This window comes from Elephas maximus, chromosome 1 (assembly GCF_024166365.1).
Source record: "Elephas maximus indicus isolate mEleMax1 chromosome 1, mEleMax1 primary haplotype, whole genome shotgun sequence".
In the NCBI taxonomy this organism is placed as follows: domain Eukaryota; kingdom Metazoa; phylum Chordata; class Mammalia; order Proboscidea; family Elephantidae; genus Elephas; species Elephas maximus.
Genome location: NC_064819.1, coordinates 89,582,209 through 89,652,759, shown reverse-complemented (window position 1 = coordinate 89,652,759; position 70,551 = coordinate 89,582,209). Strand labels below are relative to the sequence as shown.

Sequence of the window (70,551 nt, the reverse complement as noted above, 5' to 3'; positions counted from 1 at the left end):
CAGCCATCTTAGTAAGATGTTGGCAAGAAGCTAACAAGTTCAGGAATATTTGCTTGGTTCATTCCTCTGCCTATTTTAGGTTTTCCCATATGGTAGCTTGACTTGGGTTGGGTGTAGAGAGGAAGACTTTAATCAGGGCATCAGCTGTAGGATTTAGGATAGAGAGCATGGGAAGAAGACGAAAGAAGATACTCTGTCTAGCCTGCTGGCTGCTTAGGGGCAACAGGGTAACCAGTCTTTCTCCTAAGGTCCCTCCATCTCTGGTTTTCCTTGTGCTTTTCCTGCTCCCGCCACCTGTCCTGGTTGTTGCAATTACCCAGGCAGAATGAAGGTGGAAATTCTTCATCTTTGTCCCTGTCTCATAGTAGCATCTGGGGGTGAAGGCTGAACCTTAGAAAGGCATTTTCTTAAAAGTAGCAAGAACTGTTAAGAGGGCCATCTTCTTGGTAACATCTTGCTGTGCTAGTAGTCTTATCTGGACCACCATTAGCATTGCTGTGTGGACGAGAGCTTATACATTGCACCAGAGTTTACACCTGTAATGTTATCAGAGGGCTCTTAGGTGGTTGGTGGTGGGTGGACAGAGTCCTGCCAGTCCTAATGCTGGTGAGGCAGCTTCAGTTTGCTACAAGTTAGGAAAAAGTTGTACTGGGCATGCCAGCACTGTGAACAAAATGACAGAACCTCTGTAAACAAGGCAAGTTCAGCAAAGATATTGGGAACATCCAAACACTGGAGAACTCTTCCTGGAGAGGGATCTTACCTGTGTCCTGCCAAGGCTTCCTGCTCTATGGCAAGGTGAGTCTACTCCTAAGGGAAATCATAACCAAGCAAGGATTACCCCAGTGGTTTGGTCCACAACAGCATTGCTGACATGCAGGTCTTTGAGGGAGACAGACTCCAAGCTGGCCATCAGATTGAGCAGGGTCTTTGGAGTCAGATAAACAAAGGTTCTCAGCTTATTATGTGTGAGGTGCTGAGCAAATTACTTAAGTCTTTCTGATTTTCAATTCCCCACTTACAAAATGGGAATAATAATATCTATGTCAGAGAATGTTGTAAGGAATGAGTGAGAAAATTTAAGTAAAGCACATAGCCCAGGACTGGCTATAGTGAAATAGATGCTATTGTTATTATCCTATAACTCACGGGTGTGAAGAATGTATCACTATTACGGTCCATGGACCAAAGCATCCTATTTCACCAATAACTATAAGGTCTTTGACAAACAAGAGATCACCGAGAGGTTAATGGGTGAGTTGCAGTGAATTACTTAATATGGCCCTTCATAGGAAACCCTGGTGGCATAGTGGTTAAGGGCTAAGGCTGTTAACCAAAAGGTCGGCAGTTTGAATCCACCAGGCGCTCCTTCGAAACTCTATGGGGCAGTTCTACTCTGTCCTATAGGGTTGCTGTGAGTTGGGGTCTACTCAATAGTAGGGATCTACTCAACAGCAAAGGGTTTTACAGGTTACTCATGCATCGTCTTTGTGACTCCCATACAATGATTGGGTGGGACTATAAAAATAAGGTGCATGAGACATTTGTGGGGCTGAGACCATGCAAATAAGGTATATGGAAACCTAATGAAGGGATTGGTCAGTTTTACCATCCCACTAGGCTTTAAGAAAGCCAGTCCCAGAGCAGAGAGGGAACCTAACTACCATGAAGAAAAATGGGCCGGGAGTGAAGCACATCCTTTGGACCCATGGTCCCTGTGCTGAGAACCTCCTAGACCCAAGAGACAGAGACAGCTGTAACACTGGAGATGGCAAGAAGTGGTGGCAAGCATGGCAGAGTCCAGTGGCAGAGAAATGGAGGCAGCAGAACCAGGAGACTGATGCAAGATGACTGTGGTGGGCTTCCTGGCCCACAGAGCAAGGTGGCTACAGTGGGCATGCTGACCCACAGAACAAGACAGCTGAGTGCCTTTGGGCAGGAGGCTTGTGGGCACAGTAGACTGCCTCTGGGCACTTGGTGGAGCTAGGCTCACTGACCCACAGAGCCAGAAAGCTGAGTGTTTTCTGGCCAAGGCTTACTGGTGGAGTGGAGTGCCTCCTGGCATTTGCCGGCAGAGCTAAGGAGCTTCATAACACTTTTCAGAGCAGGGCAGGGGCCAGGCCCAAGCAAGGGCCCAGAAAAGAGCCCTATACAGACAAGAGGAGCTGTGAGAGATGTCCTGCACTGAAGAAGGGAGACTATACCTACATGCTTTCTGATCCTGATTCTGAGTTGTAGCCTGTTGATCCCGATCCTAAGCTGTAACCTGACACTTCCCTAATAAACCCCATAACTGTGAGTATTGTCTGTGAGTTCTGTGTGACCACTGCAATGATTTGTCAGACCCAGCAGGAGTAAAGAGTGCTGTGGGAGAATTGGCTGGTGTCAGAGCTGGTAAAAAGGTTGTAGGGTGGAGGTATGTTTGACCTCCACCTCATAGGAATCAGCCATGGGCTGATGACCCTGATTCTCTCCCCTTGTGAAGTTAGATGAGGAAGTCAGAAGCCACCTCCGTATCATTTCTACAACAGGCTTAGAAATCAGTATGATAATTCTGTACAGTGGAGTGAAGATAGATCTTTGAGTCAGAAGATGTCCTTATTGATTGACCTTTCATTAAGCTTCTAACCAGGTAGCAGACACTGTGTAGCTCTCATGCCAAAAAAACCAAACCCGTTGCTGTTGAGTCAGTTCTGACTCATAGTGACCCTATACGACAGAGTAGAACTGCCCTATAGGGTTTCCAAGGGGAGGCTGTTGGATTCAAACTGCTGAACTTTTGGTTAGCAGGCGTAGCTCTTAACGACTGTGCCACCAAGGCTCCATAGCTCTCATAAATTCAAAAAACCAAACCTGCTGCAGTCAAGTCGATTCCGACTCATAGCGACCCCACAGGACAGAGTAGAACTGCCCCATAGAGTTTCCAAGGAGTGCCTGGCGGATTCGAACTGCCGACCCTTTGGTTAGCAGCCTTAGCACTTAACCACTATGCCACCAGGGTTTCCATAGCTCTCATAAAAAAAAAAAAAAATTTTTTTTTTTTTGTAGGGGTAAAATGAACAAACACGTTCAGGGTCCCTGCCTTCATCAAGCTTATTGTCTAGTCAAGAAGACAGGCGTTAAATATGTGATTACATAATTATTTTAATTACCACTGTGACAAGTACTTTGAGTGATGAATACAGAGCACTATGAGAGCATCAGAAGTCTGGGTGGTACAAATGGTTAACACGCTCAGCACGCTGTAATCCACTCAGAACCAAACCTGTTGCTGCTGAGTTAAGCATTGAGTTGAACTGCCCATAGGATTTCCAAGGAGTGGCTGGTGGATTCAAACTGCTAACCTTTTAGTTAGCAGCTTCAGCTCTAACCACTGTACCACCAGGGCTCCAGATCAGAGGTGCCTCAAAAGAAATGGTTGGTGATCTACTTTTAAAAAAAAAAAAAAGCCATTAAAAGTCCTATGAAGCACAGGTCTACTCTGACACACATGATTCAGAATTGACTTGACAGCAACTGGTTATGAGAGCATCCAACAGGAGGGCTTAAGTTAGTCTGGGAAATTCAGGGAGGGCTTCCCTGAGGTGGTGACATTTAACACCATGAAAATGGCATGGGGTGGGCACCTGAGGCGGGCACATCCAGGCAGAGAGATCCAGGCATGCTTGTTCCCTGAGTTGAAAGTCAAAAACTTCAAGTTTAAAAACTGCAATCAGGCCAGCCTGGCTAGGGCATTGTGAGTGAGGGGGAGAAAGAAGATCATGAGACCTAGCTTTGTTATTTACTGGCTACACGACCTTGGGGAAGTCATTTAAACTTTCTGAACTTCAGTTTTCTCTTCTGTCAAATGGGGATAATACCATACAGAAAACGTTGAAAAGGATTAAGGGAGAGAATGTGACAGTGCTTTATAAATTATGCATCAGTAAAGCCATTGTGTTTCTGTGCTGATCTAAGTGTGATAAATACGGAAACCTTTTGAACGTGTGTATGAGCCATGTCGGCTTTTAGAAGTTCAGAGCGATGGCATGGAAAGGTAGGAAAAGGTAAAGGGAAGAGTTAACACTGAGCAGGTGTTTGTTTACTCCAGCTCATTAAATGCAGAGCTTGTTTCACATCTGTTCTAGGCTCTTCCCTCTGCTAGGATTTGAAAGGCTCATATGGTTCTCTGGACCAGGGCAGGGCCTGTCTGATGTACAGTTAATAGGGTCACGGATGCTGATGTGGTCAGGTGTCCATACCAGGCCTTTATAGGGATCCTTGCTGGTGTTTGTATGGTATTTCCTTCAATAGAATTTCTGGTCTGTCACCTCAGATTTGTTCATTTGACTTTTAAAGCATCTATTGTAAACATTTTCTTACGTTTATTTAAACTCAGTTCCAGAGACCTTTTTCTGCAATTCCAAAATCCACAACACTCTGCAAACCAAAAGTTTTGTTTCTAACTCATTTGGCAGCAAAACCTGGCCTGAATGGCATTCATTATGTGGAAAAACCAGACCTGAAGCCATTTATAGTCTTTACCCCACCTGGTGTGAGTAGTCAGACATTTTACTGTAGAAATATTACTGTGTTTATTTAGGGCTTTAGATCTGTATGTGCATACTAAATAATGGATAATCAGCATTCTGTAACTTCTAATAGAAAAATCTGGGTGGTGCATATTTTTACTCTGAGTATTATTTGGTTAATGTGCTTTGAAAAAATAAACAATCATTATAGGTACCTGAACATAGTGGAAGAGAAAAATCTATTGAGGCTAAGAACAAACAAAAACTCTACTACCCAATTGCATACATTATGATGTATATGATTTCCAGATTGGTATGCATAATTATATAGAGATATTTATTATATAATTAAGATACATAATTATATATAGTTATTTAAACATAGATAGACAGCTGTTGTTGAGTAGGCTCTGACTCATGGCGACCTTATATAAAACAGAACAAAGCATTGCTTGGTCCTGTGTCATCCTCACGATCAGCAGCATGTTCAAGTCCATCTTTGCAGCTATTGTGCCAATCCACTCCACTGAAGGACTTCCTTGCCCTCGCGGGCCCTCTACTTCACCAAACATGACGTCCTCCTCCAGTGATTGATCCCTCCTGATGATGTGTCCAAAGCAAGTGAGTTGGACAATGTACTACTGTGATCATAAGGTTTTCATTGGCTAATTTTTGGAAGTAGACTGCCAGGACCTTCTTCCTAGTCTGTTATAGCCTGGAAGCTCCACTGAAACCTGTCCACCATGGGTGGCCCTACTGGTATTTGAAATACCAGTGGCATAGCTTCCAGCATCATGTAGGTCACCACAGTATGACAAACTGACAGGTAGGTGGTGGTAACTAGGCATAACCAAAAATCAAAACCAAACCAGTTGCCATTGAGTCTATTTTGACTCAGGCCGACCCTGTAGGACAGAGTAGAACTGCCCAATAGGGTTTCCAAAGAGCTGCTGGTGGATTCGAACTGCTGACCTTTTGATTAGCAGCTGAGCTCTTAACCACTATGCCACCAGGGCTTAGTACTTGTTTATTTTGAAGCATTTGAAAATTCAATTCTCTGGCAGTCCCAGAAACTTATACATAAATAGAAACGCTCACTAAATTTGTATCTGCGGGAACCGAGCTTTTTCTACGTCTGTTAACCTGGCCTCATATGCCCTTTGAAAAAAATGCCAAGCAGTCTTTTCCTTTTTGTTGCTTAGGTTAATCTAGTGTTTAATTACACTGTGTTCATTCATTTATTACATAAGGACTCGCTTATGGAAAAATTATGTATAAACATCCAGTTGTTGACTTAGTAATTTAGTTATTGGCTCTGACTGAGAAAGAGCTCCCCACCACCTCAGGGTGACTCATGGGTTGGGAGGTAAGCTCTAGAGCAGCTGTTCACAATGTGCCTTTTTTATTTCCTTGAAGTTTGGTGAATTCCAGCCTGTGCTCACCTGTATATGCCTGCAATGACAAAATAGAAATATAGCTTTGGAATCTTCCTCTTTCCTTTTACTGGCACAAAGAACCAAGGCCAGAAATAAGAAGAAGATACTCTGAAAAAAATTATGTCAATAAATGTTACAACTTATTTAAAAGACAAACAAAAAGAATGTGACATCCAAACTAGAATCACGTGGGAGGGACAGTTGAGAGGATTTGTTAAAGCAAGCTTTCCCCTTGTCCCCTGCCTTCTTCTGCCCCAATGATTCTTATCAAGAAAGGAAGAGCAAGAACACACAAATAAAAAACCAGGGAATGGGTCAAACAGGACCATTTTAGTGATGCTAAGGTGCAATGGAAAGGGCTCAGGTCCTCATTAAAAAAAAAAAAAAAACAGTTATTAACACACTGAAGCCCAGAGTGTAAATAACTTCATGTTGAATTTTAAACCTTTGCCCCATACATTTTTAAAGCAATTTTAAACCTTTGCTTCAAACAGCAAGAACCGCATAGAACAGAAAACCGTCCTGGAAGATCAGTCTTTCACACTAACAGAAGAGTATATCTTCCCTTCACGCACTAACCACTACTACTTCAGGGGAGAAAATGGAACACCAATGCAGCTTGACCCTTTGATAGACAATGCCTTGAATGGGAGTTGGGTGAGAAGACTGCTCTGAAATTAAGTCTCTGAATGCAGTGAAAATAATTTGGAAATGGACAAATGGACTCAAGTTCAAATATTATCTCTCTGTGACCTTTGACCTGCTTCTTACTTTCTCTAAATCACAGTTTACTCAGTTCTCAAGTAAAAATATCTGCTTTGTATGATTTTTTGGTTGTATGGTTGTGTGAGAATTAAATTAGATACCCCCTGGAGAGCACCTGGTATCCAGCAGATCCTCAATAAATTGAGCTATTTTGGTTGATATGTTTCCAGGGCTTATTGGATGTTAAATTCTGGGCTCTGCGGTTTCAGGGTTGGGGTGGATGGCAAGTATGGGCAAGAAAATGAGCTAGAAGATTGGGTGATTTTCATGTAATCTGAGTAGGAATTCAACCATCTCCATGACAAACAGCCAAAAATTGCAAAAGGTGGTGATGTTGCTAAAGGCACAAACTTACAAAGGAGGGGAAGAAGGATGGGACATTTCCAGAGAAGAAGGGCATGCTTAGCGTGGAAGGAAAGGCAGAAAGTGGGTTGGGGATGGAGATGATGGGGTTAGGGTACTCAAATGGTGGTGGAGAAAGGACCTCAATAGATGTCCTGAGGAATGGGGGCTCAGAATCCTGGAGGTGACACTGGAGGATGAAAAAGTGTGAAAGGAGTAAGTCATTGTCCCTAGTGAAAAAATCTGAGAGGTCTGCTAGTGAATACCATCAGAGCCCCTGTCAGCCCTTTCAAATGCCTCTTCCCAAATGAATAACAGATTTTGGCTATGCTGATTCAACTTGGTTAGGGAGGTTTTAAAAAAACTTAAATGTGATTACAAAGGCAGAAAATGTGAGCAAAAATTGAACAACAATGACCAAAAAAAAAAAAAACAGTGTTACTCATTAACTCATGGCCCAAAGACAAGTACTGTTAACATTTTGGTGTACTTTCTTCCAGTTTTTAAACATATATATTTACCACAGTTGTACAAATTTTGTAAATTTTTTGCTCAAACTCTTGTATTTTCCTGACACTCTTGTAAACATGTTTGGATACTTAGTCCTTTGGAAGGATACATTCCAATTTACTTAATCGATACTTTGTGGTTTGAACATTGTGATTGTTTTCCTTTTCTGATTCATATCATCAAAATAACTTTCAATTTCATAGAACCATAGACACCTCTTTTTCCAGGAGAGACTTAAGGGGACATCCCTTCTATTCCAATTTCAGGCAGGACAGCAAGGAAGCCAGAGAGAAATTGCCAGAATGAAAGACCAGACGAGGATCTTGAAAGCTTGCTCAGATACTCTCCTATGTGAGGATCCCTGGGTGGCACAAATGCTTAAGCTCTTGACTACGAACAGAAAGGTTGAGGGTTTGAACCCAGAGGCTCCTTGGAAGACAGGCCTGGCCTTCAAGGTCACGATCTTGAAAACCATATGGAGCAGTTCTACTCTGTAACACATGGGGTCACTATGAGTTGGAATTGACAACAACGGATTTGGTTTGGGTTCTGGGAAGTGTCCTCAGAGCAGTCTTTTGACCACCACATAGGAGCATTAAGGAGGAGGTCTAAGGGGGGGTGCTGACCAGCAAGACAGCTGATCCAGCCCGTGGAGGTGCCACAGGTCAGAAAACCCTTCTTCCCAAAGCAGTCGGTCTAAGGAACTTCTCTCCCCATGCCTTCTTCCAGGTGTCAATAATTTGATTTTAGTTGACACCCACGTTTCTTTAGTTCTGCCCTGCTGAGAAGGGTGGCTGTTCTTTGAGTGTTAGAAATCGTGTCCTACTCTCTTCTACCCATTTTCTAGTTCAACAGTTCTCAAGTGAACATTGTGAACACTATGTGTGTTTTGTAAGTACAATGATGGGAGGTGCTATTGACATGGATGGGCAGGGCAGGGGTGTAAGTTATTCATCAAAGCACAGCCTGTACAATGAAGAATTGTTCACCATCCAGATTCTCAAATGTCTCCCAGGACATTCATGTAGGTGAAAGCCCGTGTTTAATTATCTGAGCCTAGAATACAGTTTTTTTTTTTTTTTTTTATGGTTTTAATATACAATGACCTTTCTAGGAATGCAATTACAGTTCTCCACAAATTTAGGGAAGACTGACTTTGCTACCATGAGTTGTTCAACTTTTCATTAAATCATTTCATTGATGGCAACATGCTGGAAGTAGCTGAGTCACCAACTCAGCACCTGTATCAGTCTGTGTGCGTAGCAGCTTCTTTCCCGTGATTCTGTGGATAGGTGTAAGCATCTGCCTACCTCATTATGACTTCTCAGTAGTCAGGCCTCAGCACTCACACTTTCAAAGACTGTTTATATTACTTTACTATAAATGACTTCTCTTTCATTTCTGCCTTTTACAGTACAGATAAGGAAGCATTGTGAATTTTCAAGTCATGTGTGTAGGTAGGTTGTATCACCTATGAATTTTAGTTGAGGATAGTAAAGGGGTCATTGCAAAATACTGTTATAAAAAAGGGTTGAAGGTAGAGGACCTCAGTTCTCTCTCCTCTTCCTGCCCAAACTCATACCCTCCTCAACACCACCACCACTACCACACACACACACACACACACACACACACACACACACACACACACACACACACACAGAGCCTCTGTGTGCTGTCAAAAGGCCTGCACTTCCTCACCCTGTCTCTAGAGCTTCCACTTCTCCCTTAGTCAAGAGATACTGATCACTAGGCCTGGTTGGAGTGTAGAAGATAATATCGGCTCCTGTCCACCTGAAGGTTTCCTTCTCTCGCCTTCCCCCTCCCCCATGCTGCATCAGTTTCTCTCCATGATATCCCTCCTCCCTCTCTGGCTAGCAACCTTCTCTCTGTGTTTCCTTCAAGGAGCAGGCGAGCATCAAAGCTGCTGGACCCATGGAGCCGCTCTAGTCTCCCAGCTCTCTCATTTCCCCACCCAACTCTTCCCTCGCCTAGGTGGCTCCTAACCTTTCCCCATCTCACTCCCCACCCTTCCCTGCCAGACCCTGGCTTCTCCTTGCTCTCCCACCCGCCTCAGCTCTCCTCCTGGCTTCAGGCCTCGGCCTCTATTCTCTCACCCCATGCAGGACTGCCTTCTCTTTGTGCAACCGTCTTTTCTTCACCTGCATCCATCCCAGACTCGCTTTCTCAGCGCCAGCTCCTCTGCCTTTTGTTCGGGTTCTCTCGCCCCCAACCCAGTTTCCCTCGCGGTGCTGGGTAACCCTCCGAGGTGCGTGTGCCTGGGTGTTCCCCTCCCTCCCGCCGCCCGCACCCCCGGCTCTGTGGGCGGTCCAGGGCGGGGCCGGGATCCGGGGCGGCTCCCGGGGCTCGGGTTGTGGGAGGTGCACTCTCCCCGGTCTCCCCTCTCTTCCCCCCGCCCTGTCTTCCCCTGCACCCTCCTTCTTCCCTCCGCCCGGGAGCTTTCCCCGGTGCCCGGCGCCGCCTCCTTCCCTCCCGGCTCCCGGCTCCCGCGGCCGCCGCCGCCCCGGGGAAGGAGAAACGGGGGTGGGGTCTGAAGGAAACGAGAGAGGAGAGGAGAGACCCCGGCCCGGCTGGAGGCCGGATTCTGGGGGAGGAGGGTCAGGAGGAGGGAGAGGGGGAGGCGGGGAGCGGCCGGGCCTGGGGCCTTGAAGCCCGGGGAGAGCCGGGGAGCCGGGCGGCGCGCCGAGGTAAGCGCAGGGCCCGGGTAGCAGGGCTTGGCGAGGGCTCGCGGGGGAGGCCGGCGAACCCTGGGGCCAGAGCCAGGGGCCAGCGGGGCTGGGGGCGAGGGCGAACGGCGGGGAAGGGATCGCGGAGCGGTGAGGCGGCCGATCCGGGGAGCGTGGAGAAGCCAGCTCCGGCGAGCCGCGGGGGCCGGGAAACGAGGTGGTGAGAGGTGGAGTCCCGGGAGGGTGGGGGGCCGAGGGAGGCAGGAGGAAGGTGGGGACAGGCGTTTCTCCTCCTCTCCCCTACCCCGCGCCGGGCTCCGCCCCCGCCTCCTCCGCGGGGTGCTCCTCTCCGCCCCAGGCTGAGACCGGTCCGAGCCCGGGAGGGAGGCCCGGCCGCCTCGCGGGTTGGGCCGTGTCGGCTGGGCTCGGTCCAGTCCTCACGGCCGCCTCTCACTCAGATGCTGCTCCTGCTGCTGCTGCTGTGGTTGGCGCCGCTCTTCCTCCGCCCCCTGGGCGCGGGCGGGGCGCAGACCCCCAACACCACCTCGGAAGGTGCACCCTCCTCCGGCGATCTCGGGCCCTTCTCCTCCCCACTCACCCCTTCCCTGTACCCTCTCTTTTCTGCTCCGCATCACTATCCGGTCAGCCCTACATAGCTTCCCAGCCCACACTACCTGGCAACCCTGGCCCACGTTACTACTTCTGACCTCCTTTCCATCACCCCACATTACTACACAGCACCCCCTATTCCTCTGTCCCACATTACTACACTAGGCCACCTTTCCGAGATCCCACATTATTGTCTTGGCCCCTCTCCCCTTAGCTGGCACCACATTACCATCTCAGTTGCTCTCTTTCCTTGGTCCCCCTTTGCTGCCCAGGTAGCCTCAGAAGGCCCCTCTCTCCTGTCCCCATGCTAATTCAACTCAAAAATCCTCGTTTAGCCTTTCTTACCAAGCCCCACCACATACCCGTCCTTCACGACTTCTTACTTTTCTCCATTACCCCTAACCAGCACCCTCTCCTCCCTACTTGTGGGTTCTCTCATCAGCTTTAACACTGTCCTTTTTTTTTTTTTAGTCCACGGCTCTGAACCAGTCCCGATTCCCTTCTCCTAGCACCCCACCCCTCGGCCTTGGTCCTCAGCCTGCCCACTGACCACGCCCTACGCTCCTGGGCCTCCAGCAGCTGACTCTGCCTTTTCCTCTTTCCCACCATTCTTCTTTGCACGCTTACCGGACTCATACCTCAGGCTGCCAAATCATACACCCGCCCTGGGAAGGGGGCATCAGGTACAGGGGCCTGACTCGGGACCAGGTAAAGGCTATCAACTTCCTGCCGGTGGACTATGAGATTGAGTACGTTTGCCGGGGGGAGCGCGAGGTGGTGGGGCCCAAGGTCCGCAAGTGCCTGGCCAACGGCTCCTGGACAGACATGGACACACCAAGCCGCTGCGGTGAGTAACCTCGCAAAGCCCCTCCTGTCTTTAGAACTATTCCTCTCCCTTTTCAAACTTAGCATTTACCCCTTGCAAAGTCAGCACTTTAAATCAAGTGTAACCGAATTCACAAATGCATTTATTGAACAATTACTATGTAAAAAGGACTTGGTTGTGTGCAGCAGGAATTAGCAGGGTTAGCAGCCTGCACATTTAACTTCCTTCTCCCTTTATTAGCCCACTGGCAATTAGATCAAATAACTTCCCATTATTCATTTGTGAGTTATTCTCTTTGAGGGTTATTAGTGGCAGATTGAGCCAAAAAAAATTCTAAAAGGATTTTATCACGTTTTCACATATCTGTCTTCCACCCAGAGACTGTATGCCTAGGAAGCAAAAGTCAATTTAATATTAACATAAGCTAACTACACACACACACACACAAAAATACAGTAAGAAAGGCAAATCTGACTGTGCATCCAAAGTCACCTACATCTTCATATTTCAAAGCTGGAGAAACGCCCACCATAGCTGACTTTGAAAGGACCCCATTTTGTGTGCTTATAGCTCCATCTTGGGTTCCTACAATGGAAGTGCCTTTTCCTTTTTATCTTTTGGGAATGTGTAGGGTTAAGGGAAGTGTGGAAGCTGGGGAGGTGAGTCTTTTTACACCTGTTATCCTGCAGAGTAGGCGGCTTGTAGACCCAAATCCCAAGCAAGCCCCCTCCTCTCTAAGGGGAATTAGCCTCCTCCAATTAATTCACCTCTGTTTTATTTCCTTATCTCTCCACAGTCCGAATCTGCTCCAAGTCTTATCTGACCCTGGAAAATGGGAAAGTTTTCGTGACGGGTGGGGACCTCCCAGCTCTGGATGGAGCCCGGGTGGATTTCCGATGTGACCCGGACTTCCATCTGGTGGGCAGCTCCCGGAGCATCTGTAGTCAGGGCCAGTGGAACACCCCCAAGCCCCACTGCCAGGGTGAGGGGAACAGCTGCCTGCATGCAGCTGATGAGGACGCTTGTGTGAGGATGGGAGTAGGGTGGGAACGGATGGTGGGAAAGGACAGGGTGCTGTACAAAATGTGTGTGTGGGGGGGTCTTGGGGAGGTGGAGGTGAAAGCCTAATTCTTTCCTCCATCCACCTGCCTCTAACTTCCTCCTGCCTTACCAGTTTCCACTTGCAGTATGTTGGGGCCTTCCTTCTTTTACCTTTCTCTGATTATGTCTTCGTCCCCACTCCCAAGTCTGGGGCCTCACATTTTCTTTTCCTTTATGAATCTCACCCTCGCTAAGGTTTTCCCTAGCCTCAGTCCCTTTCTCTAAACCTAAAACTTTCTATGCATCACCCTCTTGTAGAATCGATCCCTCCCCATTCATTAATATATCTCTACCCTTTCATTATATTATTGGAATTATTGTAAAGACTCAGAAATATTATGTCATATTTAGAAAAAACTGACAAGATTGGAAAGGAGATCTGGGGGTGGAAAAGTATCAGGGCAAAAAGCCCTAAAATTGGAGGCAGAATTGGCCAGCATTAAGGATGGCCCAGGGGTTGGGGAAGAAGACAGTCCTTTTCTGTACCTCAGTTACCTCCCAAACAACCTCCAACATTCCCATCCCATGTTATGTCCCCACCATTTTTGTCATCTAGTTCCACAAAATTCCACCTTTCCTGAACACCCAGACTCTCCCTCTGCTGTCTCTTCTTCTCCTGGGATGCTGGCATCCCATTTATTTGTCTCTCTCTCTTTTTTTTTTCTATCTTTGTAGACCCTCAGGCCTGGATTTCCTTACTTAGTTATTTTACTTCTAATTTACCATTCGATTCTGGAAATTGGGAATCCCATCCAGGGATGGATTTACCTTGAAGCTAATGAAACTTAAGATTCAGGGTCTCTCACTTACAGGGGCCTCTTCCCGTGTGCTAATAATGGAGAGGAATGGAACAGAGTGCCCAATAATAGGTTTTAGTAAAATTTGCTAAAGTAAGGTATTTTAACAGCAATTGGTTAAAACCAATTTGCTATATTTGCAGTTTTTTTTTTCTTAAAGAGAGACTCCAATTTTATAACCTCTGACTCCGCAAAAGTAGGACCTGCTCCTGCCTTAGCCTTTGGCAGTCCTGTCCCAAATTCCGTTGTCCCATGAGAAATAAAAGCAGAAAACCAACAAGTCCTGACCCCCAGATCCGCCTTGCTCTTATTCCCAGGCACCCTCCCCTCAGAAACGCAGGCTTCTGCTGTCCCGTCTTCGTCATGGACAGGTGTGGGAGGGGGCTGGGGATCAGTCCAGGGAAGCTGGGCGCCAGTGGTAACTCTTCTCTGATCCCGTCTTTCCTGCTGCCAGTGAATCGAACGCCACACTCAGGTGAGATGACAGACCCTTTTCGCGTGCACTGCAGTCCCCTCACCCCTCACTCTTCACCCTCCATCCCCAGGCATTCTGACCCTAGGCTGTGGGGTCCGGTCCATCTCCCACCTTCGCCCACCCCAGTTCACGGCCGTTCCCTCTCCCTACCTGTTTCCTTCCTCCAGTCCCGGTTTTCCGTGGGGCTGCGGTCCCTCCCATCTCTCTGCCTGGCTGCACTTCCCTCGGCTCCGCCTCTTCCCAGACTCAGCTTCGCTGCCAAATGGCAGAACCCCAGCAGGGGGCAGCAGGGTTCCGGGAGACCCTGAGCTTCTACCCCGTGTTCCTTTCTCCGGAACCTTTTCTTGCCTGCCCTCTCCCTAGGATTTCACCTAGTTACCCCATCAGCCCATCCCACCCATCTCAAGCTCGGCCAGGCCTCTCACGCCCCCTCCTTCCGCGCCTCCCCAAATCCTTTCCTTCTCGATCCCTTCCCGTTTTTCTCAATTTCTTCTCCCTTTTTTTTTTTCATCCTTTCTCTGTCTCTGTCTACCCTGCTTCAAGTTCCCTTCCGCTATTGCTAACATTCCTCTCCACACCAGTTCGCCCTTTTCCTCACTCTATTCTCTCTCCCTCAAACCGTCCCCTTCCTTCTTTTCTTCACAATCCTCAGTCCTTCACCCCATCTATCTACACTCCATTTCAGACTCTCCGCGGCAGCTCCCTTTCTTTCGCGTCGCACTCTGGTCCTTTCCTTCTCTGGTCCTTTCCTTCCCTGCTCCTTGATGATCCAGGCTTTCGCGGCTCCCTCCGCCCACCCCGCCCTCCTGGCACGCCCCTTCCCCCCCATCTCCTCCCCTACTGTGTCCTTAGGTGAGACCCCTCCCTTGCGCTCGGTTCTTTTTCTCCTACGCAGTTGCTCTTCTCTCGTTCTCTCCCCTCCCCTTTGACTGGCGTCGCCCCTCGGCGCTCGCCTCCCTCCCCCCCTTCTCTTGCCCTCCCTCCCCCTCCCCCTCCGCGCGCCACCGGTGACGTCAGAGCCCCCTCCCAGCCCCACTTCTCCCTCCTCCTCCTCCCTTCAGTCGGTCAGTCCGCGAGGAGAGTCCGCGGTGGCGGTGGGGCGAGTGGGAGCTGCGGGGGCCGTAGGAAGCCAACCTTCCCTGCTTCCCGGGGCCCCAGCTCCCTCCTCCCTACAAAACCAGGGATGGAGGTGCCTCCTCGACACCCGTTCAGCAGCCCTCTCCGGGAAAAGTGTCCTCCCTGAGCTCCTCCGTCTCCTCACGCGGCTACCCTCTCCCCCCCACCATGGGTCCGGGGGCCCCCTCCCCGCGGGTGGGGTGGTCACTGCCGCTCCTGGTGATGATGGCCGCGGGGGTGGTTCCAGTGTGGGCCTCCCACTCCCCTCATCTCTTGCGGCCTCACCCGCGGGTCTCCCCGCACCCCTCCTCAGAACGGCGCGCAGTGTACATCGGGGCGCTGTTTCCCATGAGCGGGGGCTGGCCCGGGGGCCAGGCCTGCCAGCCCGCGGTGGAGATGGCGCTGGAGGACGTGAATAGCCGCAGGGACATCCTGCCGGACTATGAGCTCAAGCTCATCCACCACGACAGTAAGGTAGTCCGGGACTTGGGGGTCGGTGGGAGATGGGGGCTTGGTGGGCAGGGGGCCTGCTGCGCGCCTCAGCTGGAGTCCCTCTGGGCTTTTGAGGCAGACCCCTCCCATGTGTGACTTGAAGAAACATGGCTGGGGGTGTGGGAGCTCAGGGAGAATCACAGGGTCTGGTGGTTCAAGACGAGTGGCTAGGGGTTTAAGATGGTTAATCACGTTGCAAGGCAGACCCTTCATTCACTGTTAGACCCCGGAGTGAATGGAAGAACTGGGGTTGGGGAACTGGTGATAGATTTAGGGTTCCAGCCAATGCTGCTCAAGGGGAGTAAACTAACCTGGGAGTGGGTTGGGGGATGGATGGACTGTCAGAGGTGGGAAGCTGAATCGGGGTTTACATTTACCATGGTAACAAGGTAAGTCTTGGGTAGGTTGGGGCTGGAAGGAATAGGGACAGAATGAGGAGAATTTTGAGGGACTGGAGTGCTCTAGTTTATCACAACAAACAGCAAGGTAGCTGTGAGCCCTGTCTAACTCCTCATTCCTCCATCCCCAGGATTCCTGGACTGTGGGAATATGTGGCACGTGGTAGTGGTTGGGGAAGGTTAATGGTCAGAAGATGGGCAGAGGCACTGGGAAAATGGGTTAGATCAGGCGTCCCAATGGGAACCGCCACAATAGTTTGGGAATAGGGAGGAGTCAGAATAGAGGAGAAGAAAGAGGGAGCGGAAGGAACTGAAAGAATGTCAGTGGGGACCAAGAAGGAGGGGGTGGAGATGGTGAAAGATCCAGGGGGCATCCTATGCAACTTAGGCCCTGAACTTCTCTTATAGAATTATGGCCTCTAGGATGCGAGAAGGGAAATGGAATACAGAGTTAGGAGAGGAAGGAGAGAGGGGAAAGATAAGAAAATTTGGGTCCAGAGAGGGGGGTGGTCTGGTGATTAAGATTCCTTCCCTAACCCCTGTCCCCTACATGAATGATTGGGGGTATAGGGAAGGATGTAGCATAGGGAAGGAAGGAGATTTGGGATCTCAGATTGATTGTTTCTGACAGGTGACCCCAGAGACTTAAGGAATTGGGGGAGGGTGAAATACAGTACAGAGGTGAAGGCTTGGTGATTTCACACCTGTAGTGGCTTGAGGATTTATACCCACTCTTTAGAACAACAGTATAGACATAGAAATAGGTATGTGAGTAGGGAGGGGGCAGAAGTAGGGGTGAATTAGGGTGCTTGATTGAGAAGAGAGTACAAGGAATGTTAGGGGCTTGTAGAGAGAACTTCAAATCCCCCCTGCCTGTTATCTCCACAGTGGCTCTTCAACTTCAGTGTTTATTGGAATCACCAGATGAGTTTGTTAAAAACACAGATTCTAACTCCTTGGTCAGAGATGGGTCCCAGTTATTTGCATTTTTACGGAGAAGATCTGCCCTGGTGGATGCACCAGGATGTCTATGGGGAGAGCAATGGGGCACGAGAAAGGAATTAGGTCCAAGGGGAGGGGAGGTAGATAGAGAAATAGAGGGTCAGAGATGATGGAAAGGTCAAGCTTAGGAGAGCAAGAGAGCTAATTGGCTCTGGGGAGTGGGGAGAGATGGGTGCAGGCTCTGTGATAGCGGATAATGGAGATAAGGGAGCCCTGACTGTAAGCTCAAACTCATCCATCATGACAGGTAATTCCCTGGAGGTGTTAGAGGAGCAGATGGGGGACCTGGGAGAAGGGAGCTGGAGGAGAAAATAGCAGAGGCAGCAAGAGGAGGAGGGGAAGGCAGCGGAACTGGGATGTGTTGATTCCTGCCTGCAAATGCAGATCCTTGCTAGAACAAAGGGGAGGGGGAGAACAGGAAGTCTCTTGGGGAGGGGTGAGAATGCTGTGGTCTTCTGTACCAAGGACAGGTGGAGGAATAGGGTGTGGAAGGCGGAGAGGTGTGTAAGAAAAGGTAAATAAGTAATGAGCAAACTAAGACATTGGGGCAGCATATACATTGCCTGTTGTACATATATTATCTGTTCTCATTGTTCTTAGCAACTTTTTCATAAGACAAGAAATGGAGGGGCTACTGAGGGGGCTTGGGAGGAGCTGGATCTGGAGTAATGGGTGCTGAGAGAGTGCAGAAAGATGGGACCTGCCCCTTGCAGAGGAGCGTGTATGGGGAGGGGGTGGGCACAGAGAGGTCCTGGTGAGGGTTTGTTTTTGCAGACTCTGCTGGCCTCCTCTAGCTCCCTTCTCTCCAACTTCCCACAGTGTCCCAAATGTCAGCCTCAGTGGGAGGTGAGCAGGCTCTGGGCAGGGGGCTCCTTTATTTCCCTTCTAGTTGTCCCCCCATTTCACCCTCCCCAGTTTCCTGTGCCTCGTTTCTGTGTCCCCTCTGCCCTTGCTCCCCACTGCCTTCCGTTTCTTCTCCACTTCCTTTGGGGCTCCAACAGCTTCTGAAATGTCAGACTTCAGCAGGAGGGCACCCAGTAGTGGGAGACCCATGGCTGGCTCTTCCCCCATTTCTCCTCTCATCATTCCTTTCCTCTAGCTGTCTGCATTATTTACTTGCCCCACCTCCATGCCTCTCTTTCAAGCACTCCTAAACCATTCTATTTATTCTCCCCAGGTTCCTTCCTCATTCTTGTTTCATTCCCTCCCACCCTTAGAGTATCTTCTTTTTTCTAATGGACCCATCAAATGTCAGGGCCCAGCAGGAGGGGACGGATCACTGAGCAGGACCCCCTAGTGGTCTTGTTCCTGTTCTCTCTTGTTTACTTATCACTAGCCCTGAAAAAAGAAGAGGGAGAGAGGAATGGAAGGTAGGGAGAGGGAGTTGGCAGAGGTGAGGGAGGAATTTTCATCATATGGCTTTGAGGAAGCTGCCTGAGAGAACTTGGGGAGAGTATTCCTATTCCTGCAGACTCTTTCCAAGCCACAGATGTTTGGGGCAAAGAAGTACAGGATAATGGGCAGGGGTGATGGAGGGAAGATGGGCTTGGGGATGTCTGAGGATGAGCTGAAAGGGGGGAAGGCTGTATATGTGTTAATACTGAAGGAGAGGCATGCAGGAGAGGATGTGGATTAGGTGCCAGATGGGAGAAAGAGAAGGGTGTCTAACAGATGAGAAGCAAGAACCTTCATGGGAAGAGATGTCAGGAAGGAGAAGAAAATGGTAATAATGATGAAAGGGTTTCAGCAGAGAGATGGGTAATGGAGTGAGGAGCTCCGCTGTCAGAGAAGGATAAAAGAGTAGGAATTGCAGGGAAGGGTGGGGTCCTAGGAGAGCTTACTCTCATCTCCTCCCTCCTCTTTCAGTGTGACCCAGGCCAAGCCACCAAGTACCTGTATGAGCTGCTCTACAATGACCCTATCAAGATCATCCTCATGCCTGGCTGCAGCTCCGTCTCCACGCTTGTGGCTGAGGCTGCCAGGATGTGGAACCTCATTGTGGTAAGCAGAGCCGAGGGGGTCAGAGGGTGGGGCTAGTCCCTTTAGGGCTGTACTGAAGGAGGGGGCCGGGAAAGTAGGGCCTGCTGCTGCCAAGATTTAGAGTCCTTTGGCAGACTTGAGCCAGTTGGCATCCTAGCAACAGGGGCCTGAGAGTGCTGCCATTAACCTCATCCTGCATCAGAAGGGGTTGAAGTCAGATCAGTGGAAGAGCATCCTGATAGTGAGGGGTGTGTGGGCCTTTGAGAATCACTTTTCCTGGGACAGAAGAGAGGAGGTCTGGAGAAATGGGGGACAGAGGCAGGAGAAGTTTAAAGGAATTCTTAGCAACATGAAGTCCATGAGGAATACACCATGTTGCATTATTCCTACCCATTTTAGCTTTCCTATGGCTCAAGCTCACCAGCCCTGTCAAACCGGCAGCGTTTTCCCACATTCTTTCGTACTCATCCATCAGCCACACTCCACAACCCGACTCGTGTGAAACTCTTTGAAAAATGGGGCTGGAAGAAGATTGCCACCATCCAGCAGACCACTGAGGTCTTCACTTCGGTGAGGAGGGATGGGGTAAAGGGGCTTCCACTCAAACTGCAGTGGACAGATGTGTGACACAGGATTCATTTTCTGGGGAAGATCTTGATTCTTTATTTAGAAAGGAATGCATTCTGAATGGGTTAAGTGCACATTCTTTGTGTAGTCCAGAGGAATGAACAAGTTGCATTTTGGTGATCCTCTTCAGCTTTTTGGTTCTGTGATTTTTTTTTTTTCCTTTTGATGCTTTGTCCTCCAGACAGAGACACCCAACATGACTCACTTCTGTTAAAGTAGGTTCACTCCAAGGTTGAGGCAAGAGAAGGGAGGGACTATGAGATAGGAACTCAGGAAGGTAGCAGATTCTAGAGACACTTAAGAGGGAGGGAGGGTGGGTGGGCGTGGATGGGAACAGAGGGAACGGAGCTGTAGAAATGGATACGGGGGAGAGACAAATGCATGTACATGGGTCTGATAGTTGAAGATGCTGACAGACAAGGAGAGGTTGATGGGTTGATAGGGAGAGGGAGATCTGTGGAGGTAAAGAGAGGAAATACACGGCTCTACACTTGAAGAAGGAGTCTATAGGTGGTACAAATGGTTAAGAACTCAGCTAACAATGGAAAGGTTGGTGGTTTGAGCCTCCCCAGAGGTGCCTCAGAAGAAAGGCCTGGCAATTTATTTCTGAAAGATCACAGCCATTGAAAAACACTATGTAGCACAATTCTGTTCTGACATGCATGGGGTCACCATGAGTCAGAATTGATGGCAAATTTTTTTTTTTTTTTTAGCACTTGAAGAAGGCAGTCTGCTCCCTCCATTTTATTCCCTTCTTTTGGTCCTCTATCCACTCTTATATTCAGTGGCACTTTAATCCTTAATCAACTTTGTCTCTGTGATTATCAGGCCACTCTTCTCTGATCCTTTTGTCTATCTGCCTCCTGAGCTCTGTACTGTCTTGTCTCTACCAGACCCTGACTCCTTTTCTTGGTTCCTCCATCCTTTCCCCCATTGTTGCTGTCAGTGTTGAGAGTGGGATGGATGGGGTGATTTCCTGAACACAGATCCTCCAGAGGGGCTTGCCATGCACCTTCCCACTGGAAAGCCACATCCTAAGACTTCAAATGCATCCTTCCAGATTTTTTCCTTCGAGGAGAGAAGCTTTGGAGGAAAGTTCTGAATGGCTGCTGCTTTGCCCTGAGTATTCAGTCCTCAGTTAGCATCTCTGGCCTTACTCTTTGTCACCCCATTTTTCTCCTACTTGTTTCTGATTTTCACCCAAGACTCTGGATGACCTAGAGGAGCGAGTGAAGGAAGCTGGAATTGAGATTACTTTCCGTCAGAGTTTCTTCTCAGACCCAGCTGTGCCTGTCAAAAACCTTAAGGTGGGTTGGCTGGGAGGGTGGGCTTAGCCTGGCAACTGGGGAGTGGCGGGGGGTGGGGAGCAGCAGCTGGTTGGAGATGAACCAGGCGGGGGCAGGCTTTGACTCTGTGAGGCAGCAGCATCTCCTGGGGAAGTTTAGCTCCATCTTCCAGTTGACATTTAACTACTACCCATTGAATAGAACCCTGCACTAAGTACTCTGGGATGGGAAATAAAAAATGTCAAGGTGCTTGTCTTAGCCCCTCAGGCGTTTTTAGGCCTCTCTCAGGAGCTCTGTTTTTCTCTCCACTCTATAGCGTCAGGATGCCCGAATCATCGTGGGACTTTTCTATGAGACTGAAGCTCGGAAAGTTTTTTGTGAGGTGGAGTTGGAATCTGAAGAGGGAAGGGGACTGGGTGGGATCTTAGCCTTGGGTTTCTCATGGGGTTCTCCTCTCCGCGTCTGTGCTTAAGGTGATACATGATCGTATCTGAGGTGATGGTTAATATGATATCCCTGTGTCTTGGCCCTGACTCCGTTCCCTCAACTTCTCATACTAGAACTTTCTCCAGATCTCATTTTCCTACTGCTTTGTTTCCTGAGGAGCCTGTGAATGCTCTTTACTGACTGGCTAGAAAAGCTACTCAGAAACAGAGGGGCTGGGGAGGAATTGTTCAGCCTTCCCTACCACCCCCAAGACTTGTAGATTTTTCCTCTTAATCCTGTGCTGTTTGATTCTCAAGAGGCTGAATAGTATTAAATGAGGTAAAGCAAATTAAAACGAAACAGAAATCCATGCCTCTCCCTCTCTGTATTCAGGTGTACAAGGAACGTCTCTTTGGGAAGAAGTATGTCTGGTTCCTCATTGGGTGGTATGCTGACAATTGGTTCAAGACCTATGACCCGTCCATCAACTGCACAGTGGACGAGATGACCGAGGCAGTAGAGGGCCACATCACCACTGAGATTGTCATGCTGAACCCTGCCAATACCCGGAGCATTTCCAACATGGTGAGAATGTGATGACTCAGGGCTGGGCTGGTCAAGGGGCCTGAGCAAGCCTTGCATGGGGAGGGGAGCAGGTATGAAGTTTGGAGGTATAAGAGGGGGAGGAGGCTCTGCCTGCCCTGTACTTGTTTGCCTTATGTTTTGTTCGGATTCCCAATCTACTATGGGTTCCTTGGGCAGTAGAGAAAGAGAAATGAGAGTGGTTTGTTCAGTAGGCCCCTGATGAGTGGAAGGGCTGTTGCCATGGGAACGAGGAGCAGTTGGTGAGAAGTCAAATGAGCGAGAGGCGTTAATGACAATATAGATGCTTGTCTATGCAATAAACACCTTTACAGGAGTGCTGTTCCTGGGCACAGATGCATTTTATTTTCTCAGTGATGCATGTTAGTACTTTGGAGTTTTTTTTTAATGATTGTTCCTGATTGATACTCAATTAGCTTGAATCCTGATGCTTGTTTGATGATTCTTTTTAGAATCATAGATGTGAAAGGGGCTTTTTAAATCATTTTGCCCCAGAGAGCTGGCTAGTGATAGACCTGGTGAAAAAAGACAAATCTTCTGACTTGGGAGGACAGGGGCAGCCCTGCAGGTGAGGGGCACAAATGAAGTGGGGAGCATGGGGGTAGGCAGAAGTGGCTTGTTTCTTACTTAGCATCAAGTCTTAAAGATTGCAAGAGTCTTGTGTGAGCTTGTTAGGCTATTCGCTCATTATACCAAGTTTATCCTCTAGGTGTGTAACACCTGCTTTGGAGAGCATGTTGGGGGGTGGAGGGGAGGAAGTGACAGATTAATAATTGTAAAGTCCCTGAATAGCTTATTAATAAAATTATAGTAATAATTGCTTGGAGTCTCTGGATGCCACAAACGGTTAAGCGCTCCACTACTAGCCAAAAAGTTAGCAGTTTGAACTCACTCAGAGGTGCCTTGGAAAACCCTATGGAGCAGTTCTACTGTGCACACATGGGGTTGCCATGAGTCGGAACGGACTTAACTGCAGCTAACAACAATAGTAATTGCAGTATGTAGTAACCAGGGAACTTATATACATGGTTGTATACAGCAACACTCTGGTATAGATTTCGTCATTTCCATTTTATAGACCAGGAAATTGAGACTCAGAGACCTTAAGTGACTTATTCCAGGTCATGCAGCTACTAAATAGCCAAGCTAGAGTTCAATCCTAGTTGAATCTAACTCTGAAACCACTCTGCCACATTACCTCCCATGGAAACTGTGAAGCCTGATTAAAAAGCTTGGATTTTTATTTGCGAACACTGTTTAGCCAATGGCATTTTTTATGCAAGGGAGAAATAAGATTCAGGGAGTTTGTTCGGACAGGAGATTGTGGGGGAAGGGCCAGTTGCCATGTGGATTCATCATGTACCCTGTCTTGGGACATTCTAAGGACACTCTATGTTTAAACTCTCATGGCTTTCAAAAATACAGTGAAAAATTCTGGGAGGTCACTTCCCTGTAGAGCATCCTTGAGGACCTGGTGAAGTAGGGGAGCTGGTAACCAAAGCCAGAAAGGCTGGCTGATGCTCTGAGCCCAGGACCTACCAATCACGGCTTATGCACCATAACAGGGAAGTAGAGAAGCCCTGACAGGAAGCAGGGACTTGGTTGCAGTTATAGATGAGGTGCATGAGTTGGAAGAGGCAGATGAGTTGCAGGGTCTCTTTCTGGCTGTTAGAGCAAGATGGTGCCTGCTTTCAAGGCCGCAGGGCTTCAAGTGATACCAGGCCTACTTAGTAGCCTAAAAGCCAGGTGCATAAGCCATGATTTTCCAGAGGGTAAAAAAAAAAAGCCATGATTTTCCAGAGGGTAGAAGCAGCCTTAACAACAGACTAAGGAAGAAGTTACAGATAAATCAAACAGGACCAAGAGAAGTGAATCAGGGACTAGGGTTAGACCTAGAAGGTCCAGAGCCATAGAATCTTAGAAAAGAAGGGTTGCTTCTTTTGGATGAATATACATTTTAGATCATTGCTGGACATCCGTTCTGACATGTAGAGATAGCCAGACAACGCGGCTAAAAATTAAGGTAATAAATTTGTACTCTGTTAGTTCACTAATTTCTATGGAATATGAATTTTTTTGTTGTCCAATGTTCCCTAAGCTGTGTAGTAAAATTTTCCTTTGAAAATTGGTAACTCTATGTTTGCTGAACCAAGAGGGAAAGATTTTTTTTTATACCTTTAGTCATAGGAGAAACCCTGGTGGCGTAGTGGCTTAGAGCTGTGAGGCTGCTAATCAAAAGGTCAACAGTTCAAATCCACCAGGTACTCATTGGAAACCCTATGGGGCAGTTCCACTCTGTCCTATAGGGTCTCTGTGAGTTGCAATCTACTTGAGGGCAACCGTTTAATCATGGGAGGGGAAAGCGGCACCCCCTCCAAGTGGCCAGGTATGTTACTTGGTAATGACCTGGATGAAGCAGAGAATGAGGATCTGGGTGGCAGAGGGCATCATACTGAGCAGGCTAATCTCTTCCCATCTGAGTGATTTCCTTATGGGGTGTTTACTTTGAACCAAAGATTGGACACACCTAGTGGCCAAAGGGCTATTCAGAACACTTAGGTCAAGCTGCTGACTGCCAAGAAGGTGCTCTTGGAGAGAGGCAACTCAGCATACAGAGGCAGCGTAGAGTAGCAGGGCAAGAGTATAGACTTCGGTGCCAGGCTGCCTAGGTTTGAATCTTAGCTCTGCCACGCACTAGCAGTATAACTTTGAGTCAGTTTCTGAACTTTTCTGTGCCTCAGTTCCCTAATCTCTAAGATGGGGATAACAATAACAAGTACCTTATTGGGTTGTCTGAGAATTAAATATGTTGATATATATAACTTAGAAAAGTGCCTGGCACATAGTATGGACAATATAAGTGTTATCTGTTATTATTATTATTATTCTGTGTAGGGAGAGGTGATATTTGTAAAACATTTCAATGAAAAAATTAACAGGACTTGGTGATAGGAAAGAATCTGGTGATTCCAAGGCTTCAAACACATGTCCTGGGGAGTGTTAGAGATAAGGAAAAAGCAAGCTTAGTTTTGGATATTTTGGATTTGAGATGATTGATCATACAGTATAAAGGCATTAGAATCAGTTAGAGACATATGACTTGAGATATTGGACTGGAATTATAGATCTGAGTATCACTGAAAAAGGTGGGGTTGAGAGATAAGGCAGTTCACTAAGAAAAAATGTAAGCTAATTTATACCCAGAGTTTTATACACGTTCTTATTTTTATAATAACTCCTCCAGGTGGTTAGTATTATTCCAATTTAAAACTGAATAATGAACCAAATCAAAAGACAAAACAAAACAAAAACCCGTTGCGGTCGAGTCAATTCCAACTCATAGTGACCCTGTTGGACAGAGTACAATTGCCACATAGGGTTTCCAAGAAATGGCTGGTAGATTTGAACTGCTGACCTTTTGGTTAGCAGCTGAACAGTTAACCATTAGTGCCACCGGGGCTCCGAATAACAAACTGGTGAGGTTTAATAACTTGTTTGAGATTACATAGCAGGTAGTGAATTAGAATTTTAACCCATCTACTCATTTATAACTAACTAAGTAGTTAGTTAGAATTTGAATCTATCTATTCATTTGTCTCCCCACGAGTATGTAAGTTTGTTGTACTGTGGGGATTTGCACGTTGCTGTGATGCTGGAAGCTATGCCATCAGTATTCAAATGCCAGCAGGGTCACTTATGGTGGACACGTTTCAGCTGAGCTTCCAGACTAAGACAGACTAGGAAGAAGGACCCGGCAGTCTACTTCTGAAAAGCATTAGCCAGCGAAAACCTTATGGATATAGGCGGAACATTGTCTGATATAATGCCGGAAGATGAGCCCCTCAGGTTGGAAAGCACTCATAATACAACTGGGGAAGTGCTGCCTTCTCACAGTAGAGTCAACCTTAATGATGTGGATGGCGTCAAGCTTTCAGGGCCTTCATTTGCTGATGTGGCGTGACTCAAAATGAGAAGAAATAGCTGCAAAATCCATTAATAACAGGAATGTGGAATGTATGAAGTATGAATATAGGAGAATTGGAAATCATCAGAAATAAACTGGAATGCATAAACATTGATATTCTAGGCATTAGTGTGCTGTAATGGACTGGTATTGGTCATTCTGAATCGGACAATCACATGGTGTACTACGCTGGGAATGACAACTTGAAAAGGAATGGCATTAAATTCATCATCAAGAACATTTCAAGATCTATCCTGAAGTACAACGATGTCAGTGATAAGATAATATCCATATGCCTACAAGGAAGACCAGTTAATATGACTATTATTCAAATTTAGGCACCAACCACTAAGACCAAAGATGAAGAAATTGAAGATTTTTATCAACTTCTGCAGTCTGAAATTGATCAAATATGCATTGATAATTACTGGTGATTAAAATGCAAAAGTTGAAGACAAAGAAGGATTGGCAGTTGGAAAATATAGCCTTGGTGTTAGAAACCATGCCAGAGATCACATGATAGAATGTTGCAAGACCAATGACTTCTTTAATTGCAAATACGTTTTTTCAACAACATAAATGGCAACTATACACCTAGACCTCACCAGATGGAGTACAGAGGAATCAAATCGACTACATCTGTGAAAAGAGTTGATGGAAAAGCTCAATATCATCAGTCAGAAAAAGGCCAGGGGCTGCCTGTGGAACAGACCATCAATTGCTCATACGTAAGTTCAAGTTGAAACTGAAGAAAATTAGAACAAGTCCATGAGAGCCAAAGTATGACCTTGAGCATATCCCACCTGAATTTAGAGATCATCTCAAGAACAGATTTGACACGTTGAACACTAACGACCAAAGACCAGATGAGTTGTGGAATGACGTCATACATGAAGAAAGTAAGAGGTCATTAGAGAGGAAAGAAAGAGAAGACCAAAGTGGATGTCAGAAGAGACTCTGAAACTTGCTCTTTAATGACGAGTAGCTTAAGTGAAAGGGAGAAATGATGAAGTAAAAGAGCTGAACAGAAGATTTCAAAGCACAGCTTGAGAAGCAAAGTAAAGTATTATAATGACATGTGCAAAGGCCTGGAGGTAGAAAACCAAAAGGGAAGAACATGCTCAACATTTCTCAAGTTGAAAGAACTGAAGAAAAAATTCAAGCCTCAAGATACAATATTGAAGCATCCTAAAGAGAAAATATTAAATGACACAGGAAGCATTAATAGAAGATGGAAGGAATACACAGAGTCACTATACCAAAAAGAACTGGTCAATGTTCACCCATTTGAAGAGGTAGCATATAATCAGGAACTGATGGTACTGAAGGAAGAACTCAGAGCTGCAATGAAGGGAGTGGCAAAAACAAGGCTTCAAGAATTGACTGAATACCAATTGAGATGTTTCAACAAATGGATGCAGCATTGGAAGTGCTCACTCACCTATGCCAAGAAATTTGGAAGACAGCTACCTGGCCAACAGACTGGAAGAGATCCATATTTATGCCTATTCCCAAGAAAGACAATCCAAAGGAATATGGAAATTATTGAACAATATCATTAATATCACAAGCAAGTAAAATTTTGCTGAAGATCATTCAAAAGCAGCTGCCGCAGTATATCAACAGGGAATTGCCAGAAATTCAAGCCAGATTCAGAAGAGAAAGTGGAATGAGGGATATCGTAGCTGATGTCAGATGCATCCTGGCTGAAAGCAGAGAATACCAGAAAGATGTTTACCTGTGTTTTATTGACTATGCAAAGGCATTCGACTGTGTGGATCATAACAAATTATGGATAACACTGAGAAGAATGGGAATTCTAGGACACTTAATTGTGCTCATGAGGAACCTATACACAGATCAAGAGACAGTTGTTCAAATAGGACAAGGGTATACTGCTTGGTTTAAAGTCAGGAAAGGTGTGCATCAGGGTTGTATCCTTTCACCATACTTATTCAATTTGTATGCTGAACAAATAATCTGAGAAGCTGAACTATATGAAGAAGAATGGGGCATCAGGATGAGAGGTAAGACCATTAACAACCTAAGATATGCAGATGACAGAACCTTGCTTGCTGAAAGTGAGGAGGGCCTGAAGCACTTACTGATGAAGGTCAAAGACTACAGCCTTCAGGATGGATTACACCTCAACATAAAGGCAATAAAAATCATCACAACTGGACCAATGAGCAACATCATGATAAATGGAAAAAAGATTGAAGTTGTCAAGGACTTCATTTTACTTGGATCCACAGTCAACACCTGTGGAAGCAGCAGTCAGGAAATCAAAAGACGCATCACATTGGGAAAATCTGCTGCTAAAGCCCCCTTTGAAGTGTTGAAAAGCAGAGATCTCACCCTGAAGACTAAGGTGCACCTGACCCAAGCCATTGTGTTTTGGATTGCCTCATATGCATGTAAAAGCTGGATGATGAATAAGGAAGTCCCAAGAAGAACTGATGCCTTCGAACTGTGGTGTTGGCAAAGAATATTGAATATACCATGGACTGCCAAAAGAACGAACAAATCTGACTTGGAAGGAGTACAACCAGAGTGCTCCTTAGAAGCAAGAATGGAGAGACTACATCTCACATACCTTGGACATATTATCAGGAGGGATCTGTCCCTGGAGAAGGACATCATGCTTGGTAAAGTAGAGGGCCAGTGGAAAAGAGGAAGACCCTCATGGAGGTGGATTGACACAGTGGTTACAAGAGTGGGCTCAAGCATAGCAACGATTGTGAGGATGGCGCAGGGCTAGGCAATGTTTCCTTCTGTAGAACATAAGGTCGCTATGAGTCAGAACTACTTGATGGCACCTAACAACAACAACATTCATTTGTCTATCCAATGGACATTTATCGTTTGTCCATATAGACTGGGCACAGTGCTAGATGCTAAGGATTAAGGGAAGAATGAAACCTGGTCCCATCCTTAAGGGTAGTAGAGCCCAGGTTTGTCTGTCTTCAAAACCCAGGCTGATCCGATACCCAACGCTGCCTATTTGCATATCTTACTCCCCCATGTCTCCAGAAAGTTGAATGGAAGGAAAAGTGGACAGGACATGGAGAACAAAGATTTTTATTTAATCTTCATTCATGTATTCATTCCTTCATTACAATGTATGTGTAAAACATTCCAAATCCAAATAGTGTTATTTGTGTAATGCCCCTGTGTATTACTTGTACTTTGCCAAGAGATGGCCACTGAGCCTTTTCTTGTTGTGTTCTAGGAGGTTAGAAGGGGAAGATGTGATTTTCCCCATTACACAGATGATATTTTTAAAAGGATAGGTAATATACCAATGGCTATTTGGCCAAATGGCAATTTATTTTGCCAAGTGTAGAAATTCAGGTCTCTTGGCCTATTTCATGACAAAAAGAGCTACCATTCTTTTTAGCTTTCTGGGGAAAAGAAGGTAGAGGTCAGGGGGTATGGGTGTAGGGATTGAATGAAGGACTTTCAATATGTGAAGGGTATTTCTACAGTTTCCACTGAAAATATTCTAAGATGCAGTGGACTGAAAGCACACCAGGATGACACACTAAAGAAAAAACTTCTTTGTTGACAGGAAGGTGTGAGACTAGGGGGAGAGCGTGAGAAGGCTGTGGCTTTATTTTTTCTGGGATCTTTCAGAATTAGAACTGTTAGGTCCTGAGTTAACTCCCTTGAGAAAATCTGAAGGATGAGAGAACATCAGCGTAGAACATCAACTCTTCATGAAAATGTCCACGTCTTTTTTTTTTTTTTTGCTCTATCTCTACCTTCTGTCCTTTGCTATTCTCTATCCAAAGTATTTATTAAGCCTCTCTCTGTTAGTACTTCTGAGCTAAGAAAAAAAAAAAAAAGCAGCTGTGTAAACTAAGACTATTGTATCCAGCTAATTCCTGCTGTAGTTTAGTAGCCTCCAACCTAAGACAGATACATGAGTACAGTCAAGATTTTGAATGTACGTATGCTTAACCTGACAACATGAACACAAACTATCCATTCGAGTCAAAATGTTGGAGCTGGGTGGAGAGGGAGCCAGAATCAGATTGAGATCCCCCTCCTTACTCACACGTACACATTCCAACCCTTTCTTCCCATCGTCCCTCCACAGACATCCCAGGAGTTTGTGGAGAAACTGACTAAACGACTAAAAAGACACCCAGAGGAGACAGGAGGCTTCCAGGAGGCACCACTGGCTTACGATGCCATCTGGGCCTTGGCGTTGGCCCTGAATAAGACATCTGGAGGTGGCGGCCGCTCAGGCGTACGCTTGGAGGACTTCAACTACAACAACCAGACCATTACCGACCAAATCTATCGGGCAATGAACTCCTCATCCTTTGAGGGTGTCTCTGTGAGTTACGGCAACTTCATTTACACTCCCCTGTTCTCCTTTAGGGAAATCCTGGTGGCACAGTGGTTAAGAGCTATGGCAGCTAACCAAAAGGTTGGCAGTTCAAATCCACCAGGTGCTCCCTGGAAACTCTATGGGGCAGTTCTACTTTGTCCTATAGGGTCACTATGAATTGGAATCGACTTGACAGCAGTGGGTTTGGTTGGCTTGGTCCTCCCTTAGAGGGGCCCTGGTGGCACAGTGGTTAAAGCACTCAGCTGGTAACCAAAATGTTGGTGGTTTGAACCCACAGTCCTCCATGGGAAAAAGATGTGGCTGTCTGCTTCCATAAAAGATTACAGCTTTGGAAATCCTATGGGGTGATTCTACTCTGTCCTATAGGGCTGCAATGAGTTGAACTCTACTTGATGGCAATGGGTTTAGCCCTCCAGTAGGGAGAGAGAGACTCCCTCAGAGGCTCCTTCTCCTAGAGACATGCATTCTGTTTTTCTCTCAGCTCCCCTTCTGCAATTATCAGTCTAGTGCCAGGGGAGTAGGGACCCCTATCCAGGAAAACCCATGAAAGACTAGAGGGAAAAAAAAACCAGCATATTCAGTTTCTTTCAACTCTTCCCTCATTTCTTTTCAAACTAGACTGGATATTCATGAGTCAGATGAGAATCATGGAATTTTAAAAGAAGAAAAAGTCTAAAAGATCATCTTATTCCTTTTAAAGTGGGAAAATTAGTGCCCTGCGGGATTTAGTGACTTGCTTAGGTTACATAGAAGCCATGTCTCCTGGCACTCGGCCTGGGGATTTTTCCTATTCAAATCTCACTGACTAGGCTTCTTCTCAAAAGAATAATGTTTCTGAAATCTAGGGTATGGGCATCTGGGGTATGTCCTATATGCAGGCAAATGCCATAAATAGCATTCATTCAGAAGCTCAGTTACATCAAAAACATAAGGATTGAAAGAGCCCTTGATGTCCCCTTTTCTCTTCTGCTTTTATCCCCTTTGCCTTCTGACACATGTTTGCCTCCCTCAGGGCCATGTGGTGTTTGATGCCAGTGGCTCTCGGATGGCATGGACACTTATTGAACAGCTACAGGGTGAGTGCTGGGGCAGGAGGGGTGGGGAGGGCGGGGGGCCAGGCTAGAACTGGGATAAGACTCCCCTCTGGCAGGAGAACACCCAGAGACATCACAGGGTTGCCTGGGTGCCTCTCCCCTTCTCTTGCAACTGTGTTCATCAAGCTTTTAAATAATAATAGTAAAAAACTCTGGTAAGGATGTCTCCTTGAGTTCAGTGGTTATGTTCCTGGAAAGGAGCATGCAAACCGAAAACAGCCATTCGCTTTTTCCCAGTAAATTCTGTCTTAGTTTCCTAGTGCTGCTATAACAGAAATGTCACAAGTGGGTGGCTTTAAAGAGTGGGAATTCATTTTCTCACAGTCCTGGAGTCTAAAAGACCAAATCAGGGTCTCAGTCATGTCGATTCCTTCCTTGTTGGTAGCCCAGGGCATTCCTTGATTCTTGGTGATTCTCCCATGGCATCTGTCTTCCCCAGTACATACTTGCTTCTGTATTAATCTCCTCTTTTTATAACTCAGAAGTGATTCGACCTCATTAACATAGCAAAGAAAACCCTATTCTCAAATGGAATTTTCTATCCAGAGTTATAGGGGTTAGATTTCTGATACATATTTTGAGGGACACACTTCAACCCATAACAGCTTCCATTTTAATTGTAGAAATTTCCCCTTGGCTGGGTTGGGTGGAAAAGTTATTGACCTGTCAGTGTGTACGCATAGACTCAAGGGAAGTTGAATCTAGGAAACTTGCTATTTTTTTTTTTTAACAGAATCCATTGAATTTCCTTTTTATATAAACAACTACTCCTAATGTATAGTGTGTATAGTTTGGCTTTTCTTTAGTGTATTTTCTTGAATGTTAGCACACTTAGGTATTTGAGAAACTTCTGAGTTAACTTTCAACTCCACCCCCACTTGCGGCCTCGTACAGCATGGCCAAGAGAGCCAGTTCTTGGCCTCCCATGAAAAGCATCTTTCTCCCCTTCTCCACACCTCCCACATCCTCTCAGATCTTCTTTGTATCCAGAATGAGAGGAAATGGATTTCAGCCATAGTGGAAGGGGTGTGAGTTGGCTCTTTAAAGAAGAGTTATGGGAACTAGGATAGCTCAGATCTGGAACAGAAATCTTAGGAGTGACTGAATTGTACTTAGTGGTTCTTTACGAGGCAGATGTAAGTTATCTAAGGAATTAGAACACAAGCCAACGGCAGAGAGATTTCTAAAATTAAGGTGAAAGCCAATGGGAAAATAGATCCTGTGATTGTTTCTGTCATGAGAGGGTGAAAAAGCAGAAATCTGTTTAAAGCTTTAGCAACAAGACTCAATGTGAGAGACATCTTGCAGGGAGAGGTGTGAGCAGGGGAATGGGTGGCAGATACTGTGGAGCCTTCCTCACTGAAGGATTTTAAATACGTAAGATATTCTTTTGTATTTGTGTTGCCTTGGAAACTGCATTGCTTTTAAGGCAAGTTGCTGATTCATGCAGCCCGTCTGAGGTCCTGCCAAGCATCCTTCAGGGGGTCAGGTGAAGGTAAAATCAGACACAACAGTAGAAATGGCGTTAGGAAAATAGGAAGTGGAGAATGCCTAGGAGCCAGTCTGCACCCACCCGTGGTCACTCCTTCTGTTGTCGTCTACCCAGGTGGCAGCTACAAGAAGATTGGCTACTATGACAGCACCAAGGATGATCTTTCATGGTCCAAAACAGATAAGTGGATTGGTAAGTGGCTTCTGTTCATATTTTCTTTCAACTCCTGTGAATAGCTTAGAAGAAGGGCCATCCATTTGAATGAGGGTGGAATATGGCAGGGAGATGGGGCTTGGGCTGAGTTAAAAGAAAGTGAATACAACCTCCAAGACATGAGTAGGGGAGGCTGGTGTATTCAGAGAGGGAATAGGCGGTTGGTAGCAATGTGCTTTTAAACATAGAGCATTGCTGGGGTAACTGGGGATTAGGGGCAGGGGGTGGATGAGGGTGGGAAATGAAAACTCCATTTGGGTTCCCCAGAGGTCCTGGTGCCTTGATATATCTGAACCAGCTACTTCAAGCCTAGAGCTGCCTTGTTGTCTTTGTCAGGAAAAGAGTTACTTAAGCTGTAGGAGGGCCTGCAAGGTGTCATATCATTATCTTCCGCTAAAATGTGCTTTTTAATGAGAGAAAGTGAACAACTGTTCCATGTGTGCCTGGTGGATTAAATTATAGGAAATAGGAAAGATACCGAAGGTAGATGAAAGGAAGGACCTAGAGATAAATTGTAATCCCTGGATGGAGCAAATGGTTAAGCACAGGGCTGCTAACTGAAAGCCTGGCAGTCAAGTTCACTCAAAGGCACCTGGATAGAAAGGCCTGGCAAGCTACTTGTGAAAAATCAGCCACTGAAAACCCTACATGGCATAGCTCTACTCTGACACACATGGGGTTGCTGTGAGTCTCAGTTGACTCCATGGCAACTGGGTTTGGATGGGAGGCTCAGCCCTTGAATACAGCTACGATCTTCCCAGCACTGCTGAAGTGCAATTATTATTTTTTTTTCTTTTTAATGACTTGAATTTAGGACAGTGTTCTGCATTGCTATAAATGCTGCATGGCCTAAATTACACTTTTTTTTTTTTTAGTGAAGCAAATTGAAATTAATTAGGTTTTTTTTGTGAACTCTTCAACAAATTTGTACTTTCTCTTAATAACAACTGAAAACACCTTTGGGACTATCACCCTACCAGGGTTAAAGTCACAGATTTGTTTTGTTTTTTTTTTTTTTTGGCTCAGTGTTAGGAGGCCAGACTAGATACTTGAAGACCATTTAGCTTTATGATTCTGTAGTTGTCTTCAGCAGCTTTGGATTTGGGTTGTAGAAGACTTCATAAAATGAATTCTCAGCTACCCCCTTCTCCCTCCCATCCCACTTCGGTAAAAGAAAGAAGAACAGAACAGACACACAATAAAAAAAACATCTCTACAACTTTGGTGATATGCCTTAGCACTTCCCAACCTCTGGACAGAACATTCGCTCTTTTCACCATCTCATTTCTAATTGCTTCATAAGAGCCTCCAAGTCACTGAGCGTTCCATCCACAACAGCCCCTACTCAGTGGAGCGAGGGCTCAAGTCCTCAGAGTCAAGGACGAGAATGTCCACTAGCTCCTTTGTCCTCTGCTCCTTTCTCCTACCTCGTCTTCATTCCTTTTTCCTGCCTGCTTCTCCTCCACTCTTACTCTCCCCCTTGTCATGCAGGCGGTTCCCCCCCAGCAGACCAGACCCTGGTCATCAAGACATTCCGCTTCCTGTCACAGAAACTCTTTATCTCTGTCTCGGTTCTCTCCAGCCTGGGCATTGTCCTAGCTGTTGTCTGTCTCTCCTTTAACATCTACAACTCCCATGTCCGGTAAGTTTCTCTTCTGTCTTCATTCTGACTTAGTCTTTTTCCTGTAACCACTGGGGATGGAGGTTCGGGGGGAAGTAGATATTACCCCTATCCCTGCCCCCAAACAACTAGCTAGAAAAAAAATTCCTTTGGGGCTAGGTAAAAGGAGTTCCTGGGTGGTGCAAATGGCTAAGCACTGGACTACTAACTGAAAGGTTGGTGCTTCATATCCACCCAGAGGCACCTCAGGTGTAAGGCCTGGTGATCTGTTTCAGCCTGGAAAACCCTATGGAGTGAGTTCTATTCTGCACACGTGGCGTCATCATGAGTTAGAATCACCACAATGGCAATGAACAACAATGAGAGAGGCATGGGTCCTGAGTAGAGTACATGCCAGCAGGGGTCCTGTGCTGTTGGGAAACCCTCTTACAGCTGCACCTCCAGCTCCCTGCTACAGCTGGCTCTCAAGGCTCTGCTCCTGCTCCATGCCTGTCTTCCTTTAGTCCTGTGACACTGAGTTTAGGGTCAGCCATTGTGTGGCATTTGGAGAGCTGAGCCTCCCTGAGGAAGGGGTTAACTCTGCTCTTTCTCCCTTTCCTACCCTCCCACCTCTGCCCTAGTTATATCCAGAACTCACAGCCCAACCTGAACAATCTGACTGCTGTGGGCTGCTCGCTGGCATTAGCTGCTGTCTTCCCTCTTGGACTGGACGGTTATCACATTGGGAGAAACCGTTTCCCCTTTGTCTGCCAGGTGAGAAGGAGGAGGTGGCAAATACCTTGCAAAATATGGCTCTTCAGTCACCCTCAGGGACACCTTCCATGATTTATGGTTCCCTGGCCTTCCTTCTGCATTTTTCCAGACTGTTATTGCCATTCCTTCATTCTGGCATCACCCCTCTGGTCTCTGTCTGGCTTTGCCCCTTCTTTCTGTGCCTCCAAACCTTGTTCATTCTGTAGTTCGTGTGTCAGTTGCCATGGCATGCCTTCCAGAGAAGAGGAGAGCGGTATTGAAGACGAAGGAAGGAGTGTGCTCAAAGAATCCCTGAACAATGGTGGCCTGTCAGCAGCGTGGGGGCACAGAACCAGAACTGCAGACTTCCTGTGGGAGCTGGGGTTTGGAAGGACAGAGACAGAGAGCTAAAACGATAGCCATGGGAGTTGGAGGGAAGGGGCCACTGGCAGACAGGGAGGAGGGCTTCTGGGATGCTTGGGACGTGGAAGGCTCTGGGGTTTGGGGAAAGCCTGGCTTCTGTGATCAGCAGTGGTATCTGTGTGGTTCTCTGTAATGCTTGTGGGAAAAACACACCATTTCCTCTACTTTTGCCTGACCTTACTCCCCCTTTTTCTTCTGCCCCATGCTTGTCCTCATCGTGCCTCTGTGCACACGACATTTGAACACACATCCACAAACTATAGCTCAGCAGAGTTATCTGTCCCCAAGGAGACCCGAGTGTAGTGGGAGAGGCAGACAACTATCTGGAGTGCAGTTTGAAAGGTGCTAGCATAGGATCTGCACAAAGTGCTGGGGGAGCAAAGACGAGAAAGCAGCTCACAGTCTGTGGTCGAGTGGCCCCTACAAAGGAGGTGGCATTTGAGTCTTGAAGGGTGCATGTGAATTTGTCAGCTGAAGAAACAAAGACAGGAGAGTGTGGATCAAGGAAGTGTGAGCAGTTGAGCATGGTTGGAGCAAGGGGCAGGTGGGGGCTGAAAGAGGAGCCTGGATAGCTGGTTGGGACCATGTTGTGAAGGGCCTGTGTCACATCATGAGGTGTTCAGGCCATGACCTGTAGGCATTGAGGAGCAATCAGATGTGTTTGGCCATTAAAACCAGGAGCTTTTAACAAGAACACCTGGTAGAAGATGGGTGGGAGGAATTGTTGAAGGTAGGGAGACCATTCCCTGTGGACCTCCTCAGCCCCTGTACCATCCTGGTTGTGTCCTTCCTGTTTTGTCATCTCTTCCCTGCCCATACTTCCCACTGTGACCCTGCCCTTGTCTACCTGTGCACTCTCTCCTTTCCTAGGCCCGGCTCTGGCTCCTGGGCCTTGGCTTCAGTCTGGGCTATGGCTCCATGTTCACCAAGATCTGGTGGGTCCACACGGTCTTCACAAAGAAGGAGGAAAAGAAGGAGTGGAGGAAGGTGAGCTTCTTCCTGTTCTCACCCCTCAGCTCCCGGGGATAACATAGACTCCTCTGCTTAGGGGGTTTTCCCCTGACATGCCTGTGCTCCATGTGTTCACCAAGACCCTAGAACCCTGGAAGCTGTACTCCACGGTGGGCCTGCTGGTGGGCATGGACGTCCTCACTCTTGCCATCTGGCAGATTGTGGATCCGTTACACCGAACCATCGAGGTACTGCTTGAGCGGAGATGCTGGGGTCAGGAGGCTGAGCAGAGCTCCCTGGTGGTCAGGGTCCAGGAGCTGCGTGTGGTCTTGAGGAATAAAGCTACACCATGAAAGAGTGCTTCCTAGGCTTCTGTACCTCAGCAGCTCTTCCCCTCCTTTCCTCTAGGAGGGTCCTAGAGGCCTCTGAATTACTCTGAAGAAAGGCAGGATATGGTGGGCATCTGGGAAAGATGTGTAGAATTTCCAAGCATCCTGGGAAGTGGGGAAAAAGCACTTGCAGTGTGTTCAGTCAAATGCTCTAGGCCTAGGGTGAGATTTGGCATTAGTATTGAGGGTCTCATAGGAAGGAGGGGGCAGAGCTGGGAGTCAGGCACTGAGCAGAGTTGGGGAGCTTGGAGGAGGATGACAACCATCTTTCCCATGGCCCTCTTTCTCCCTTAGACTTTTGCCAAGGAGGAGCCGAAGGAAGACATTGACGTTTCCATTCTGCCCCAACTGGAGCACTGCAGTTCCAAGAAGATGAACACTTGGCTTGGTGTGTGTGATGTGGGTGGTGGAAGAGAATGATGCAGCAAGGGCAGGAGGGGTGGAAAAAAACAGTAGGTTTGGGAGGAGAAAGGTCTTTGGGAAAGGAAGCAGAGACCTTATGTCAGCACACTTTGAAGTCCTCCTCTTTGGCATCACATGAATCTTTTCTGAGAATAGGGGCGAGTTGGCTGTTTGCTGCGAAGAGTTTGGGGGCCAAAGCAGAGATGAAGCAGAACTTGAATTCAACCTAGGGAGTGAAAGAATGACCTCATCCCTATTCTCTGACCTGAGAACATCTCTGTCTAGTCAGCTCCCTAGAGTAAGACTGGGGTTGTGGGGTCACAGATTTGGGCCCCTTTGTTTTGATTTGTGGCCATGAATGGCAATCCTATCCTCAGCCTGGAAAGTCATCTTCCTACCTGGAGGGTAAGTGGGTGAGACATTGTGTGTGGCCCAAGGTCACCCATTCACAGCTGTTCAACGACTCTTGCCTGACTGACAGCTTCTCATGACCATCATCTTCCTGTGTGCGAATTGACTTCTAATCTGAGGAGGAAGATGTGAGGCCTGGGCTAGTTGAGTGGATGCTGGGGTGGGAGTGGGGCCTAAGGAACACAGACAGGGAGGGGTGTGCTAGGTCAGAAGGGCTGGATTGGAGAGGAGGTCCGCCTTTCCATGGTGGAGCTAGAATAAGGAGCAGCAGTAGGTGAAGGGCAAAGACAGAACATGAGGATGGAATGGAGGAGCAGGGGAGATCCTGTTGCCCAAGTGACCCTTTCCTGCCTTCCTAGGCATTTTCTATGGTTACAAGGGGCTACTGCTGCTACTGGGAATCTTTCTTGCTTATGAGACCAAGAGTGTGTCCACTGAGAAGATCAATGACCACCGGGCGGTGGGCATGGCCATCTACAATGTGGCGGTGAGCTGCCTGAACACCTGGCCTTTGACCCCGTGGGCCTACTATAGCAAGCACATGTGCTGGGTTGGGGAGAATCAGGAGATGTGGGATCAGGTGCCTAGAATCCTTAAAAAGTTCTTTATGCGTCAGATTTGTAAAGCACTTTATAGTTCACAAAGCCCATTATAGGCAATATTCCATTAATCTTCATGGAGACACCCAATGACACAGATGTTAGTATCTGCACTTTGTAAATAAGGAAACTGAAACACTGAGGTTAGATTGCTTGTCCGTGGTCCACAGGCTGAAATCTAGAATCTGAATGGAGGTTTCCTGCCTGTGTTTCCATTCTGCTCAGGTTATCCCCAGTGACTGGAGAACCCTGAATGTGTGTATAGAGATCCTTGGAGTTGTTGCCTTTAGGGAGGGGTTGCCCTAGAGCTGGGAACTGGTTCAGGAGAATTTAAATGGGATTCTTCTCAATCTGGAGTTGAGGATGATCTTGAACATAGATCATTTTCAAATAAAATGACCACCAGGCAACTGTCCTCAGAGACCCTCTACTGGGGGAAGAAATCCCTGAATCTTTTCTGAACTTGCAGACCTAAAAGTCCACAAACACTATGTCCCTCTAGGTCCTGTGCCTCATCACTGCCCCTGTCACCATGATTCTCTCCAGTCAGCAGGATGCAGCGTTTGCCTTCGCCTCTCTTGCCATTGTTTTCTCCTCCTATATTACTCTGGTTGTGCTCTTTGTGCCCAAGGTGAGGCTCTGGTTAGCTCCCACCTTGTCCAGTCCCATATCTGCTCTGTCCCTTCTTCCCAAGACTCTGCTCCTCTGCCCTTCCCTGACTTCTCTTCCCACATCTTCCCTTTTTTTGAGCCCAGATTTCCCCTCTACTTCCCTCCAACTCCATTCCCTCTAACTCCAACCCACTGCTTGCTGATTGCTGACACCATCACTGTTCGGCCACCTCATGCCCCAAACAATTAACTCAGATGCGCAGGTTGATCACCCGAGGGGAATGGCAATCAGAGGCGCAGGACACCATGAAGACAGGGTCATCGACCAACAACAATGAGGAGGAGAAGTCCCGGCTCTTGGAGAAGGAAAACCGCGAACTGGAAAAGATCATTGCTGAAGTATGTGGCTGCCAGTAGAGTGAGGTGATGGAGGGCCCAGGAGGCCCAAAGTCGTGGGCCTCGTTTTCTGAAGCAGAGCCTGAGGCATGATTTATTGGGTGGGGGTGGGGACAGTTCAGTGTCTCTGAAACAAACGTAAGTAGGTGAGTAGAACAGGATAGGGAAGGGGAAGTGTCCAGTGAAGATTGGGTCTCAGGTGAAATCTAGTGTTTGGCTGATCTGGTGCTGGGGTGGGGGCCCTGGAGCATGACTGTGGTGCTGACTCAACCCCTTGAGGAAGGAGGTGGGCTTCAAGCAGGGTTGTGAGTCTTTAGCATAGCAGTCAACACTCAGAGCAGACGGATGGGGAGTACACCACCCTGGCAAGTGAATCTGGGTGGACGCCCACATGTCCAATGCACCCAGACTCTAGTTAAGGGTCAGTTGGCTTTGCATGATTTATTGGAAGCTTTGTGCACCTACCTTTCTTCCTTTCCCCCATTTTCTCTCTCTCTCTCTTTTTTTTTTTTCCTTTCCTTTCATTTTCCCATTCACATTCCTTCTACTGATTCCCCCATTCTGTGCTTTTGGCTTTCCTTCATCTTTTCCTAATTCCCCTTTTAATTTCTGCTGTCCATCTACCCTGCTTCTCGCCCACTCCTCCCTCTCCTTCCTCCCACCTCTTCAAAATTCCTGTCCTCCCACTCTCTCAATTGTTTTTCTTCCTCCAGAAAGAGGAGCGAGTCTCTGAACTGCGCCATCAGCTCCAGTCTCGGCAGCAGCTCCGCTCCAGGCGCCACCCCCCGACACCCCCAGACCCCTCTGGGGGCCTTCCCAGGGGCCCCTCTGAGCCCCCTGATCGGCTTAGCTGTGATGGGAGTCGGGTTCATTTGCTGTATAAATGAGGGAGGTGAAAGGGGGAACAGTCCACTGGGGGAGGGCAAGGGAGGAGGGCAGGGGTGGGGACTCAGGAGGAGCAGGGGATCCTTATCCCCAGTGGGGAAGGCCGTGGTATCCAATCCCATCACTGGTGAATATGTGTCCCTCAGTGAGCCCTGGGGTTACCTATATCTCCAATACTCTGGGAAACAGATCTTTTCTCTCTTAGTCACTCACATAATTTTCTGTCACTGCTTCATAATTTACTTTGTACCTTGCTTGAAGCTACTTATTCTCGGACTCCTCAGCAACCTCACTACATCCTTCTCTTCTCATACAGCACTCCTGTCTGCTTACGAGGGCAACTCCCAAAGCTCCCTTGGCTTTGGGCTCTGCTCCCAGCCAGCAAGGGCCTCTCATTCCTCTCACCACCATCATTGCCTTCTATCCTACTCGCCCCTCTGCACATCCCCTAGTTTTCTCGCCTTGACTTTTGCTTCTTTTGGGGACTCATTCTTTGCACCAAGGCTCACGTGCTCCTTGCCTCTGCTCTGTGCATGATCACACTTCCAACACGTGCAGTCTCTCCCTCTTTTTCCCACAAACTCATGTGCACACGGGTTGTTCATGTGTGCTCCCCACAGTCACATGTGCTGTACATCCTCCACACATAGCTACTTGTGTGCCTCGTGTGGTCATGGGTGTGTCCTCCTGTGGTCATGGGTGTCCCCTCATGTAGTCACAGGTGTACCCTCGTATGTGTGTGGGTAGGCATGTGCAGTTTCTCTAGCATGCTCAGTCCTGACTTCACTGCCTGCACACATCCATGTGTATGCATGTACCGTATGTACCCTCATGGTACCTTGTGTACCGTCTTCCCTTTGCACCTTAAAATCATTGTATTTTTTCCAACAGAACCATGTGTACCAGCCCTGCACCTTGTTATGCACTTTTCCCCAGTTCGTGATTGCTGGGGCTGTCCACACGCTCTGTTTTCGCTCAAAACTTTTCCCCTTGCTTCTTTGTAGTCATATACCACTCTCAGTCCACACACATAGTCACCCTCTCCCAAGATCACTCCCTTTGGTTGTGTGTTTCTTTTGGGGGGCAGAGAGGGGTCTGAGGGAGTCATGGGGCAGTTTTGGAGAGCTGCTGCCAGTGGATAGTTGGTGAGAATTCTGACCAAAGGAAGGCACCCCTGACTGCTGCGATGGACAGATTGACCTGTGGGGCAGGGGGTGGTATGTCTTTCACACTGTGTAGTCTCTTGCGGAAGGATCTCCCTGCATCCTCAATAAACCAGTGAACAGTGTGACTCAGCACGTTGTCCCACCTCACTGTGAGCAGAGTGGGGCTTCAATCCAAGGAGGGAGGGATGGAGGGCTCCAAGTTAATGAAAAGGCATTGAAGCGGACGTATAGAAGGAAGTGTTTTATTTATCCACTGAGGGCATAGCAGGGCAAAGTATGACAGGATTGGGGCTGAGAGTAGGCAGTGAGGACATTAATGGTTAAAAGTGTGGGCTCTGGAGTCAGACTGCCAGGGCATCAGACTCCACCATATGCAAAAGCTCCCAAAATCTCTGTTTTCCTTGTCCTCATCTGTGAAATGATCCCTGGGTGACACAGTCAAACATTTGACTACTAGCTGAAAGGTTGGTGGTTCAAACCCACCCAGGGGTGCCTTGGAAGACAGGTCCGGCCATCTCCTTCACAAGGGTCACAGCCTTGAAAACCCAGTGGAGCAGTTCTGCTCTACACACATGGGGTCTCCATGAGTCAGAATTGATGGCAACTAACAACATCTGTGACGATGGGGGTAATAATGTTAACAATAATAACAGCAGCAGCAGCATCTTCTTCCATAAAGTGGATGTACAGACTAGATTAGTTATGCATTCAGGTGCTTAGAATGGTGCCTGGCCTGTGGTTTATGTTGTATGAATATTGTCTGCTGTCACTATTGTTATTGAGTTCCCTGATAGTGATGGGGAAACCCTGGTGGCATAGTGGTTAAGTGCTATGGCTGCTAACCAAAAGGTCAGCAGTTCAAATCTACCAGGTGCTCTTTGGAAACCCTATAGAGCAGTTCTATTCTGTCCTGTAGGGTAGCTAGGAGTCAGAAGTGACTCGATGGCAGTGGGTTTGTTTGTTTGTTTTTTGATAGTGATGGGCACATATTGAGAGCCTAGAACATGGAGCTGAACAGATGTGAGGATTCTCCTTTCCAGGAACAAAGGGAAAAAAAAGAAGATAACAACTAGGAGATCGATGAGTCCTTCCAACCTTTAAAGTCTTTGTCTACTGGATTTGGGCAACCTGAAAGGAATTGACTATCAAAGTAAAAGAAAGTACTGAATGGCCAATGGAGAAAAAACTTGCCTGGGGCTTTTTTAAAAATAATTTTTATTGTGCTTTAAGTGAAAGTTTACGAATCAAGTCAGTCTGTCACATATAAACTTATATACACCTTACTACATACTCCCATTTACTCTCCCCCTAATGAGTCAACCTGCTCCCTCCTTCCAATCTCTCCTTTCGTGACCATTTTGGCAGTTTCTAACTCTTTGTACCGTCCCATCTCCCCTCCAGACAGGAGATGCCAATACAGTCTCAAGTGTCCACCTGATACAAGTAGCTCACTCTTCATCAGCATCTCTCTCCAACCCATTGTCCACTCCCTTCCCTGATGAATTGTCTTCGGAAATGGTTTCTGTCCTGGGCCAACAGAAGGTTTGGGGACCATGACCGCTGGGATTCCTCTAGTCTCAGTCAGACCATTAAGTCTGGTCTTTTTATGACAATTTGGGGTCTGCATTCCACTGATCTCCTGCTCCCTCAGGGGTTCTCTGTTGTGCTCCCTGTCAGGGCAGTCATCGGTTGTGGCCAGGCAACATCTAGTTCTTCTTGTCTCAGGATGATGTAAGTCTCTGGTTCATGTGGCCCTTTCTGTCTCTTGAGCTCATAGTTATCGTGTGACCTTGATGTTCTTCATTCTCCTTCAATCCAGGTGGATTGAGACCAATTGATACATCTTAGATGGCCGCTTGTTAGCATTTAAGACCCCAGACTCCACATTTCAAAGTGAGATGCAGAATGTTTTCTTAATAGAATTTATTTTGCCAATTGACTTAGAAGTCCCCTTAAGCCATAGTCCCCAAACCCGCCTGGGGCTTTTTATATGTCTTTGTATCCTCTTGGAGAAGTGCTTTTTTTTTTTAATTTCTTTTCTTTTTTTTTAAATTGTGCTTTAGGTGAAAGTTTACAGAGCAAATTAATTTCTCATTAAAGAATTAATACACAAATTGTTTCGTGACCTTTGTTGCCAACCCTGTGATGTGTCAGCATTCTCCCCTTCTCCATCCTGGGCTCCCTGTTTCCATCCGTCTAGTTTTCCTGTCCCTTCCTGCCTTCTCGTGTTTCCTTTTGGGCTAGTGTGCCCATTTAGTCTCCTATACATGATTGAGCTACGAAGCTTGTTCCTCACATGTTATTGTTCACAAGCACTTTTGTTTTTGAAGCCCAACTCTTCTTTCTCCCTTTGGCACTGCTTTTTAAGTGATTCTCACATTTTTTGGAAGAGAGTTGTAAGGGTTGAATGTGCCCTATTATTTCATCATCTTGTTTAAGAGCCAATTTCTCAAGTTCTTTTAGACCATTGGTAGGTTGTAAGCTTAGACCAGTACTTAAAAACCATTCCAATATGATTATCTATCTTAGACCAATGGATTTAATTTGAGTTTGTCTCCAACAGTGGAATGTCCTCAAGGAAGGGGCAAGAGGCCTGTGCAGTAGACAAGCCCAAAATGTGGAAAATGAACAGTTGGCTTCAAAAGTAGCAGCAGGAGCTACACAACCACTCTAGGTGGAAACTAAAAGACCAAAATTACCACCTCAAACTTTCTTTGCCACCAGGAGGGGTGTAAATTATAAGCAGAGGGTCAGAAGTTCTTCTGTGACCCAGGATGAGCCAGACACCCTTTGTGGTCAGGGAGTGCAGAAACCAAGTCAAATGGTAGGGATGGCGAGACCCCTGGTGACTTGAGGATGTGTTGCCAGGTGGGAGACCACCCCTCAGCATGCTGGGAGGAGTCGCTTCCTTTGGCACCTGTGAGGCTGTCTTCCCTTCTCCAGCCCTGCCAATGGTTCATCCTCAGGCTTCAGATCTCTTTCAGACTTTGACAACTTACTGCCCCAAGACTGCCTATATCCAGCAGGCACCTTAAAACAGGGAGCATCAGAGGTGATCCATCCTGCTGAAAAGGGCTGCCCTTCCTTATATCCTGGACACCAGACTGCCCGCTGGGCCCGGGTGCCCCTTATTCTCCCCTGTTGGCCTCTTGCCTCCCTGTCCTAGTCCTACTTACTGATAGAGAGCATTTAGTGAGTACTTGGCCACCATGTCATTTTTGTTATTTTCTCAATCAATCCACAAGCATTGATTAAAACCTGCTACCTGGCAGGTGCTCTTCGACGCTGAGGCCAGAGCAGTGAGCAAGACAGTCTTTCATAAGATGTATGTTCTCAAGGTGGGAAGATGACCATTAGGAGAGAAACAAATAAGGTAGCTTAAGAGAGGAATCAGGAGTGTTGTGTATCTATTCATCAGGGTTCTCCAAAGAAACAGAATCAACTGTGTATATCTATTCATCAGGGTTCTCCAAAGAAACAAAATCAACTGTGTATATCTATTCATCAGGGTTCTCCAAAGAAACAGAATCAACTGTGTATATATACATATATACATCTATATGTGTATATACATATAATCACGGGTTTCTGCTAGTCAGGGTTCTCCAAAAATAGAACCAATAGTGTGTGTGTGTGTTGTTAGGTGCTGTCGAGTCTTTTCTGACTCACAGTGACCCTATGTACTGCAGAACGAAACACTGCCTGGTCTTGTGCCATCCTCACAACCATTGCCATGTTTGAGCCCATCATTGCAGCCACTGTGTCAGTCCATCTCATTGAGAGTCTTCCTCTTTTTTGTTGACCCTCTACCAAGCATGATATTTTCCTCCAGGGACTGGTCCCTCTTGATAACATGTCCAAAATACGTGAGAAGTCTCACCATTCTCACTTCTAAGGAGAACTCTGGCTGCACTTCTGACTTCTTGCTCAGTTTGGACCTGTCATCTGGAGGGACCAATCAGTGGAGAAAGACCCGGTAAATGCTTTATGAAGGGTCAGTGAAGAAAGAGACTCTTAGTGAGATGGATTGACAAGGTGATGGCAACAATGGGCTCGAAGACAGCAACAAGTGTGAGAATGGTGCAGGAATGGCCAATATTTCACATTTCCTTCTGTTGTACATAAGGTCGCTGTGAGTTAGAGTCAACTCAAGGGCATCTAACAATAAACCTTGGTCTTTTGATCTATAAACTGAGAGTAATGATCCCCCAATTTAGGAGGTTGTTATGTTGTGGCAGAATGGTGTTGGTTACCCCTTTAACCCCTTCCATACCTTCCATCACTCAGTAGGGATGGGGCTTCCTGTACAAAATCAATTAGTGTTGTGCTGTGAGTGACGACCCATAGCAGCCCCTGAGAGGTACTTTGTTCTGAAGGGAATGGCTCTGAGGAAGGTGAAGATCCAGGCAGATGGGATTTGCCATCCCTTGTGCAAGCACTAGGTGAAGCAGCAGAATAAAGCTGAAAATTTGGGGTTAGGGATAGATGAGGAAAAGAGATGGAGGCTAAGGGAGAGGGGACCCCTGGGTGCCCTTCTGACAGATAAAGGCAGGAAAACAGCACAGGGATGTCTAAACCACCCCCTTGACTGTGAGTGCATTCCTGACCAGCCAGGAGTCCCCAGCTCTGAATGGGGAATCTAATTGGAGGTATTCTCTACATTAAGCTATTTCTCCCCCAACACAAACTCACTGGGTATGGATGAACCTGAAGAAAAGTGGCTCTCACAAGGATCTGCAACCTGCATTCATGTCACCTAAAACTGGGTAGTCCAAAATGGGAAGGCATTGATGCTGTAAGCCCATCCATCCACTGTGGGTGTGGGCTGAACTGTATAATGGTGATAGAGATCATGAGTGTGAAGCACAGAGTTTGTAATATGGCAGACGTACAATGACTGTTCCCTATCAGTCTGAAGACAAAATACTCTGGCATTAAATGTCCTGAGCCTTGAAATCACACAGACCTAGGCTTATGCCCTGGGCTCACATTCCTCCCCTGCATCATCAGTTTCCCACTCTAGTGGCTCATTCATTCCCGCATACACACATGCTGTAAAATCTCCCATTAAACAAATCTAAAATAAATAAATAAAAGCAAAATCCTATAAAAATTGATTACCTGATCCCATGTCTCCCCCCAGTTACCGTGCTGTTTCTATGACACTCCCTATAGAACAATCATGAGTCTATTCTTTCACCATATTGTCTTCTAAAAATGTTGAATTTTTATTTGTATCGAATGTAGGCACATAGGTTAAAAAGTCAGATTCTTCTTACAAGGCTTGTTTTGAAGACAGCCACTGTCACGGATTGAATCGTGTTCCCCCAAAACGTGTCAACTTGTTAGGCCATGATTCTTAGTATTGTGTGGTTGTCCTTCATTTTGTGAGTGTAATTTTATGTTAAAGAGCATTAGGGTGGGATTGTAACACCCTAATTAAGGTCACATCCCTGATCCAATGCAGAGGGAGTTTCCATAGGGTGTCGCCTGCATCACCTTTTATCTTACACGAGATGAAAGGGAAGCAAGCAGAGAGTGGGGGGTCTCATACCACCAAGAAAGCAGTGCCGGGAGCAGAGTGTGTCCTCTGGACCTGGGGTTCCTGTAGGGAGAAGCTCCTAGTCCAGGGGAAGATTTATGACAAGAACCTTCCTTCAGAGCCAACAGAGAGAGAAAGTCTTCCTCTGGAGCTGATGCCCTGAATTTGGACTTCCAACCTAGTAGACTGAGAAAATAAATTTCTCTTTTTTAAAGCCATCCACTTGTGGTACTTCTGTTACAGCAGCACTAGGTGACTAAGTCAGCCACCCTCAATCTTCCATGCAGTCCATTTCCTGCACTCCAGAGGGAACCACTTTCAATTCTTTTAGTTGGTTCTCTCTGTGTTATTTCCATGACTCTAAATAACATTTTTTTTAATAACATACTTATACTGCTCATTCTTTGTTTTTCAGTTTTATGTATCTATTTTGCATTATCTCTTCTTCACACACCCCTATTCTCCCCACATGATTATGTTATGCTTTTGGTTAGCTGAGTGTTCACTGTTTACACTGTTGTTGGGTGCCATTGAGCTGATTCTAATAGTGACCCTATAGGACAGCATAGACATGCTCCATAGGGTTTCCAAGGCTGTAATCATTACAGAAACAGATTACCCCAACTTTCCGCTATGGAGCTGCTGATGGGTTTGAACGACCAACCTTTTGGTTAGCAGCCCAGTACTTAACCACTCTGCCACCAGGACTCCTGTTGACATTATTATGACCATGTAAATACTATTCACAACTGAGCACTTAGTAGACTATGATTAATTTTCCTTTCTTGAGCCAATTTTAATTTTCCTTGGAATTAAACATCTCGGTTCCTTTATTTGCTTAGTTTCTTTTATAACTTCATTAAATCATTCCCACCCTCCATCCCCAGCCCCCTTCTGAATCTCCTGTGAATATATTCCAGCACATAAGTTTTCTTCCAACTTCATCTTTTTTAAGACACCTACCTGTCTCACAGCCTTTAGTCCTGCCACATGTGGACTGGCTGCTGTCACCAGCATCAGGCTGACACCCTGGATCACCTTCGCCTCATCTTGAGCATCCTTTGTCTGTGTTGTGCCAGCTCACCTGTTCCCTGGATTCTACGTGTCCCCACCTTTTTTGGTTTTGTATATCATTTTGGCTCCCATTTCCTCTAGTATTATCATGAAGAAGGGAACATGAAAAGTAAAATGTTAAAATCCTAACCATCTGAAAATGTCTTTAGGCTACCCTAGCTCTTATTCACATTCTGGCTTGGTATAGAATACTGTATTAAACATCTTTTTCCTTGAAATTTGGAAGCCATTGTTTACATGCCTTTTGGCTTTAAGAGATGCTCTTTTTTGTTGTGTCTGGATGTTTCCAGGGTCTTTTATTTCCTACCCTTTTCCTAAAATTTCATTGTGATGTATTCTCAGTGTGGGTTAACTATCATAAGAATTTGTACATGTCTGTTTGTAAACTCTAAGGTATTTTCTAGAATTATTTTTAATTATTTTCCATCTACATTCCTGTTGAAAAGTATATTATAATGTTGGAATTCCTTGACAGTCCAATATTTTTTGGACATTTTACTGTGCTTTACGTCAGAGTTTACACAGCAAATTAGATTCCCATTCAATAATTCACACATAGATTGTTCTGTGACATTGGTTGCAATCCCCACGTGTCTGCGCTCTCCGCATTTCCACCCTGGGTTTCCTGCTTCCATTCCTCTGGTTTCCCTTTCCTTCCTGCCTTTTCATCTTTGCTTTTGTGCAGACATTGGCCCCTTAGTCTCATATAGTTGATTGTTCTAAGAAGCAAATTCCTCACGGGTATTACTGTTTATTTTATAAGCCTGTCTATCATTTGGCTGAAAGGTGATCTCTGGGAGTGGCTTCAGCTGCACATTAGAAGGGTGTCTAAGGTTCTTAGCTTCCATGATTCCTCTGGTCTCCATCAGACCATTAAGTCTGGTCTTTTTGATATATTTGAATTTTGTTCTACATTTTTCTCTCACTCTAACCGGGAACTTCTATTATGTTCCTGGTCAGAGTGGTGGGTAGTTGTAGCCAGGCACCATCTAATTCTTCTGGTCTCAGGCTGGTGGAGGCTCTGGTTCATGTGGGCCCCTAGTCCTTTGGATTAATTGCTTCCTTGAGTCTTTGGTTTTCTTCACTGTCCTTTGCTCCAGGTGGGAGGAGATCAATAGTTGTATCTTAGATGGCCATGAAGAAGCTTTTAAGACTCTAGATGCTACTCAACACAGCAGAATGTAGAACATTGTGTTTATGAATAGTCTAATATTTTAATACTCCTTTCCTGTTCACAATCCCTTTTACATTTTATACTATCTTCTGGAAGTATGATTTTGTCACCCAGTTCATCTATTGATTTTTCACTTCTATGACCATATTTTTAATTTCCAAACAGCTATTTCTTGTTCTCTGATTGAATATAACTGTATACAATTTTGTTCTTATTTCATCGTTTTAATGTGTCATTGATAAAATTATTGGAAATCAGTTATATATCTGTGAGTTTGTAGTTGCCATAAGAAGTTTTAAATTTTTATATGTAGTCAAAACTGCCATCAATTCATCAATTTTCTTTGTGATTTTTAATCTTGGGTCCTGCTTTCAGAATCTTTCTCTTCATAATTGTAAAAATTTCATGTATATTTTCATCTAGGTACAGACGATGAGGAGAGAGGAATCTGAGAGTCAAGGAAAATGAAATTATTTGAATTTTGAAGAAAAGGGATCAATAATTGGTAAATAGGTAAAGAATTCTAAGGTGGTATAATTTTAAGCTTTGAATCTCTTGTTTCATAATTTTAAAAACATAACTGCAAGACCTACAGGGCATTTAGTATGTGGTACCTTTAAGTATGTCCCATGAATAAATGAAGAGTTATTTCCCCCCTAAAGAAAACAATAACAATAAAGAGTCTTGGTGAAATACAAACAAGGATTGGCACTGGTGATGGGCCTTTTTGAACATTTGTAATCTTGAGGTGATAAATCATGTTTTGGTTCATGTCTGTACAGATCAGTTGTTCAATGTCTTTTAATCAAACTTTTATGGGGCACTCTGTATTTTAAGGATATGTCTAAGACCCACATAGACAAATCCATGGCTTTTAATAAAGATAATTTTAATAGGGAAACCCTGATGGGATAGTAGTTGAGTGCTACGGCTGCTAACCAAAAGTTCAGTGGTTCAAATCCACCAGGCACTCCTTGGAAACTCTATGGGGCAGTTCTACTCTGTCGTATAGGGTCGATATGAATTGGAATTGACTCGACAGCAGTGGGTTTTGGTTTAATTTTAATAGACTTCCATCCGTAAATCATACTGTAACATGGATATACAGTTCCTTCATCACAAAGTTCTATTGACAGCACTGCTCTTGGTGGTTTATGGACCTCAAGTCAGATGCCTTAAACTCATTTATAATAAGGGGCCCTTATTATTTCTCATACAGATTGCATCAGATTTTCCAACTGTCTGGGATATGGATATACATTAGGTTGGTGTGTAACAAAACCAAACAGGTCATGAGTAAATCTCTATCTGGTGGCTTCAGGCAAAAATGTTCCCAGTTCCAAAGGGAAACATCATTCCTTCCTCCTCAGTTTTCTCACTGAGCACGCTCTCTGGCATTAAATTTTCAGGGGGTAAGTTCTCTTCTAGAAGAGCCCATGGGAAGAGGCCTAAGCTAAGCTTTGGGAGGCAGACAGTCCAGCTCAGGGAGAGGAACTCTCAGAGGCGAAGGGGAGGCAAAGAGGCTGTGGATATTTAGGCAGCTCCCTGGTTTACTCAGAACTGCAGTTTTCAAAGTGTGATCTGTGGAACTCTTGGAGTCACTGAGATCCTTTCACAAGATCCATGAAGTTGAAATTATTTTCATAACATTACTCAGAAATTATTAGTATTTCTCACTGTGTTGATTTTTGCACTGAGGGAAATCAGCTGGGAAGTTAGCTAGGATCAAGGCTGTGTCAGCAAACCACAAGGAAAAAACACAACAGCTTTGAGACAGAGCCCCCATGTGCTGTACTAAAAATCAAGTTTCCTTTACCAGGCTTCCTCTCCAACAGCGTTGTATTGAAAAATCATTTCCTTTGTTGGGCTCTGCCCCCCCCTTCCTCCCCCCACCCCCAGCTTTGCATCTGAATCCTGGTTTTGCTTGGAGGTTATATGTAAACCCCACTGTGCCTGCATAGTATGATTAAGAATGTTGCTGATGGAACCTGTAAGAGCTCCCTACTTGTAAACCCCTTTAAAAGCAACTTGCCTGCCCGACCCTGGGAGCAGTCTTGGCAGCAGCAGCTCCTACTGACTCCTTTTCCTTCTACAAGGAAATAAAGGTGCCTTGCCTGTTCTCCCACCTTGGTTTCTCGCTTATTCGCCAGTATGAATCATGCGGAGAAAGAACCTGGGCTTTGCTACCAGGTAACAGATTCACTTAAAGATGTACTGATTGAGGCAACAGAAGTCAGTAACTTTATTAAATCACCATCCTCGAGTCCACATCTTTTAATACTCTATGTGATGAAGTGGGAAGCATATATAAAGCACTTCTATTCACTAGTAAAAAAAAAATATATCCCAGAGTATGATGTTTGTCTCAAGGAAAATAATCTGCGTGAGCTGAACTAACCTCTTTTTTTTATGAAATACCATTTTTACTTGAAAGAAGGAATGACAGAGAAACTACTTTGAATATTTGGCACTTTCTCTAAAATGAAACACACTTAGCTAATGACACAAACTTCAAGGAACCCATGGACAGTATTGCTGCCAATGATAAAAAGTAACCTCTCAAGAGATTAGAATATTGGAAAACTTGAATCCACTACAAGTGTGACAGCTTTCCAAAACATACAAACTTTTCTGCTGGGATCAGAGGTAACACTAACAAATGTGAATTTTGGTATTTTGTAATGAAATGTATCAACACTGGGAGCTCCGCATACTAAGTAAACCAATGCACCACTTACAAAAACAGCAACAACTCATGCTTTACTACAAGATTCAGTGTGTAAGGATGGTCCTATGGGTTTTAAAGAACAGAATAAGAAATATTCAATAACACGGTTTCTAGTTGCAACTAACCTTTAAGAAACTACCACTTCTGTAGCTTTAGCAAAGTATCAAAGATGAACACTCACAATGAGTTGGAAAGGCTGTTAAAAATACTCCATCCTTTTCCAATTCATATTTGTGTGACACTGAATTTTTTTAAATACCTCTCAATGAAAATAACAGATTGAATGTAGAAGCAGATATGAAAATCCAGAAGTCTTTTTTTCTACTGACATAGGTAAGGAAGACATGCAAAAAATGTAACATGATTCACTCTTCTCACGCCACTGTTTTAGTTTGGATAGTATTTATTTTTCATGAGAATATATTATCTGTTAAGTTTAATGGGTTCTTCATAGCATTTAAAATTACTTTAAAATTTTAATTCAGTATCAATTTCTCATATGGTGAATGTTGGTAGATATAACCCACATAAAGAAAATCTCATTAATTCCTCAATAATCTGTAAGAGTGAATAGAAATTCTAGGAGCCCTGGTGGTGCAATGATAAAGCTCTTGGCTGCTAACCCAAAGGCTGGAACCCACCAGTTGCTCTGCAGGAGAAAAGACCTGGTGATCTGCTCCTTTAAAGATTACAGCCTAGGAATCCCCATGAGGCAGTTCTACTCTGTCATACAGGGCAGCTATGAATCCACTCCAGGGCACACAACAACAACATAGAGATTCTAAAACTAACAACAGTTTTGACTTAAGCAGGTCCTGGTCCAGGACTCAAGGAGACAGTGCAGCAAAGAAGGGTCGGTGCAGGAGGAGAGGGGTCAGGGCAGAGTCCCAGTGCCCGGGGTAGGCACTCAGGTCCGATGGCGGTGTCAGGGGTGGGATGCCCTAATGTTGGACATTCCCCGTCTCCCTGGAGTTTCACTTTTCCTTCTCACCGCCTGTGTCAGCTCCTTCCGCCTGGACACACTTGGCGTCACCCACTTGTCACTACAATTGCGTCTCCGATTTCTGGAGCAGCCAATCACCGTCACCGCGGTTCCGGGTTGTAAGGTCGGTTCGGAGCGGCCCAGACGCAGATTCTCCCTAGAACCCCAGTACCCGGGTCATGGCGCCCCGGACCTTCCTCCTGCTGCTCTCGGGGGCCCTGGCCCTGACCCAGACCGGGGCGGGTGAGTGCGGGGTCCGGGGGAAAACGGCCTCTGCGGAGGGAGGAGCGAGGGGACCGCTCGGCAGGGACGCAGGACCCTCGGGGAAGCCGGCACCGCCCAGAGCCCCCACCCCGGCCCTACACCGCAACCCTGCTCCTCCCGTCGCCCCTTCTCCGTCCACGAGCCCCTCACCCCTCACCCCTCTCCCCACTCCCCTCCCCGCCCCCATCGACCGCGGACCCGGGCCCGCGCGGGGAGGGAGGGGTCGGTGGTCTCAGCCGCTCCCCGCCCCCAGGCTCCCACTCCCTGCGGTATTTCGACACCACCGTGTCCCGGCCCGGCCGCGGGGAGCCCCGGTACATCTCCGTCGGCTACGTGGACGACACGCAGTTCGTGCGGTTCGACAGCGACGCCGCGAACCCGAGGATGGAGCCGCGGGCACCGTGGATTGGGCAGGAAGGGCCGGAGTATTGGGATCGGAACACACAGATCGCCAAGGACAGCGCACAGACTTCCCGAGAGAGCCTGCGGACCGCGCTCGGCTACTACAACCAGAGCGACGCCGGTGAGTGAGTGACGCCGGGCCCGGGTCGCAGGTCACGGGTCCCCTCGTCCCCACGGCCGCGTCGCCCCGAGTCCCCGGGTCCGAACCTCACCCTTTCACTTCCGAAGAGCCGCGGGGATTTGCTGCAGCTTCATTTTCACTTTAGAACCGAGTGGGCTTGGACTAATCGCCATACTGACCCCGTGGGCGGGGCTGACCCCGTGGGGGGAGGAGTGATCGCGGGGGCCGTGCTGACCTGGGGGCGGGTCAGGGTCTCATACCATCCAGTTGATGTACGGCTGTGAAGTGAGTCCCGACGGGCGCCTCCTCCACGGGTACCATCAGTATGCCTACGACGGCGCCGATTATCTGGCCCTGAACGAGGACCTGCGCTCCTGGACGGCGGCAGACACGGCAGCTCAGATGTCAAAGCGAAAATTCGAGAATCGCGGGGTGGCGGAGCGTTGGAGGGCCTACCTGGAGGGCACATGCCTGCAGTGGCTGGGCAAATACCTGGAGAACGGGAAGGAGACGCTGCAGCGAGTAGGTACGAAGGGCCACGGGGAGCCTTTTGGTCTCAAAGGCTGGGACTCTTCCCTCAACTGGTGTCCCACAAAGAGGGTAGGAAAATGCAATCTTCGCCACAGTACCCTCCTACCTTGGATCAGGAAGGGGAGAAGTCCCAGATCCTGTACCAGAGAGTGATTTGTCCAAAGCGTTCTCCATTCTCTCAGGGACAATTAGCTGATTCAGTCTCGCTGAGCGTAAACGGGGAGATGATCCCTGAAATAACAGATGAGCTGTCCCCTTTGACCGTGGCGTGGCCTTGAGAACTAGGGGGTACTCCTTCTCTCAGCTGTTACACTCTGCTCCACATCCAATGTCCAGGTGTCCTGCGCCTCTGCCTCCACCCATATCAGGGCCAGAAGTCCCTGTTTTCCCCGTCAGAGACCTGGAACCTCCTGTCCTGGGCTGTCTCACCCTGATCCTAGAACTTTCCAAGGAATAGGAAATTATCCCAAACCCCTGCTCCAGGCTGGTGTCTGGATTTTGCCCTTGATCCCCCTCTCAATGCCCTGTGTATTCTCTGATGTTCACATGTACCCTGTGAGAGGTATCAGAAAGTTCCTAAATGTTTTGATTCTTTAACTCAGACCCCCCAAAGACACACATGACCCACCACCGCATCTCTGACCGTGAGGCCACGCTGAGGTGTTGGGCCCTGGGCTTCTACCCGGCGGAGATCACCCTGACCTGGCAGCGGGATGGGGAGGACCAGACCCAGGACATGGAGCTTGTGGAGACCCGGCCTGCGGGAGACGGGACATTCCAGAAGTGGGCAGCCCTGGTGGTCCCCACTGGAGAGGAACAGAAATACACATGCCGTGTGCAGCATGAGGGGCTGTCTGAGCCTGTCACCCTGCGATGGGGTAAGGAGGCAGCCAAGGGTGGAGCCTCTTCTTAGGGAAAGCAGGAATCCTGAAGACCTCCAAGGAGTCAGTGCTCCTCATCTCCCTTCTCTTTCCAGAACTGTCTTCCCAGGCCAGCACCCCCAACATAGGGGTCATTGCTGGCCTCCTTCTCCTTGGAGCTGTGGTCCTTGGAGTTGTGGTGGCTGGAGCTGTTTGGATGTGGAGGAAGAAGAACTCAGGTAGAGATGCGGATGAGGTCTGAGTTTTCTTGTCCCACTGGGGGGTTTCAAGTCCCAGGTAGAAGGTTTGCCCTATCCTGCCTCTTTACAAGTGGTACCATCCACACACATGCTGACACAGTCTGGGACACTGTGTGCTAACAATGACCCTTTTGTAAAGCACATTTGAGAATGAATGGCAAATCTCTCACCTTAATTGTTCTGGTGATGGAGACCTGATTCCCAATAGTCACAGGTCACAGAGGAAACTTCCTGCTGAGTGCAGACTTCCAAGAGGGTGGTTAGTTCACTCCCTGTACATCTTTGCTTGTATTTCCTTATCCTGCCCTGGGTCTGCAGTCACAGTTTTGGACATGTTCCTGGGGTCCAGGACTAGCCGGCTCTTCTAGGACCTCGTGGTGTTGTCTCCCCCAATCTCACTGAATGCTTTCTTCCCACAGGTGGGAAAGGAGGGAGCTACACTCAAGGTTCACGTAAGTATGGAGAGAGGGAGGCTGATGCTGAGACCTTTGAGCTAATGTAGTTGGGAGCCTATGGGGAGCCCATGATTCACGTTCCCCTAGCCTCAACTCCTACGGGCTCTGACCAGATCCTGTTCTTTTCCAGGCAGCAACAGTGACCAGGGCTCAGATGTGTCTCTCACAGCTTCTAAAGGTGAAACCCTGGGAGGCCTGACATGGAGGAGGGTTTGGGACAAAGGGGGCATGACTGGGTCATGGGGATTCTTTGAATTTGGACGTTTTGATCATGTGTTAGGCTTTCAGGGTGTCAACAGTTACAGTGACTGACCTGAATTTGTTCATGATTACTTTCTTCTGTAGCGTGAGACAGCAGCCATGTGTGGGACTGAGTGATATAAGATGGGTTCATGCCAAGCTTTGTGATTCAAGAACCCCTGGCTTCTCTTTTGGCAACTGGCCTCTGAATGTGTCTGCGTTCCTATGAGCATAATGTGAAGATGTGGGGAGACTGCCCACTCCTGCCCGCCAGATCTTCTTCTCCACACTGATCATGATTGATATTCCCTGTTCCTGCAGAGGTGGGCTGGAAAGTCTCTATCCCTCACATAACATCCTGTCACTGTGATCTGCAATGTTTCACTTTTCTGTGGAAAATGAGAATCTGAGAACGAATTTGGTTATTCATATTAGTTGGGGTTGATGGGTTAATTAAAGGAAATGAAAATTCTGAAAATTGAAGAGAGAAAATAAATGCAAACCTGAGAATGTTCCAGAATCCATGTGTTCACTGTCCTGAGTCTGTCATAGGCAGGGTTGGGAGAGGGCAGTGGAGGAGCTGAGCACGGACAGGGCCTGTACCCAGTCAGTACTCGGGAAAGTGTGGACTTTGATGTGGTCACTCCATGGCTGGGTCATCTTTGCATCTTCATTGTCCTTTTCCCTTTGGTAGAACCTTGTCCCACTAGGACCTGTGGTCACAAGGACTCAGGTATCACCCGGGCCTTGTCTTGTCTCCAAAGCTGTGGGCAGTGAGGGTTCTGTGTGGCTGGGCTAGCCTGGGCTCAGGTCCAAGCCTGATCCTTTGCCCCCATCATTTGTGTGATTATTTTTTTGTGTTTGTTTTTTTAGAGGATTATTCCGTTCTTCTTGTGTGTAAGTTCTGGTCTCATTTGCTCTGGGTGTCCCCCGTCTCTGACAGCTGCAAGAATCACTTTGTCAATGTCCCACAAGACCGTGGGTATCCCCTGCACACAGGAGTCTCTGTGGTAATGAGAGATGAATTTTCAGACTTGTCCATATCCTGCTCTCTTTCTAGGACTGTTCCGAGAGTGAGTCTTGTCATTTTTTCCCTAACCTTTTTTAGAAAGGAGTCAAGTAGTTACTCATCGTAGATAAATTTTTGTTTTGTTTCCATCCTTTTCAGCTCCCCCACCCCACTCTCACTGCCCTTAGCTTTATAACCCTAGTGCTGGCTCCACTCCATCCCAAACTTAGGAATTCATCAAGCAGAGGCTAATTTAAATTCACTGTTGGTTGTAATATATTTACCCATCAGCCAAGGATCATTCTTCCATGAAGATGAAAATAAAATTGTGTGCTGTAGTGTGCCGAAGGGTGGGTGTCTTGGTCATCTACTGCTGCTTTAACAGAAATACCACAAGTGACTGGCTTTAACAAAGAGAAGTTTATTCTGTCACAGTCCAATAAGTTAGAAGTCTAAATTCAGTACGCTGGCTCCAGGGGAAGGCTTTCTCTCTCTGTTGGCTCTGGAGGAAGGTCCTTGTGATGCAGCAGTCTTCCCTTGGTCTGGGAGCATCTCAGTGCAGAAACCTTAGGTCCAAAGGACATGCTCTGCTCCTGGTGCTGCTTTCTTGGAGGTGTGAGGTCCCCACGTCTCTCTGTTTGCTTCTGTGTTTTATATCTCAGAAGAGATTGGCTTAAGACAGAATCTGGTCTTGTGTATCTCATCGATATAACTGCCACTAATCCATCTCATTGCATCAGGGGGCAAGGATTTACCACATCTAGGAAAATCACATAAAATGGTGGACAATCATACAATACTGGGAATCAGGACCTAGCCCAGTTGATCGATATTTTTAGGGGACAAAGCTGAATCCATGACAGTGGATGTAGGGGATGGGAAGGGGTAGAGGGAGGGAGGAGATAACAGCCCTTGTGAGAAAAGTCCAAGCGGTGTTAAGGTCAATGTGAGTGGATGTTGTGTTGCAGCTACCACAAAACAGTTTTTGGTCTATAAATAAATAAATAAATAAAGACACTGCCTCTAGAATGGGGAGGTGGTCTACACTACATTGATCATTCATTCTACTGACATTTGTTGAGCGATTACTATACAACACATTATTTTTGCATCTGGGAAACACCAGTTAATTAAGAACAGAAAGTGCGGACTTGTGGAGCATATGTTTGAGCACACAGAGATAAAGTATAGTCTGTAAGCACAGTGTATTATTTTCCTTGTTGCTGTAACAAATTATCACAAGGTTGTTGTGAGCTGCTGTCCAGTTGGTTCCAACTCCTAGCGACCCTTTGTACAACAGACCGAATCACTGCCTGGTTGGTCGTGCACCATCCTCACAATCTTTTTAATGCTTGAGCCCATTGTTGCAACCACTGTGTTAATCCATCTCATTGTGGGTCTTCCTCTTTTTTGCTGAACCTCTACTTAGAAAGTGTGATATCCTTCTTGAGGAACTGGTCCCTCTTGATAACATGTCCAAAGTACACAAGACGAAATCTTACCATCTTTGCTTCCAAGGAGCATTCTGGCTGTACTTCTTCCAAGACAGATTTGTTTGTTCTTCTGACAGTCCATGACATATTCAATTTTTTTTGCCAATAGCATAAGTGAAAGGCATCAATTCTTCAGTCTTCCCTATTATTGTCCAGCTTTTGCATGCATATAGAGGGATTGAAAATATTATGGCTAGGGTCAGGCACACCTTAGACCTCAAAGTGACATCTGCTTTTTATCACTTTCAAGAGGTCTTCTGCAGCAGGTTTGTCCAATGCAATATGTTGTTTGGTTTCTTGGCTACTGCTCCAAGAATGTTGATTGTGGGTCCAAGTAGAATGATATTCTTGACAACTTTATTATTCTCTCCATTTATCATGATATTGCTTATTAGACAGCTGTTTTCTGTCCAAAAAAAAAAAAAGAGGATTTTTGTGGAGGTGTAATCCCGATGCCACATCCTACTTCATATACTCCAACTTCTCAGATCATTTGCTCAGTGTAAAGATTGAGTAAGTATGGTGAAAGGATACAACAGTGATGCACATCTTTTCTGATTTTAAACCACTCAGCATCCCCATGTTCTGTTTGAATGACTGCCTCTTGGTCTTTGTACAGGTTCCTCATGAGCACAATTAAGCGTTCTGGAATTCCAGTTCCTGTCAGTGTTATTTATCATTTGTTATGATCCACACAGTTAAATGCCTTTGCATACTGAGTACTATATAGGTAAACATCTTTCTGGTATTCTCTGCTTTCAGCCAAAATCCATTTGACATAAGCAATGACATCCCTGGTTTCAAGTCCTCTTCTGAATCTGCCTTGAATTCTGTCACTTTCTTGTGGATGTACTGCTTCAACTGCTTTTGAATTATCTTCAGCAAAATTTTAGTTGCATGTGTTATTACTGAAATCGTTCAACAATTGTTACATTCTGTTGGATCTCCTTTCTTTGCAATGAGCACAAATATGGATTTCTTCTAGTCGATTGGCCAGGTAGCCGTCTTCCAGATTTCTTGGAAGTGACATAAACAAGTGCATGCTTCTAGCGTTGCATTCATTTGCTGAAACATCTAACTTGGTATTCTGTCAGTTCCTGGGGCTTTCAATGCAGCTTGGACTTCTTCAGTACTGTTGGTTCCTGATCGTGTACTACCTCCTGAAATGGTTCGACATCAACCAATTGTTTTTGGAATAGTGACTCTGTGTATTCTTTCCATCTTCTTTTGATGCTTCCTGTGTCTTTCAATATTTTGTTCTTAGAATCCTTCAGTATTGCAACTTGAGACTTGAATTTTTTATTCAATTCTTTGAACTTGAGAAATGCTGAGTGTATTCTTCCCTTTTGGTTTTCTCACTTCAGGTGTTTGCACATTCAACTCTCATGTTTTCCTTTGTCTTCTAGAGCTGCCTTTTGAAATCCTCTGTTCAGCTCTTTCAGTGATCATGTCTTCCTGTGCTTTAGTTACTCGACATTCAAGAGCAGGTTTCAGAGTCTCTTTTCATACCGATTTTGGTGTTTTCTTTGTTTACTGTTTTTTTTTCTAATGACCTTTTGCTTTTTTCATGTATGATGTTCTTGATGTCATTCCACAGCTCATCTTGTCTTTGGTCATTAGTGTTGAATGCATCAGATCTATTCTTGAGATGGTCTCTAAATTCAGGTGGCATTCACTCTAGGTCATACTTTGGCACACACTTACCACAAACTTAGTTACTTAGAAATAACACAAAAATTTATTCAGTCATAGTTCTGGAGGTCAGAAGTTTAAACTGGGCCTGCAGGGCTGCACTCCATCTGGAAGCTGTAGGGGAGAATCCCATTCTTGCCCTTTCCATCTTCCAGAGCCTGCCTACTGTCCTTGGCCCTCGGCCCCTTTTCCATCTTCAAAAGCAGCAGCTTAGAATCTCCTTTCTCACATCTCATTCTGCCCTTACATGTTCTTTTCTAACTTTGTCCTTCCTGCCTCCCTCTTATATATATCTTGTGATTACATCACTGGGTCCACCAAGGTAATCCCAGATAATTATCTAATCTCAAATTCTGCAGTTCAAATATCCCTTTTGTATATAATGTAACATGTTCACAGGTTCTACAGATTAGAATGTGAACATCTTTGGCGATTATTTTTCAGCCTACCACAGAAGTAAATAAGGAAGGTGTTTATGTGAGAAGATGGTAAGTGTTATGAGGAAGGTGACACAGAGTGTGGGTGTGTGGGGCCAGAAAAGACAGTTGTTTGAACTTGGATGGGCAGTGTGGGCTTCATTAACAAGGTGACCTTTGAGGGAAGAGTTGAAGGACATGAAGGAATTAATCATCAGAATGTCTGGTGAAGTTCTTTCCTGGCAGGGGATCATCCATTGCAGAGGCACTAGGAAAGGGGCATGTGACTGTTTTCTGGGGTCAGCGAGGAGACCAGTGTGGCTGCAGCAGAGACATTGAGATAAGGTCAGAGGTGTGGCCAGACCATGTAGGGACTAAGGATATTGGAAGGATTTTGACTTTTACTCTGGGTGAGATGGTGAGTTACAAAACAGTAGTAGAAGAGAGACAGTGTAGGACTTCTTTTAAAAAGGATCACTGTGGGAGGCTTTCCTGAGAATAGAATTGAGAGGTGAGGAGTGAGCAAAAGAGTGGGAAAACAGTAGAAATTTAGGCCGTTATTTGAGATGGTGTTTGCTTTGCCTGGGTGTGAGCAATGAAAATAGTGGGAAGTGATTGGATTATGAATATATTTTGAAGATGGGGTTTACAAGATTTCCTAATGGACTGAATTTGAAGAACAAGAAATAAAGAGTCAATGAGGACACCAAATACTATGGACTGTGCAAATAGAATCAGTGGAGATGGGGGAGACTCTAGAATGAACATGTTGAGGAGGGGGCATCCCAGGCATGCACTTTAAGAAATGTTGAGTCTGAGATGTCTCTTAGAAATGCATGGCCCCTGGACAGCCTTTCACCTCAGTACTGAAATCGCCCCTGAGGTTCACCCTTCAGACAAAGATTAGACAGGCCCATAAAGCAAAACAAGACTAAATTGACACAGCATCCCTGGGGAAAGGACTTGAAGGCAGGAAGGGACAGGAAAGCTGGTAATGTGGAACCCAAAATCAAGAAGGGCAGAGTGTTGACATGTCATGGAGTTGGTATGCAATACCACAGAACAATCTATGTATTAATTGATTAAGTAATTTGCTCTGCAAACCTTCATCTAAGGTACAAAAAAAGCAAACAGCAAAACAAAACAAGAAATGCAAGCGAGGTTGTTGGGCTTGCAGTTGGACATACCAGTCTGGATATCAGTAGAGATGTTGATTAGAGAAATAGATTTGGGAAGTGAGATTGTATAAATGATATTTAAAGCCATGAGAATGGGTAAGACCTCAAAGAGAGTGATTAGCTATGGAAGAAACAGGAAGAAAGACTGAACCCTGGGCCCTCCAGTGCTAAGCCATCTGATGAGACTACACACAAGCAGACTACAGAGCTCTGACAGAAGGCAGAGCAAGATCAGGGAGCCCCAAACTTTCTATGCAAAGAATCACCTGGAAATCTCATTAAGATTCAGAAGGTGGGAGTAGAGCAAGAGTTTCTGTGTTAATAACGAGGTTGGTGCTGATTGATGCTGCTGGTCTTCAGATCATACTTATAGTAGCAAGAATGTAGACCGTGGCTTCCCGCATGTCTGTGCATCATCCTCCCCTGGAGCGCTTGTTGTTTAGTAATTCTTGGGCTCTGGACCCAATATTCTGAGATGATTGATCTGATGAGAGGTCTGTGTATGTTGTAAGAAGTCCCACAAGCACTCCTGGTGCTCAGCCAGATTTGGAACCACCGAGGTCAGTGATCAGGTTACTACCCAGGATGATGAGGGATCTTAAAACTACATTTAAGTGGGTTTGTTCCTGGGAGAGAAAAAGGAAAACAAATATCATCAGTTATGAGATGATGTTGGGAGATACATGTCATTTGTGTATTGGGAGGTGTAGCCAGGTGGAAGACTTAGCAAGTGGCTCACAGCTCATCAGAAAGTAACTCTCTGAATGCTTGCTCTCTGAAAACTCCTCACACTGATTTTTCATTCACTTCTTGGTGCAAACAGAATCCAAATTTTTATAATTGAAACACAAAGCAATTTATGTGTGTGATCTTGGGGCTGATTTCATTTTGAGGAAAGCCACAGAACGAGGCTTGAAGCCATACAGCCACAATCCGACCTTTGATCATGTCCCACATAGAAACCACAGCTTCTGCTGCTGCCTCAGATGCCACTGCCCACACCACTGGCACCCCTGATAGTGGACACTGGCCTTGTAGCCAAGACAATTCTCCCTGGTACTCCTTGCAACTGGATGTCACTACTGCCACTCACACCACCCTTGCCAAAGTGTATTCTGCACAGTCCCAGCTTCTCTGTGTCACTGTGTCCTGAGTCAGAGTCCGGCGTGTGGGTGCCTGACTGGTGGAGCCTCAGCCCCATGCCCATGTTCAAGTGCAAGGGTGTTTGGGAAAGTGAGTTTTCCTCTTTTATGGAGGGATTTTTTTTCTTTCCTGCTAAGACTTTTTAAGTGGAATTCTCCTAAGGTAGGAAGAAAGTTCTTGTGCTGGGGGAGAGGGAATGGGGGCTACAGAAAGAAAGAGGAGTGTCCATTCCTAAAGCAGTGTGTGTGGGTGTGTGTGTGTGAGAGAGAGAGAGAGCACCACCACTTTGGGACACAGGGGGCAAGAGTGTCCTGTGGCAGAGGAGGGGTCTCAGGAAAAGTTCTCAGTGTCTCCAGGTTTGGATCTCAGGATATCAGCCTTGAGGGCAGTGCCTGGGATTCCGAAGAGGACAAAGAAGGTGTGGGGGCCACATAGTGGGAACGTGCACCCGGTAGTCCATCAACTTGGGACTGTTACATAAGTTTCACTTTTCCTTTGCAATCTCTTTCAGGTTGTTCTGCCTGCAGACAGATGACACTCTCCAAGGTTGGTTCATTGGGTATCTGGTTCTAGAGAAGCTGACCAGAGTTAGTTTACTTCCACGAAGGAGCCTAAAGGGAACCAGCGCTCTCCACCGACTCTGTGGGTCCCGGAACCCTCCTTCTGCTCCTGTTGGAGGTCCTGGTCCTGCTGTTGTTGAGGTGACGGAGAGTTGGGAGGGAAACTATCTTTGGGTGGAAGAAGAGGGTCGTCCTTGTTAGGGGCATGAGTCCTCATCCCCTTTGAATTTCTCCCTTCCTCCCTCTTCCTTAACTTTCTTTTCCTGTGGTCCCTGATACCTGTTGGATCCCCATACCTAGGGGAGAGCCCCAGTGTTGTTTGTACTTTGTTTCAGTTTAGATTTGAGCCATGCCGACACTTGTTGGGGCCAATGACCATCTTAAAGATGAAGTAGGCGGGCAGAGAGTGGGTGGGGCTGGGGTCTCACCCTCTCCTTCCCCAGTGCCCCCTCAACTTCAGGCATAGGAACCCCCAGCCTCCTGTGCAATATCATTACTTTGCTGGCCAGGGGCACATTCCAGCTTCTTGATGGGGACCTGAGTTCCAGAAAGGTGACAGGACAGAGGAGGGGCAGCCAGCTGGGTCAGTGGAGCTTCCAGACCCCAGGGAAGCAAGGGCCTGGAAATGCTGCTTCACTCAGGGAGGAATAGCATGGGGCAGCCTCCCTGGACCTCCCTCAGGCGCAGTTTGCGTCCCCCAGTGGTGTCCCTAAGGACAAGAGGGAGGATAGCACCCATCTGACAACCCTTCCCCCAGTTTATGGTGTTCTGATGGGGAGACTAAGAGTCTAGGTCTCTGGATCCCAGGGCTTTCTGGGACATTTAGGGACCATGAAGCTTTGGGTGGGGAAAAAAAAAAAAGGTCAAAGGAAATAACTGAACAGCAGTTTCTTAGGGACCCGGCATGGAGATCAAGCTCTGTTGGGGTTTCTCTCAGACTTTGCCCTAAACCTCTGTCCCAGGCCTGCTGCTCTCCTGACCCTGTCTTTACCTGTGAAGGACCAAAAGCCCCTCTTCCTGTCACTGACACCTGAAGCCTCCAAAGTGTGTGGGCTACAATGTGCTTTAAAACAGCATTTCCTTATAGACTCCTGTGGTGGGTAAAGCTAGTGCCTAAATTTCTCATTTTCCCTCCCCAACTGTCCTGTCCATTCCCATGGTGGTTAAATGTGCCTCCCTTTAAGGGATAATGGGAAGAAAATCAAAGACTGAATTCTTTTTGACCCTTTTTCACAGATTCATCATTTACACACATGACCTACCATCCAGTCTCTGACCATGAGGCCAAGCTGAGGTGCTGGGTCTGGAGCTTCTACCTGGCAGAGATCACGCTGACCTGGAGCAGGAGCACGAGGATCAGACCCAGGACATGCAGCCTGTGGTCACCAGGCCTTCGGGGAACAGGACCTTCCAGCATTGTGCGGCTGTGGTTGTGCCCTCTGGAGAGGAGCAGAGATACACAGGCCATGTGCAGCATGAGGGGCTGCCTAAGCCCCTCACCCTGAGATGGGGTAACGAGGGAAAGGAGGGCAGAGCCTCTTCTCAGGGAAAGTAGAGGACTTTCTAGGCACCTCTAGTATGGTCATGGCTGAAGCCTTGGCCTCAGGACTCCTTACCTCCCCTTCTCTTCCCAAAGACACCTCCACAGCTCACTGTCCGTATTGTGGAATCTTCATATCCTGGTTCTCCTTGGAGCTGTGGTAGCTGAAGCTCTGGTGCCTGGAGCTGTGATCTGGAGGAAGAAGGGCTCAGGTAGGGGAGGGGTGGGAGCTTGTGTCACTATTGCTTCATGTGTGAGTCCCCACCCCAAGTGGCTGAATTGCCCATTTCCTGGGCCTGTTTCTGCTGTGTCAGAGATAATGACCCCCGAGACATGCAGGAAAATCTGGCAGGAGGCCTGGTTCACAGGTGGGCAGGACCTCAGCCTGGATAAGGGCTGTCTGCATGGAGGCGGTCAGGTGGGTTAGGTGGGACAGGGTTGTGGGGCAAGGAGGATGCTGGGAAGTGGAGGCTGAGGAGCCAGCTGAGAAGCTTCAAGATGGAGGCAGACACTAGAGGCCAGGTGAGGGTCAGGCCCCATTGCACCAGGCAGACCAGTCCTATGGCCATTTCTGAGTGGCAGGTGCTGGGTCTGGGCCCATATTTCTCCTCATGCTCCTTAGGATTCTGAACAGCAGGGTCAGGGGGACCAGGGATGGGGCAAGCACCAAAAGACAAGGATCCAGCCTCCTCTGTTATAGGTGGAGAATGTAGACATGACACTGATTTCTTGAAACCATGGCCTCTTTATAAAATTGAGGTGGAGATATTTTAATTTATTAAGCCACCTGTTCTATGATATTTAATAGAGTGGGTCACTTCTACAGTTGGCCTCATTAGACATATACTATAACTTAGAGAGTACAAGAGGGCTATGGAGACTTTTGTTTGGGTCCAGGTTTTGATTTTCATTTGTTGAGCTCTTTGTTTTGTTGTTGTTTCATTTTATTTTGTTTTTGTTAAAAAGAAACCACTTTGTAGAAAATACCAAAAAATATACAAAAAAACCCATCTACAATCAACTACTATGACTCAATGTATATAAAAAGGTTTTTTTTAACATTAAAAAACCTACATTACACAATAAAACTATCAGAATTAAACCACAAATGCAGCTTTTTACACTACCTTTCTTTTTTTTTTCCCCTTATGTTATTTCACAAGCATTTCCCATATCATGTTTTATCCTTCTGAGCTTGATTTTAGTGACCTCATTCTATTTCATTGAATGGAATTTGGTGTAGAATATGTATTGACTTTTAAATGTTAAATATGTATATATTTAATTCATTTTTTTTGTATTAATAACCCTGAGATAACCAATTGTGCTTAAATTCCTTTTTGCAAATGTGTTGACCATGTATGCAGCAGTGATATTACCGAGTAAAAGGGTGTAAGCATTTGTTTACCTTCTGGTTTACTGATATACTTGCCAAGCTGGTTTCTAGGGTAAGTTTTTGGATTTGTATTTACAATGGTACCTACCTCACTCAACATAGAAACCTGGAAAGCCTCCTTATCTTACAAGCAAGAAAGCCAGTAAGAAGGCAGGAATAAAGATAGCTTTGCCAATGTCGTGCCATTCTTTAGACTCTGGAGTTTCTCCTGCTTTGTTGTTGCTGTTAGTTTTATTTGTTTGAGACCATGTTCAGACCTTAAAAAAAAAAAGTTTATATCGCTGTCTTTCGACCAATTTCAGTTGAGCTGTTTATCTTTTCTAATTGATTTGTAAGCATACATTGCATTTATGCAAAGTGAAAAAATGTTTATTTTGTAATAACACCTGACTTTTGTAGGACATAATTGGAGAATACCAAAGGGTATTGTGATTTTATTTTGGGGATAAAATAGAAGCCAAGATATGTTGAGCACTTACCACGTGTCAGGAAGTTTGTGAATGACTTCATATGCATTATTTTACCTAAATCATGAGGCAAGTAAAGGTATTAATCCTATTTCCAGAGGAAGAAACTGAAGCCCTGAATGGTTCATTGCCTTGTCTGTGATCAGACAGCTAGTAAGCAACAAATACACTGGTAAGAGCCAGCAAAGTGAATAACACCAGATTCCTGACTCGTGGGAACTCCAGCCAAACCTTAAATCTCCCCAGCCTTCCGTCAGGGAGACCAGGTTGCAAAGGGAGCTCTGGACCTGCCGCCTAGTGCTGGAGCCCCTGGCTGGGTTTCTGGAATGAGGGTCATCAAAAGAAAACACCCTGTAGTTTTAACTGATCCTGTGCCTTTCCCCCTCAGGCAGATATTGTTCTTGGAGCAGCTCCAGAGGGTCCTGAGAGAGGAGGATGTTCTCCCATTTCAGAGACTCTGAAATATCATCTCAGGGGAGCGAAGAGCCTCTAAGAGCTAAGAGTTAAGTGTCCCGATGGCCAGAGGAGACCATCAGGGGAGTCTCCTCATAAAAGTCATAAAACTCAGGGAAAGCTCTGCCTCAGAACTTTCATCAGAGGGTTGTCAAATGTGGGAAGCACACAGGATTATTTCCCCACTGCCTCATTCAAAGTCAGGCTTTTCTCAGCAGGTACTGGGGGATTGGGACCAATAAACATCCAAGATCATGGTCTCTAGGCACAACCCTTGGAGAGAAAAATAATGCCTCCATTTTATTAAAGAGGAAAGTAGTCCACAGTCAGCGACTAGGGAAAGACATGTGCAGCTTTGGTGGTTTCTCCTGCATCATGTTTTCTAATGGAGCCTCACACACACAAAGGTAAATGCTCATGTAAAAAAAAAAATACTAAAGAGAATCCTTCAATACTTTTTCATATTTCTGAACATAAGGAAAAGTTGGCGCAGTAGATATATACAAAATACAGTGAGAAGAGTACAAACCTAGGGCATTTTAACATTTCAATAACATGCTGTTGACACAAAAATCTGGTTAGAATATTTGACATATATATATATTTGTCTTGCTAGCAAGTGATTTAGCAAGATAAAAAAAAAAAGTAATTTCCCCCATGTGTCTGTCAGTTTGTCAAACTGTGGGGGCTTGTGTGTTGCTGTGATGCTGGAATCCATGCCACCGGTATAAAGATACCAGCAGGGTTACCCATGGAGGACAGGTGTCAGCTGAGCTTCCAGACTAAGACAGATGAGGAAGAAGGACTTCTGAAAAGCATTAGCTGGCAAAAACCTTATGAATAGCAGCGGAACATTGTCTGATATAGTGCTGGAAGATGAGCACCCCAGGTTGGAAGGCACTCAAAAGACGACTGTGGAAGAGCTGCCTCCTTGAATTAGAGTTGACCTTAATGACGTGGATGGAGTAAAGCCTTCGGGAGTTTCATCTGCTGATGTGGCATGACTCAAAAGAAGAAGACACAGCTGCAAACATCCATTAATAATCGGAACCTAGAATGTTCGAAGTATGAATATAGGAAAATTCAAATTGTCAAAAATGAAGTGGAATGCATAAACCTTGATATCCTAGGAATTAGTAAGCTGACATGGTCTGGTATTGGCCATTTTGAATTGGACAATCATATAGTCTACTATGCTGGGAATGACAACTTGAAGACAAGTAGTGTTGCATACATTGTCAAAAAGAACATTTCGAGATCTATCCTGGAGTACAACACTGTCAGTGATAGGATAACATCCATATGCCTACAAGGAAGACAAGTTAATATGACTGTTATTCAAATTTATGCACAAACCACTAAGGCCAAAGTTGAAGAAATAGAAGTTTTTTTTTTTTTTTTTTTTTATCGGCTGCTACAGTCTGAAATTGATCGAACATGCAATAAGGATGCATTGATAATTAATGGTGATTGGAATGTGAAAGCTGGAAACAAAGAAGAAGGATCAGTAGTTGGAAAATATGGCCTTGATGATAGAAATAATTCCGGAGATCAAATGATAGAATTTTGCAAGACCAATAACTTCTTCATTGCAAATACCTTCTTTCACCGACATAAATGGTGACTATATACATGGACCTTGCCAGATGGAACACAAAAAGGATCCCATCGACTACATCTGTGGAAAGAGACGATGGAAAAGCTCAATATCATCAGTCAGAAAAAGGCCAGGGGCAGACTGTGGAAAAGACCATCAATTTCTCATATGCAAGTTCAAGCTGAACATGAAGAAAATCAGAGCAAGTCCACAAGAGCCAAAATATGACCTTGAGTATATCCCACCTGAATTTAGAGACGATCTCAAGAATAGATTTAACTCATTGGACACTAGTGTCCAAAGACCAGACAAGTTGTGGAATGACATCAAGGACATCATTCATGAAGAAAGCAAGAGGTCATTGAAAAGACAGGAAGGAAAGAAAGAAAAGACCAAGATGGATGTCAGAGGAGACTCTGAAACTTGCTTTCAAACGTTGAGCAGCTAAAGCAAAAGGAAGACATGATGAAGTAAAAGAACTGAACAGAAGATTTCAAAGGGCGGCTGGAGAAAAGAAAGTAAAGTATTATAATGACATGTGCAAAGAGCTGGAGATAGAAAACCAAAAGGGAAGAACATGCTCGGCGTTTCTCAAGCTGAAAGAACTGGAAAAAAAAAAAAAAATTCAAGCCTCGAGTTGCGATAGTGAAGGATTCTATGGGGAAAACATTAAACAACACAGGAAACATCAAAAGAAGATGGAAGGAATACACAGAGTCATTATACCAAAAAGAATGAGTTGATGTTTAACCATTTCAAGAGGTAGCATATGATCAGGAGCCCATGGTACTGAGGGAAGAAGTCCAAGGTGCTCCAAAGGCATTGGAGAGAAACAAGGCTCCAGGAAGTGACGGAATATCAATTAAGATGTTTCAACAAACAGACGCAGAGCTGGAGGTGCTCACTCATCTATGCTAAGAAATATGGAAGACAGCTTCCTGGCCAACTGACTGGAAGAGATCCATATTTACGCCTGTTCCCAAGAAACGTGATCCAACCGAATGCAGAAATTATTCAACAGTGTCATTAATGTGACACGCAAACAAAATTTTCCTGAGGATCGTTCCAAAATGGCTGTAGCAGTATATCCACAGGGAACTGCCAGAAAATGAGGCTAGTTTCAGAAGAGGACGTGAAACCACGGATATCATTGCTGATGTCAGATGGATCCCAGCTGAAAGCAGAGAATACCAGAAGGATGTTTACCTGTGTTTTATTGACTCTGCAAAGGACTTCAACTGTGTGGATCATAAAAATTATGCATAACATTGGGAAG

The 70,551-nt window shown here is 46.1% G+C and overlaps 2 protein-coding genes across 10 annotated transcripts; both read left to right on the top strand.

The window, feature by feature from the left end:
- The first annotated feature begins 10,213 nt into the window (after window positions 1-10,213).
- Window positions 10,214-44,131, top strand: GABBR1 (gamma-aminobutyric acid type B receptor subunit 1). Of its 9 annotated transcripts, none has more exons than XM_049877499.1 (23): window positions 10,214-10,272; window positions 10,710-10,803; window positions 11,504-11,707; window positions 12,483-12,668; window positions 14,039-14,059; window positions 15,489-15,649; window positions 18,934-19,068; window positions 19,447-19,617; window positions 20,880-20,981; window positions 21,277-21,342; window positions 21,780-21,971; window positions 30,056-30,298; window positions 31,326-31,389; window positions 33,014-33,091; window positions 34,604-34,754; window positions 35,354-35,486; window positions 36,759-36,875; window positions 36,980-37,087; window positions 37,523-37,616; window positions 38,401-38,528; window positions 39,143-39,271; window positions 39,507-39,650; window positions 40,361-40,539. In XM_049877499.1, the coding sequence occupies exons 2-23, from the start codon at window positions 10,710-10,712 to the stop codon at window positions 40,532-40,534; spliced, it is 2,895 nt and encodes a 964-aa protein (XP_049733456.1). In that variant the 5' UTR covers window positions 10,214-10,272; the 3' UTR covers window positions 40,535-40,539. The 9 variants fall into 9 exon arrangements, with proteins under 9 accessions (XP_049733456.1, XP_049733637.1, XP_049733546.1 ...); XM_049877680.1 differs by lacking the exon at window positions 10,214-10,272 and adding an exon at window positions 10,392-10,468; XM_049877589.1 differs by lacking the exon at window positions 10,214-10,272 and adding an exon at window positions 10,392-10,471.
- A 9,149-nt stretch (window positions 44,132-53,280) lies between these two features.
- Window positions 53,281-56,851, top strand: LOC126074245 (class I histocompatibility antigen, Gogo-B*0101 alpha chain-like). Its single transcript, XM_049881446.1, has 8 exons — window positions 53,281-53,441; window positions 53,716-53,985; window positions 54,236-54,511; window positions 55,119-55,394; window positions 55,493-55,615; window positions 56,056-56,088; window positions 56,222-56,269; window positions 56,437-56,851. The coding sequence occupies exons 1-8, from the start codon at window positions 53,378-53,380 to the stop codon at window positions 56,439-56,441; spliced, it is 1,095 nt and encodes a 364-aa protein (XP_049737403.1). The 5' UTR covers window positions 53,281-53,377; the 3' UTR covers window positions 56,442-56,851.
- The last annotated feature ends 13,700 nt before the right edge of the window (window positions 56,852-70,551 follow it).

Excerpts from the sequence above, each read along its gene's own strand:
- LOC126074245 (XM_049881446.1), top strand. The coding sequence starts at position 53,378 with ATGGCGCCCCGGACCTTCCTCCTGCTGCTCTCGGGGGCCCTGGCCCTG. Across the intron at positions 54,512-55,118 it reads GGAGACGCTGCAGCGAGTAG|ACCCCCCAAAGACACACATG; the intron begins GTACGAAGGGCC and ends TCTTTAACTCAG. Across the intron at positions 56,089-56,221 it reads GAGCTACACTCAAGGTTCAC|GCAGCAACAGTGACCAGGGC; the intron begins GTAAGTATGGAG and ends GTTCTTTTCCAG.
- GABBR1 (XM_049877499.1), top strand. The coding sequence starts at position 10,710 with ATGCTGCTCCTGCTGCTGCTGCTGTGGTTGGCGCCGCTCTTCCTCCGC. Across the intron at positions 10,804-11,503 it reads CCCCAACACCACCTCGGAAG|GCTGCCAAATCATACACCCG; the intron begins GTGCACCCTCCT and ends CTCATACCTCAG. Across the intron at positions 38,529-39,142 it reads TGGCCATCTACAATGTGGCG|GTCCTGTGCCTCATCACTGC; the intron begins GTGAGCTGCCTG and ends ATGTCCCTCTAG.